At 43.0% G+C, this 72089-nt stretch overlaps 2 protein-coding genes across 2 annotated transcripts; both read left to right on the top strand.

The window, feature by feature from the left end:
• Positions 1-41990: 41990 nt before the first annotated feature.
• On the top strand, positions 41991-50122 carry LOC146059634 (fibrinogen alpha chain-like). The gene is made up of 6 exons (XM_083172031.1): positions 41991-42144; positions 43726-43842; positions 46364-46547; positions 47729-47874; positions 47973-48922; positions 49282-50122. Exons 1-6 carry the CDS (start codon positions 42091-42093, stop codon positions 49991-49993), a joined length of 2163 nt encoding a protein of 720 aa, XP_083028157.1. The 5' UTR covers positions 41991-42090; the 3' UTR covers positions 49994-50122.
• Positions 50123-51114: 992 nt separating this feature from the next.
• Positions 51115-57276, top strand: LOC146026348 (fibrinogen alpha chain-like). The gene is made up of 3 exons (XM_083156952.1): positions 51115-51314; positions 55535-55680; positions 56924-57276. Exons 1-3 carry the CDS (start codon positions 51137-51139, stop codon positions 57221-57223), a joined length of 624 nt encoding a protein of 207 aa, XP_083013078.1. The 5' UTR covers positions 51115-51136; the 3' UTR covers positions 57224-57276.
• Positions 57277-72089: the final 14813 nt, after the last annotated feature.

Genomic DNA, 72089 nt, shown 5'->3' with positions numbered 1-72089 from the left:
AGTTTTTTATATAGCACACAGATATTCTGCAACGCTTTACAGAGAATATTTGAACATTCGGTACTCTTTACTTAGTTGGGCGCCCATCGTGGGGATCGCGGGCATCGCGGCCAGTACATTAACGGCCGCGACGCGATGCCCGCGATCCCCACGATTTCACATAGGGTTCAATGTTAAATTTAGTGCTGCCCGCGATTTTACATTCAATGCTTCAATGGCCGCGATTTGGCCATAGGAATCAATGTTAAATGCCCAAATAGTTAAATTGTGCCCAAATAGGCACAATTAACACTTAAATGTCCCCCCAAATTTGTAACGCCACCCCACGATCCACGCCAACCCGAAGCGTGGCGAGCGCAGCGAGCCCGCGAGGGGCGGCGGTACGCGTCCTCCGACCTTTTCATACCCCCACTATCCACGTCGGCGTGGAGTTGAGAATAGAATAGTGTGGTGAGCGCAGCGAGCCACCGAGCCCGAAGCGTGGCGAGCGCAGCGAGCCCCGCGAGGGGACGCGGATACCTGTGAAGCCCGCGTAGGGCCACGTTTACCTGTGAAGGTATCCGCGGCCCCTCGCGGGGCTCGCTGCGCTTGCCACGCTTCGGGCTCGGTGGCTCGCTGCGCTCGCCACACTATTCTATTCTCAACTCCACGCCGACGTGGATAGTGGGGGTATGAAAAGGTCGGAGGACGCGTACCGCCGCCCCTCGCGGGCTCACTGCGCTCGCCACGCTTGGGTTCGCGTTTATCGTGGGGTGGCGTTACAAATTTTGGGGGACATTTAAGTGTTAATTGTGCCTATTTGGGCGTGGATCTTGGGGTGGCGTTACAAATTTTGGGGGACATTTAAGTGTTAATTGTGCCTATTTGGGCTCTGTGGCCCATTTAACATTGATTCCTATGGCCAAATCGCGGCCATTGAAGCATTGAATGTGAAATCGCGGGCAGCACTAAATTTAACATTGAACCCTATGGGGAATCGCGGGGATCGCGGGCATCGCGTCGTGGCCGTTAATGTACTGACCGCGGTGCCCGCGATCCCCATGATTTCTTTACCCGCGACGCCCGCGATGGAGATCGTGGGCGCCGTGCTAGGTAAAGAGTACCGAACATTCACAATCCATCCCTGGAGCTTGCAATCGATATTCCCTAACACATGTACAAGCACACCCATTCATTCTAGGGTTAATTTTGTTGGGAGCCAATTAACCTATTAGTATAATTTTGGATTGAGGGAGGAAACCGGAAGAAAACCAACCAAGCACGGGAAGAATATGCAAACTCTGCACCGTTGGGGCCATGGTGGGAATCGTACCCATGACCTGAGCGCTGTGAGGCCGTAATGCTTTCCAATGTAATATGCTCTACGTTTCAACATGATACATGTTTAATGCTTTTATTTGCACTACTGTACCATTTATTAAAAGCAATGCTTTATCATTCAGCATTTCTTCTGTGCTTTTCAGTCATGACAATACATTTTCACAGAATAGGCATCTTCTGTTGACTTTAGATAATAAATAGCTCTGGCTTTATCAGAGAATATACAAAGAGCAGCTTTCACTATAACCTCCTGTACATAGTGAACAGACCCTTGCGCCACAGGTAATTAAAGTACTAGTGTGGGGGCAGCCTTACTCACAAATCCCCTGTTGGATGGGGGGATAGGGGGGAAAGTATGGAGTACAATTGTGAGTTTGCGCCCCTATTTTAGATCACCACAATTAGATCAATCAAGCCTTAGGTAATTTCACTCTAGCATACAGTAAAAAGTCCATATCATTTCAAAAGTATTTTTCCACACAGTGGTAGCAGTTATTCCAGATCTTTATAAATTTCATTGAGACATCTCAGACACTAGGAAACAGCAGAAGATACCCAACGCGTTTTGCCCCTTAACGGGACTTCATCGGGGGTTAACTAAAAAGTTAATTACATACATTTGTAAACATTAAAATTACCAAAACAGAATTGAGTATTTCTTAAAAAAAAAATCTTTTTAAAATTGGACTTCATTATAAGCTAGTACAATACTTGTTCGGCTTTGATTTTATTAACATGATACAAAGAAAGACTTCAAGCGGGAAGATGAGAACAGGTGAACAGAAGTGGAATGGCAACCAAATAATATATCATAATGACATATAATTATTCAATGGATTACATACCGGATCACAAGAATAGGTTAAAGGTACTCTTCACAAGAAGAAACAATTCGTAACAGTTTGGTTAATTGGTCGAAAAATAATAGATGACCATTAAAAACAATCCATTTTTAATGAGGTAGCCTAATTGCATAAGTGTGTCATGTGTGTGATGTATGAGTTCCGATGATAGTAGTATGTTTTGCGGAAATACACCGCATCGGTGCGTACGGGCAGGTTCCCGTCCGTTCTGACGCTGTAAGACCGTGCAGACGCTGTAAGACCGCGCAGGCGCTGTAAGACCGTGCAGAATATGTGTGTGTCCACCGCACACGCAAGGTTTGGATGTCGTCCGTAAACACGCCCTCTTCTTAAAGAGTGAGTCCGTCCGAATGCGGAGGACCGGTGGGCGTTTCTTCGTACGATGTCCGCACAGGGTGGCGTGCGGTCCGCTCAGAAATAATTCAGAAATTTACGCACCAACCAGAATAACCTCCTTAGTTTGGTATTGTGGAAATATATGAAAAAATACTGTATATATACAGATGTGGCTGAAAAGCACAGCATGACTTCAGAAATTTGTGTTATAATAGATGCTATATAAAGGTATGTACAAATGAATGAGTCGTCGGCTCTTGAACAAGGAAGACTATTTTAAAAGAAAGCAAAAAACTAAAAGAAAAACATGACATGAATTACCTTTACAGGGTTTTACATCTATAATATTGGGGTCAAATGCAACCCCTCACATTTGTGTGATACTTGCCTGATCTTTGTTCAAGCATACAACATACTGTAAACTGTCCAACAGAATTTTTAGGTGGAATGTAATTACAGGTTGAGTATCCCTTATCCATAATGCTCGGGACCATTATTCCGTATTTCAGAATGTTTTTATATTTCAATGATGTATTTTGAAGTATCTTGCATGTATGCTGTATAAACACATGAAATACACACATGTATAGTTTATTTGTGCACAAAACAAGGTTTCAAAACATGAAACAAAGTTTGTGTACTATCTCAGGCACTGAATTTGACGGCTAAGCATTCATTATCTTGCACATATTTCGTGCCAGTTACATATCATGTCCCCAGTAGTGATGATACAGATGTCCCCAGTAGTGATGTTACAGATGTCTCCAGTAGTGCTGTTACAGATGTCCCCAGTAGTGATGTTACAGATGTTCCCAGTAGTGCTGTTACAGATGTCCCCAGTAGTGCTGTTACAGATGTCCCCAGTAGTGATGTTACAGATGTCCCCAGTAGTGATGTTACAGATGTCCCCAGTAGTGATGTTACAGATGTCTCCAGTAGTGCTGTTACAGATGTCCCCAGTAGTGATGTTACAGATGTCCCCAGTAGTGCTGTTACAGATGTCCCCAGTAGTGCTGTTACAGATGTCCCCAGTAGTGATGTTACAGATGTCCCCAGTAGTGATGTTACAGATGTCTCCAGTAGTGATGTTACAGATGTCCCCAGTAGTGATGTTACAGTTGTCTACAGTAGTGATGTTACAGATGTCCCCAGTAGTGATGTTACAGATGTCTCCAGTAGTGATGTTACAGATGTCCCCAGTAGTGATGTTACAGATGTCTCCAGTAGTGATGTTACAGATGTCTCCAGTAGTGATGTTACAGATGTCCCCAGTAGTGATGTTACAGATGTCCCCAGTAGTGCTGTTACAGATGTCCCCAGTAGTGCTGTTACAGATGTCCCCAGTAGTGATGTTACAGATGTCCCCAGTAGTGATGTTACAGATGTCCCCAGTAGGTTTTTAGCAAGATTTTTTTCCCACTTTCTGGAATGTATAGTTTTCAGAATAGTTTGGATAATGGATATTTGGATAAGGGATACTCAACCTGTATCAGTAGGGCAATCTAGTTTGATCATTCCTTTATTAATGACTTAATCTCAAACCAAAGGCGTGAGAATCAGAAAGTGAGAGATTTTGGGAGAATGAGAAAGTGAGAGATTTATTTATTTATTGTTTACAATCTATTTACCTACCACATGTACACACACACACCCACACACACACATACATTCTAGGGTTCATTTTCGTTGGAAGCCAATTGACCTACCTGTATATTTTTGTAATGTGAGAGGAAACCGGAGTACCCGGAGTAAACCCATGCAAATACGGGGAGAATATACAAACTCTGCACAGTTAGGGACATGGAGGTAATCGAACCCATAACCTCAGTGCTGTGAGGCAGTAATGCTGACCATTACACCGTCCGTGATGCCCAATTTTGGGAGAATCAGAAAGTGGGAAGTTTTGGGAGAGTTTTCACATTTTTTTAAAGCGGCAATCATTTACACTGAAAAACCAGGTTGATTTTGCCATGTAAATGATGGCCGCTTTTAAAAAAATGGGAAAACTTAAATATGTTTATATTCCTTTTATAGTAAATAGTGTTCATATTCCTTTTTTCCAGCCACAACTTCTAGAAGTTTACAGAAGCATACTTTAGGAAGATCATGGAACACTCATCAAAGAGACAAATATTTCAGGTTAAAGAAAAGTATGTTATCCTATAGAAGCTTATGCAGAATTGAATGCAAAAGCTGGTCATAATTGTAGCTGCACTGTGTGGATAGACAAAATGCAGATTTTCGCATTTTTGCAGAGCTGCAGAGTGCAGATACCTGGAGGGCCGACTCCTCTCCACAGAGTGCACTGTGCCATCATTTACTGGGCATGCGCAGGTCTACATGGCTTCCACCATGTACTGGGGACAAATTCCCAGGCCCAGCGACAGGGGGGCCAAGGGGGACAGGTGACCCGGGCCACGCCGATCTGAAGGGCCCCAAAACAGGCCACCCCACTTACTCATCACACTGCCAGCTGCCATTCTCCCCCTAAAATGGCTAGCCGCTAGCCAACAGCTCAGCTACATAGGACCCGATGTGGGCGGAGCTAGAGGAGACCCAGCAGGGGGCGGAGCTATAGGTGGCTGCTGCTGCTTCCTACCAGGCCTGCTGCAGGACAGAGCAGAGGCTGCTGCAGTCAGTTCCAGCCAGGCCCGCCCAGCCAGCCTGCTTTAGGTGTTTCAAAGGTAAAGGTGCCCATACACTAGTAAGATTTATCTTCAGATCTGGCTGGTTGGAACAAAAACATGGTTAAGGATGAGTGACAGTTTGTCAGTTTCCAGCATTTCCAAGAAAATGGTCAACTGTCATTTGCTCTCATCCATAACCATGTTTTTGTTCCAATCAGCCAGATCTGCAGATAAATCTGCGTGTGTATGGCCACCTTAAGGATGATGGTGTATGTGTATATATATGTGGTGTGCGTTAGGCTACTGGTGGGTAAGGGTTAGTCCACAGGGTGCAAGGGTTAAGCACTAGCGGGGGGGTCAGAACTAGGGGTCAGAACAGAGCGTTAGGGAGCGCGCCAGAGTTATAGAGTGCAGGCCGCAGTGTGAGGGTGCACATTGGTGTGATTGAGCGCAGGCTGCAGGGTGAGGGTGCACTTCAGTGTGACACAGCGCAGGGTGAGGGTTGCGCATCAGTGTGACAGAGAGCAGGCTGAGGGAGCAGGTCAGTGTAATAGAGCGCAGGCCGCAGGGTGAGGTAGTGCATCAGTGTGATAGAGTACAGGCCGCAGGGAGAGGGAGTGCATCAATGTGATAGAGCTCAGGCTACAGGGTGAGTGAGCGTAGGGTGAGGGAGCTCTTCCATGTGATAGAGCGCATGTCGCAGGATAAGGGAGAGCGTCGGTGTAATATAGCACAGACGGCAGGGTGAGGGAGCACGTTGGTGTGATAGAACACAGGCCACAGGGTGACAGAGTGCGTCAGTGTGATAGAGCGCAGGCCGTGGAGTGAGGGAGTGCATCCAGTTTATGTTAGAAAGGGGGTGGCAGTGCTGGGTGGCAGGATGATTAGAAGGTTGGAGGAGTCTTTAAACTAGTCATGGGGGGGGGGCCTGCAGATTTAAACTATGGGTATGTAAGACAGAACAGTGAGGATCGGGCAAATAAGAGATTGGAGGTTGGAGATGGGGGGTTAGGGAGTAAAACTAGAGTCAGTAAGAAACAAATAGAGCATCGAGATCTCAACCCAGCCCCTACTGAAGCAACAAAAAATAAACATAAACGTAAATGCTTACTGGCTAATGCAAGAAACTTAGCAGGAAAAATCAGGGAACTAGAAACTGTGGTCACTAGGGATGATTATGACATTATTGGTATAACAGAAACATGGTATAAGGAGTCACACAACTGGGCATTAAACATGGAGGGATATACTCTCTACAGAAAATACAGGGAAAATAGAAGGGGCGGGGGTGTGTGCCTTTATGTAAAAAATAACTTAACATCGAGTGGGAAAGAAATGATCTCAGATACAGAAGAAGATAATACGGAGGCCGTGTGGGCAGAAATAACTGATAATAACAAAAACCCAACAATAAAATTATAATAGGGGTGTGCTACAGACCGCCAAACGTGAACGATAGGGACGAGTCTCTACTTTTAAACCAAATCAAAAAATCATCAGACCTGGGGCAGGTAATAATATTGAGTGATTTTAATTTACCAGACATTGATTGGGAAAATGAGACGTGTAAATCAGCAAAAAGCAGTGGGTTCCTAAGCTTGCTCAAAGATCAGTTTATCACACAAACGGTAGCAGCTCCATCTTGTAATAAGGCACTATTGGATTTAGTATTAACAAATAACATAGATTTAGTATCAAACACAAAAGTAATTGAACATCTAGGGAATAGTGACCACAACATGGTTTCAATGGAAATCAACTTCTGTAAACTGCAACACACAGGATCGTCCAAAATACTAAACTTCAGAAAAGCTAACTTTGAATTATTCAGGGAAGCTCTAAAAGAAATGGTGGGAAGAGTTATTTGAAGTTATTTTAAGGGAAGAATTCAGATGAAATGTGGGATACACTAAAAAATGAGCTTGAATCACTAACTACTACATACATCCCAAAAGTAAATAAGGGTAGATTCAATAAAAAAAAGCCATCATGGTTGGATAAAAAGTAAGGACAGCAATCAACAATAAAACAAAGCGTTTAAATTCTATAAAAACAATGTAAATGAGGAAGCGTTCAACAAGTACAAAGAAGCAAACAAAATTTGTAAAGAGTTAATCAAAGTATCCAAAAGGGAAAACGAAGAACGCATAGCTACTGATAGCAAAACTAACCCCAAGAAGTTCTTCAAATACATAAATAGCAAGTGAATAATTAAAGAGAACATAGGCCCATTAACCAATATAAAAGGAGAAAGCTCTACAGAGGATAAGTTAAAAGCAGAACTGTTAAATGGGTTCTTCTCATCAGTGTTTACTAAGGGAGAGCAGATAGAGGAATGCACAAATACCACAAATGGGACGAACACGCCGGATCTCAATATTGTTTTCACGACTGACGAGATAATATTGAGGCTCAGTAAAATCAAAACAAATAAATCACCAGGGCCAGATGGGATCCATCCTAGGGTACTAATGGAATTAAGGGAGGAACTAGCGACCCCTCTATATTGCATTTTTGATAATTCACTATCATCAGGTAAGGTACAGTATGTTACTACTGCCATCCTTGCTGGCGGGTCGCCAGAACGTACGCGCTGGCGACCCGCCAGCAGCCACGCCAGCGAGGAGACTGAGACGCGCGTGCGTCTCACGCGCACGCGCGTCTCAGTCTACGTCGCTAGCGCGACGGAAACCCTGTCCGTCTCCGCCTCAGGGAGACGGACAGGGTTAGGGGGGGTTAGGGGGGGGTGCGGGCAGGCGGCGGGGACCCCGGGTTACCGCCGGCAAGCCGGCGGGGACCCGGGGAAACGGATGGAAGCGCCGTCGGATGGAAGCGCGTCTCACGCGCACGCGCGTCTCAGTCTCCGTCGCTAGCGCGACGGAAACCCTGTCCGTCTCCGCCTCAGGGAGACGGACAGGGTTAGGGGGGGTTAGGGGGGGGGTGCGGGCAGGCGGCGGGGACCCCGGGTTACCGCCGGCAAGCCGGCGGGGACCCGGGGAAACGGATGGAAGCGCCGTCGGAAGGGGACGCGCGCGCCTCTCGTGCGCGCGCGTCCCCTTCTCACCATCGCCATGGCGCTGGCGGGGGATGGCGGCTGGCGACGCCAGCGCCATCCCCTGCCAAGATGGGAGAAGACCCATCTGTACCAAAGGACTGGAGAATAGCAGAGTGCGGATATTCAAAAAAGGTAAAAGGGATGACCCAGCTAATTACAGACCAGTGAGCTTAACATCAATAGTGGGTAAATTATTTGAAGGAATTTTAAGGGATGGAATATTTAGACCGCCATAGTTTACTTAGTATTAACCAACATGGGTTCGTGAAAAATCGGTCATGCCAGACAAATTTACTCGGATTCTATGAGGATGTCAGCAAAAACCTTGATAACGGAAACACAGTAGATATGGTCTTTCTAGATTTTGCAAAAGCTTTTGATACAGTACCACACAAGATGTTGATAAATAAAATGGAGGACATGGGATAAGGGGAAAACATTTGTATATGGGTAGGGAACTGGCTGTGCAATGACGAGAACAAAGAGTGGTTGTGAACAGTGCTGTATCAAAAATGACACCAGTACTAAGTTGAGTGCCATAGGGTTCGGTATTAGGTCCCATCTTATTTAATATATATATTAACGATATTGGGATGGGGTTACTCAGCAATGTATCCATCTTTGCTGATGTCACAAAATTGAGTAGAGTTATAAAATCAGCAGAGGATGTCATCGCACTTTAAAGAGATCTTAACAATCTAGATGAGTGGGCTAAAAGGTGGAAGATGAGGTTCAATGTGGATAAATGCAAGGTTATGCACCTCGGGAGGCATAACCAGTGTGCTAATTATAACTTAAGAGGGGAGGCATTGGGTATTTCAGTACTTGAAAAGGATCTTGGAATCCAAATAGATAACAAACTGGGGTGCAGTGCTCAATGTCACATAGCGACAAAAAAGGCCAACAGAATTCTAGCATGTATTAAAAGGGGCATGGAAACTAGGGACTCAAAAGTAATTACGCCACTGTACAAGGCATTAGTTAGACCTCACCTTGAATATGGAGTACAGTTCTGGGCCCCACACTATAAAAAGGACATTATAGAATTAGAAAAAAAAACAAAGAAGACCAACTAAGCTAATCAGGGGAATGGAGAATTTAAACTACGAGGAGAGGTTGAGCACTTTGGGACTATTTAAACTTGAGAAGAGACGTTTAAGGGGGGACATGCTTACCATATACAAATATATCAAGGGCCAATATAAGGAACTAGGGGGTTTGTTGTGTGACAGAGCAGCACCAAAGGCAGTGCTCTCTGGGACACAATTCCTGGCGCTCTGCAGTTGAGGTTTAATGCTTTCAAAGGTGTGTAAAATTAATTAGCAAAACTTGCCACAGCTGCTGCAGCAACTCCTGTGGGCCCGTCAGACCCACAAAAAGGAGAACTAAAAAATGGGGGTTTGGAGTAGATGGCGCTGCTGTTTAAGTGATTTCAATATCTGTAACACATTAGCTGTCTAAAAAGGAATGAATTGTGGACACACTGTTGCTTTTAGAAAAATGTTTATCACAAATAAGTAAATAAAATACAATACATATAAATATACAGCATATAAAAAAACAAGGCACTTTTAAAAAGAGAGAATGGGATCCCAATCAATTAATTTAGTGAACATTAATCTCCTGCCAATTAATGATGAGTATGTTAAAAAAAATCGAGTAATGAAATAAAGTTCCAGTTTAGATGAAATAATATCTCATTAGTAGCTGGCTGGTAGCTTATGATAGAAATAGTCACGAAATATATAGTATGCTCACCCGTGTAACAGACCTCGATCCCCTGGATGTTTTATGGGGAGAGGAAGGTAGTGTCCGGCAGCTGATGGCCGGCAGCTCAGATGGAGGGAGAGCTGCACTTCAGCTGGGAAGTGTGAGATAACTGAAAATTTAATGGCAGATGGAATTACCTGTGGGCATACACTGATGACAATCAGCCCTGGAGGTCTCGATCCCCTTGAGGTAGCTGGGGAGAGAGGCAGGGTGTAGCTGCTGATGTCCGGCGGCTCGGGGCAAAGGAGAGCCGCGCTTCAGCAGAATAATAGATCTGTACCTGTCAGGTCGCTGATAGTAGTATGCCACGAGGGTCTCAATCCCCTTACCACAGTGTGGGGAGAGGGGCGATGTACAGCCGCTGATGTCCGGCGGCACGAAAGATAGAAGAGCCGCGCTTCAGCAGGATGCGTCTGTCAGGTAACTTGTAGCGAGGTGTCGCAGAAGTCTCGATCCCCTTGATACAGCGTGGGGAGAGGGACAGGGTGACGCTGCTGATGTCCGGCGGCTCAGGAGGTAGGAGAGCCGCGCTTCAGCAGGCGGGTAAGTGTACACCTGTTAGGGAGCGCAGTGATGCTTCTATTCAGCCGGGTAGCGTGGAGCGGCTGGTTGCCGGATTTTCAGAGAAATCACACGTTTTCGCGGGGAGGCAGGAGACAAATAGATGTTTGTTGGTGGGATCACCTTCTCAGGTGAGTAGATTGCGTCAACGCGTTTCGTTCCGTGGTCAGACTGGGAACTTTATCAAGACGAGTGACTGTGTTCACTGAACAAACTTTATTTATAGGGCTGTGATAGATTGAGTCATTAATTGATTAATCAAATGAATCAAGTAACCTGTGTCTACTTGCACTGTGTATCTCACAAAACCAGGCAAATAGTACTTTTTCTATACATTTAAATTTAGCATAGCACAGTGTGTCCAATAAGAGCTCTAATCTAGACTTGTACATATATATACATAAAAACGGACTTATACATCTAAGTAACAAGGAGTAGGATCAAGATGAGGAGTATTTAGTTGTTTTATATATATTAAATAAACAAATATATCGGATTATTGTGCGCTCAATATGGTGCCAATATTAAACTAAAAATAAAAATATATTAATATTATTTGTAAGCGGACATAATAGATTGAATTTAATATGCTTAAATGAGCACACAAAAGAATATACATAAACATATATATTATATTGTTTCATATTATAAATCCATCAATAAAAACGTATACATAATATAATAATATTGAGCAAAAATTTCTTTATATATAAGAGGATATACATGCAAATAAGTTTCAATTAAACAAATATATTTATTGTATACAGAATCATAAGGAGTACACAAGTATACATATGTGTATTATCACCTGCACACACCCATACCGATGTGTCCAAAATACACACATATAAAAATGGTACCAGAAAGAGTAAAAATATATAATTATAATTAAAACAATAATATTAAATGAATACGTATATAAACAATGACAAAGGGAAAAAGAATCAGATCATTTAATTATTTAATATTTCTAATATGGTTAAATAATAATACAATTATAAGTGAGGGGCAAAGTTATATATAAATTTATATAGTAGGTAATAACCCAAGAGAGAGCGGGTAGAGAACAATTAGATTCATGTACTATTTGTAGATATGGATAATATATTTGCCTCATCTCTTTGTGAAGCTAATTAATATGGAATACTTTTTACAATAAACTGAAATTTTTCATTTTAGTTATTTATATAATTTTTAAATTTTTGTTAACTAGGGGCAACTTCGAGTGTAGAATTGTCTTCTCATATTTCTTATCTCCAATATTCCTAAAGAATTAAATTCAGTGGATAAATTGGTAGTTATAATAACAAAGGAAAAGGGAAAAAATATATGTATATATGGGGGTAGATCCCCCGCATACACATATATAATAAAGCATAAAGAGCAAAATAAATAAATATACATATACATATAGATGGATGAATAGCTCTCAGGGGTTGGGGGGAGAGTGGTCTGCAAATCCGGGTTGTCGCAATAAATTGTGCATGCCGGATAGATCACTGTCTCTCCAACCCGTGAGAGATACGGTGTGTATTGATTTAATGAATTTCAGTCCAGACAAGAGAAATCTAGAGCTTCATTTAATCCTTGGGGGTTCAAGGTATCCAGTTTGAAATTCCAAGCTGATTCTGCCAAACACAGTTTTCTAAATCGATCACCCCCTCTTTTTGTATTCTGGATTTGTTCAATTCCAGTCACTGTTAAGCCACTAGGATCGCCTCCATGTTTTGTCAAAAAGTGGCGTGGGACACTATGGTTGTGTAATTTTTTGAGGATATTGTTCCTGTGTTCTCTGAATCTGCTTTTTAGACTCCTAATTGTTCGTCCCACGTACTGGAGTTTACATGGACACTCCAGCACGTAGACACAGTAGGTTGTTTCACAATTAATAAATTGTTTTATTGGGAAAGTTTGTTTATTATGAGTAGAACTAATAATTTTCGTTTTATTAGATGTATATTGACATGTTAGGCAGATTTTTTTATTACATTTAAAATTACCATTTGGTTTGGGGTGAATCCAGGTAGATACTGTGTTATTAATTGATGGTAGCAGACTAGGGGCTATGTGGTTTTTAAGGCTTCTATTCCTTCTAAAGGTAATCTTAGGTTTAGTTAATACATTTCTCAGGATATTATCATGAGAGAGTAATTTAAAATTTTCTAGAATCATTTTCTTTATTTGTTGAGATTTATTGTTAAATTTTGAAATAAATGCAATTTGGTTTGATATTCGGTTATCTTCTACGGTGTGTTCTTTTGGTTCCAGAAGACTATTTCTTTTTATTTTATTTACCTGTGCTAGGGCATCCTGCAGGATTTCCTTAGGATAACCTCTTCTCTCAAAGTTTTTTATCATTATTTCTGACTGTTTTATGTATTCTGAATCAAGTGAACAATTTCGACGAATTCGCAATAGTTGGTTTTTAGGAATATTGTTTATCCAGGGTTTATAATGTCCACTGGTAAAATGTAGGTAGTTGTTAGTTCCTACTGGTTTAATATAATTAGCAGAAATTAAAGAGCCATTGGAGGTGGAAAATGCGATATCCAGAAAGTTAACCGATGTGTAACTAAAAGTGTGAGTAAATTTTAAATTAAATGTGTTTAGGTTAAGGAAATTAACAAAAGCAAGTGCCAAATCGTGTCCCCCTTCCCAAATAATAAACAAATCGTCAATGAAACGGCCATAGAGGACCAGATTCTCTCTATATGGACCGCCCCATATAAGTTGTTCTTCTAGGCGGCCCATATAGAGGTTCGCGAAACTTGGCGCAAATCTGGTCCCCATGGCCGTTCCAAGGCGCTGTAAATAGTGGTGATCTTCAAAAATAAAATAATTGTGAGTGAGAATAAAAAGTATAGAATCTAAAATAAATTTCTTCCGTGATGGTGAAATTTGTGTATCTAGTTCTAAATAGTGACTAACTGCCCCCACACCCTTATCGTGCGGAATATTAGTGTACAGTGCCTGGACATCAAGGGTTAAGAATCCCCAACCCTTGTTCCAGGATAAGTCTAAAGTTTTATTTAAAATGTGTGTAGTGTCTTTAATATGTGAAGAAAGTGAAGTAACGAATTTTTGAAGGTGAGAATCAACAAAGTGTGACAAATTAGAAGTGAGTGAACCAACACCCGAAATAATAGGGCTCCCTGGTGGTGAAGTGAGGTCTTTGTGAATTTTGGGTAAAAAATAAAATGTGGGAGTGATAGGGTGATAGGGAAACAAAAATTGTGATTCCTCTCTGGATATCGCACCCTCCACCTCCGCGCAGTCTAACAGGTCTCTAAATTGAGTGTGGAATAGGGGGGTAGGGTTCGATGGTAGTTTGATATAATAATCAACATCATTAAGTTGTTTATAGGCTTCCAACAGGTATGCCTCCCTTTCCATCAGAACTACCCCCCCCCCCCTTATCCGCCTGCTTAACCACTATGGCCAGATCTTTCTTCAAATTTTTAAGTTCGGGGCGTTCTAATTTAGTTAAATTGTCCACTTGATATTTTCTCTTTTTGGTACATAAGTCTCTAAAATCATCCAAAGTCTTATTGTAAAAAATGGTTATGGCTGGACTTTTTTGTTCAAGGGGAAAAAAGTTTGATTTTTTCTTAAAGCGGGGTTGTATTGTGGGGGTGTTGGTTAAATTTAAATTGAATAATTCTAATTCCTCTGCACTATTTTCATCTAGTAAGGATTGGAGTGTCACGATACCTATTTCGTCTGAGCTATCCAAAACAATAGGAATACTGTCATCAGTATAGTTGGTTCTTTTTAGATCCTTATTAGCAAAAAAACGTTTTCTACACAAGTCTCTTGTGAATTTATTTAAGTCTGTAAAAAGGTCAAAAATATTTGGGTCACTTTGTGGTGCAAAATTAAGTCCTTTACACAGTAGAGTCTTCTGGGCATCTGTTAATTGATGGGATGTTAAATTAAAAATGCCAGTGGTGTTCAATTCAATCTGGGTTTTCTTTGCTCTCTTTCCCCTTCCTCTTCTCCCTCTCGGTCTCTGAACCTTTTTGGTGTATGATTTGTAAGGTTTGTGTACGGGTTGTAATCCTGCCACGTTCGGGATTGAAAAACCTGGTCACTTTTTGTTCTAGTATTAGCTGTTACATCGGTGGTTGACTGTTGGGGAGGGCGGGCGGGGCTTCGTTCTCTCAAATTGGGTTTATTATAGTTAGATCTATATTCAGAATTATGAGTATTATTTCTATCTCTTCTATTTTGGTAGGATCTATCTCGATTATATCGATAGGAAGAATTTCTCTGTCTGAATTGGGGGCGTGCTCTGGGTGTTAATTCACCCTCTCTCTGGGGTTCTCTTGGGTTTTTGTGGTAGGACCTCACTATATCTTTTTTGTAGTCATTTTGGTCACGTTCCCACTTTCTTTTTTTATTTGATATAAGTTCTCTCTCAAATCTCTCTACTCTATTATTGATCTGTTCGTCCTTCTCTCTAAAGGAAGGGTTCTCCTTGCATGTAAGTAGCTCATCTTTTAGTTTATCTATCTTCAATACAGTCTTATTTACCATTTCCTCGCGATATTGGATAAGTAATCTCATTAATGCGAAGGAGCAACCATCCAATGTCTCATTCCATTTCTTTTGGAGTTCAGGTTGATTAATTATAGACAGGTGTTTAAAAATTCTAAGTCCTCTCGGGATTATTTTAGCGTCAATATATTTCTGAAGGGACACACTATCCCACCAGTTACGCATTTCATCCTTCAATAAATCTTCTAGATCAAAAAACAATTTGTTCATACTGGGATGAGAATTGGATGTTGCTTCCTCGCTTTTCTGAGTTGTATTAAACGAGGATAAATAACAATCTCTTCTGTTCTTACGTTCATTATAGCTCTTAAAGTCATTCATTTTCAGTCAGCCACGTGTGTTACAGAATTTCTATGATCCAAAATATAGATGGTATCAAAAAATATCTTTTTATTAATATTACTTTGTTGTTATTCACTGCTAGCTGCGCAGGAGAGACGAAAAGGATGCAAGGGGGTTTGTTGTGTGACAGAGCAGCACCAAAGGCAGTGCTCTCTGGGACACAATTCCTGGCGCTCTGCAGTTGAGGTTTAATGCTTTCAAAGGTGTGTAAAATTAATTAGCAAAACTTGCCACAGCTGCTGCAGCAACTCCTGTGGGCCCGTCAGACCCACAAAAAGGAGAACTAAAAAATGGGGGGTTGGAGTAGATTGCGCTGCTGTTTAAGTGATTTCAATATCTGTAACACATTGGCTGTCTAAAAAGGAATGAATTGTGGACACACTGTTGCTTTTAGAAAAATGTTTATCACAAATAAGTAAATAAAATACAATACATATAAATATACAGCATATAAAAAAACAAGGCACTTTTAAAAAGAGAGAATGGGATCCCAATCAATTAATTTAGTGAACATTAATCTCCTGCCAATTAATGATGAGTATGTTAGAAAAAATCGAGTAATGAAATAAAGTTCCAGTTTAGATGAAATAATATCTCATTAGTAGCTGGCTGGTAGCTTATGATAGAAATAGTCACGAAATATATAGTATGCTCACCCGTGTAACAGACCTCGATCCCCTGGATGTTTTATGGGGAGAGGAAGGTAGTGTCCGGCAGCTGATGGCCGGCAGCTCAGATGGAGGGAGAGCTGCACTTCAGCTGGGAAGTGTGAGATAACTGAAAATTTAACGGCAGATGGAATTACCTGTGGGCATACACTGATGACAATCAGCCCTGGAGGTCTCGATCCCCTTGAGGTAGCTGGGGAGAGAGGCAGGGTGTAGCTGCTGATGTCCGGCGGCTGGGGGCAAAGGAGAGCCGCGCTTCAGCAGAATAATAGATCTGTACCTGTCAGGTCGCTGATAGTAGTATGCCACGAGGGTCTCAATCCCCTTACCACAGTGTGGGGAGAGGGGCGATGTACAGCCGCTGATGTCCGGCAGCACGAAAGATAGAAGAGCCGCGCTTCAGCAGGATGCGTCTGTCAGGTAACTTGTAGCGAGGTGTCGCAGAAGTCTCGATCCCCTTGATACAGCGTGGGGAGAGGGACAGGGTGACGCTGCTGATGTCCGGCGGCTCAGGAGGTAGGAGAGCCGCGCTTCAGCAGGCGGGTAAGTGTACACCTGTTAGGGAGCGCAGTGATGCTTCTATTCAGCCGGGTAGCGTGGAGCGGCTGGTTGCCGGATTTTCAGAGAAATCACACGTTTTCGCGGGGAGGCAGGAGACAAATAGATGTTTGTTGGTGGGATCACCTTCTCAGGTGAGTAGATTGCGTCAACGCGTTTCGTTCCGTGGTCAGACTGGGAACTTTATCAAGACGAGTGACTGTGTTCACTGAACAAACTTTATTTATAGGGCTGTGATAGATTGAGTCATTAATTGATTAATCAAATGAATCAAGTAACCTGTGTCTACTTGCACTGTGTATCTCACAAAACCAGGCAAATAGTACTTTTTCTATACATTTAAATTTAGCATAGCACAGTGTGTCCAATAAGAGCTCTAATCTAGACTTGTACATATATATATACATAAAAACGGACTTATACATCTAAGTAACAAGGAGTAGGATCAAGATGAGGAGTATTTAGTTGTTTTATATATATTAAATAAACAAATATATCGGATTATTGTGCGCTCAATATGGTGCCAATATTAAACTAAAAATAAAAATATATTAATATTATTTGTAAGCGGACATAATAGATTGAATTTAATATGCTTAAATGAGCACACAAAAGAATATACATAAACATATATATTATATTGTTTCATATTATAAATCCATCAATAAAAACGTATACATAATATAATAATATTGAGCAAAAATTTCTTTATATATAAGAGGATATACATGCAAATAAGTTTCAATTAAACAAATATATTTATTGTATACAGAATCATAAGGAGTACACAAGTATACATATGTGTATTATCACCTGCACACACCCATACCGATGTGTCCAAAATACACACATATAAAAATGGTACCAGAAGGAGTAAAAATATATAATTATAATTAAAACAATAATATTAAATGAATACGTATATAAACAATGACAAAGGGAAAAAGAATCAGATCATTTAATTATTTAATATTTCTAATATGGTTAAATAATAATACAATTATAAGTGAGGGGCAAAGTTATATATAAATTTATATAGTAGGTAATAACCCAAGAGAGAGCGGGTAGAGAACAATTAGATTCATGTACTATTTGTAGATATGGATAATATATTTGCCTCATCTCTTTGTGAAGCTAATTAATATGGAATACTTTTTACAATAAACTGAAATTTTTCATTTTAGTTATTTATATAATTTTTACATTTTTGTTAACTAGGGGCAACTTCGAGTGTAGAATTGTCTTCTCATATTTCTTATCTCCAATATTCCTAAAGAATTAAATTCAGTGGATAAATTGGTAGTTATAATAACAAAGGAAAAGGGAAAGAATATATGTATATATGGGGGTAGATCCCCCGCATACACATATATAATAAAGCATAAAGAGCAAAATAAATAAATATACATATACATATAGATGGATGAATAGCTCTCAGGGGTTGGGGGGAGAGTGGTCTGCAAATCCGGGTTGTCGCAATAAATTGTGCATGCCGGATAGATCACTGTCTCTCCAACCCGTGAGAGATACGGTGTGTATTGATTTAATGAATTTCAGTCCAGACAAGAGAAATCTAGAGCTTCATTTAATCCTTGGGGGTTCAAGGTATCCAGTTTGAAAATCCAAGCTGATCTGCCAAACACAGTTTTCTAAATCGATCACCCCCTCTTTTTGTATTCTGGATTTGTTCAATTCCAGTCACTGTTAAGCCACTAGGATCGCCTCCATGTTTTGTCAAAAAGTGGCGTGGGACACTATGGTTGTGTAATTTTTTGAGGATATTGTTCCTGTGTTCACTGAATCTGCTTTTTAGACTCCTAATTGTTCGTCCCACGTACTGGAGTTTACATGGACACTCCAGCACGTAGACACAGTAGGTTGTTTCACAATTAATAAATTGTTTTATTGGGAAAGTTTGTTTATTATGAGTAGAACTAATAATTTTTGTTTTATTAGATGTATATTGACATGTTAGGCAGATTTTTTTATTACATTTAAAATTACCATTTGGTTTGGGGGGAATCCAGGTAGATACTGTGTTATTAATTGATGGTAGCAGACTAGGGGCTATGTGGTCTTTAAGGCTTCTATTCCTTCTAAAGGTAATCTTAGGTTTAGTTAATACATTTCTCAGGATCTTATCATGAGAGAGTAATTTAAAATTTTCTAGAATAATTTTCTTTATTTGTTGAGATTTATTGTTAAATTTTGAAATAAATGCAATTTGGTTTGATATTCGGTTATCTTCTACGGTGTGTTCTTTTGTTTCCAGAAGACTATTTCTCTTTATTTTATTTACCTAAGCTAGGGCATCCTGCAGGATTTCCTTAGGATAACCTCTTCTCTCAAAGTTTTTTATCATTATTTCTGACTGTTTTTTGTATTCTGAATCAAGTGAACAATTTCGATGAATTCGCAATAGTTGGTTTTTAGGAATATTGTTTATCCAGGGTTTATAATGTCCACTGGTAAAATGTAGGTAGTTGTTAGTTCCTACTGGTTTAATATAATTAGCAGAAATTAAAGAGCCATTGGAGGTGGAAAATGCGATATCCAGAAAGTTAACCGATGTGTAACTAAAAGTGTGAGTAAATTTTAAATTAAATGTGTTTAGGTTAAGGAAATTAACAAAAGCAAGTGCCAAATCGTGTCCCCCTTCCCAAATAATAAACAAATCGTCAATGAAACGGCCATAGAGGACCAGATTCTCTCTATATGGACCGCCCCATATAAGTTGTTCTTCTAGGCGGCCCATATAGAGGTTCGCGAAACTTGGCGCAAATCTGGTCCCCATGGCCGTTCCAAGGCGCTGTAAATAGTGGTGATCTTCAAAAATAAAATAATTGTGAGTGAGAATAAAAAGTATAGAATCTAAAATAAATTTCTTCCGTGATGGTGAAATTTGTGTATCTAGTTCTAAATAGTGACTAACTGCCCCCACACCCTTATCGTGCGGAATATTAGTGTACAGTGCCTGGACATCAAGGGTTAAGAATCCCCAACCCTTGTTCCAGGATAAGTCTAAAGTTTTATTTAAAATGTGTGTAGTGTCTTTAATATGTGAAGAAAGTGAAGTAACGAATTTTTGAAGGTGAGAATCAACAAAGTGTGACAAATTAGAAGTGAGTGAACCAACACCCGAAATAATAGGTCTCCCTGGTGGTGAAGTGAGGTCTTTGTGAATTTTGGGTAAAAAATAAAATGTGGGAGTGATAGGGTGATAGGGAAACAAAAATTGTGATTCCTCTCTGGATATCGCACCCTCCACCTCCGCGCAGTCTAACAGGTCTCTAAATTGAGTGTGGAATAGGGGGGTAGGGTTCGATGGTAGTTTGATATAATAATCAACATCATTAAGTTGTTTATAGGCTTCCAACAGGTATGCCTCCCTTTCCATCAGAACTACCCCCCCCCCCCCCCCTTATCCGCCTGCTTAACCACTATGGCCAGATCTTTCTTCAAATTTTTAAGTTCGGCGCGTTCTAATTTAGTTAAATTGTCCACTTGATATTTTCTCTTTTTGGTACATAAGTCTCTAAAATCATCCAAAGTCTTATTGTAAAAAATGGTTATGGCTGGACTTTTTTGTTCAAGGGGAAAAAAGTTTGATTTTTTCTTAAAGCGGGGTTGTATTGTGGGGGTGTTGGTTAAATTTAAATTGAATAATTCTAATTCCTCTGCACTATTTTCATCTAGTAAGGATTGGAGTGTCACGATACCTATTTCGTCTGAGCTATCCAAAACAATAGGAATACTGTCATCAGTATAGTTGGTTCTTTTTAGATCCTTATTAGCAAAAAAACGTTTTCTACACAAGTCTCTTGTGAATTTATTTAAGTCTGTAAAAAGGTCAAAAATATTTGGGTCACTTTGTGGTGCAAAATTAAGTCCTTTACACAGTAGAGTCTTCTGGGCATCTGTTAATTGATGGGATGTTAAATTAAAAATGCCAGTGGTGTTCAATTCAATCTGGGTTTTCTTTGCTCTCTTTCCCCTTCCTCTTCTCCCTCTCGGTCTCTGAACCTTTTTGGTGTATGATTTGTAAGGTTTGTGTACGGGTTGTAATCCTGCCACGTTCGGGATTGAAAAACCTGGTCACTTTTTGTTCTAGTATTAGCTGTTACATCGGTGGTTGACTGTTGGGGAGGGCGGGCGGGGCTTCGTTCTCTCAAATTGGGTTTATTATAGTTAGATCTATATTCAGAATTATGAGTATTATTTCTATCTCTTCTATTTTGGTAGGATCTATCTCGATTATATCGATAGGAAGAATTTCTCTGTCTGAATTGGGGGCGTGCTCTGGGTGTTAATTCACCCTCTCTCTGGGGTTCTCTTGGGTTTTTGTGGTAGGACCTCACTATATCTTTTTTGTAGTCATTTTGGTCACGTTCCCACTTTCTTTTTTTATTTGATATAAGTTCTCTCTCAAATCTCTCTACTCTATTATTGATCTGTTCGTCCTTCTCTCTAAAGGAAGGGTTCTCCTTGCATGTAAGTAGCTCATCTTTTAGTTTATCTATCTTCAATACAGTCTTATTTACCATTTCCTCGCGATATTGGATAAGTAATCTCATTAATGCGAAGGAGCAACCATCCAATGTCTCATTCCATTTCTTTTGGAGTTCAGGTTGATTAATTATAGACAGGTGTTTAAAAATTCTAAGTCCTCTCGGGATTATTTTAGCGTCAATATATTTCTGAAGGGACACACTATCCCACCAGTTACGCATTTCATCCTTCAATAAATCTTCTAGATCAAAAAACAATTTGTTCATACTGGGATGAGAATTGGATGTTGCTTCCTCGCTTCTCTGAGTTGTATTAAACGAGGATAAATAACAATCTCTTCTGTTCTTACGTTCATTATAGCTCTTAAAGTCATTCATTTTCAGTCAGCCACGTGTGTTACAGAATTTCTATGATACAAAATATAGATGGTATCAAAAAATATCTTTTTATTAATATTACTTTGTTGTTATTCACTGCTAGCTGCGCAGGAGAGACGAAAAGGATGCAAGGGGGTTTGTTGTGTGACAGAGCAGCACCAAAGGCAGTGCTCTCTGGGACACAATTCCTGGCGCTCTGCAGTTGAGGTTTAATGCTTTCAAAGGTGTGTAAAATTAATTAGCAAAACTTGCCACAGCTGCTGCAGCAACTCCTGTGGGCCCGTCAGACCCACAAAAAGGAGAACTAAAAAATGGGGGGTTGGAGTAGATTGCGCTGCTGTTTAAGTGATTTCAATATCTGTAACACATTGGCTGTCTAAAAAGGAATGAATTGTGGACACACTGTTGCTTTTAGAAAAATGTTTATCACAAATAAGTAAATAAAATACAATACATATAAATATACAGCATATAAAAAAACAAGGCACTTTTAAAAAGAGAGAATGGGATCCCAATCAATTAATTTAGTGAACATTAATCTCCTGCCAATTTGAACAAATCCAGAATACAAAAAGAGGGGGTGATCGATTTAGAAAACTGTGTTTGGCAGATCAGCTTGGATTTTCAAACTGGATACCTTGAACCCCCAAGGATTAAATGAAGCTCTAGATTTCTCTTGTCTGGACTGAAATTCATTAAATCAATACACACCGTATCTCTCACGGGTTGGAGAGACAGTGATCTATCCGGCATGCACAATTTATTGCGACAACCCGGATTTGCAGACCACTCTCCCCCCAACCCCTGAGAGCTATTCATCCATCTATATGTATATGTATATTTATTTATTTTGCTCTTTATGCTTTATTATATATGTGTATGCGGGGGATCTACCCCCATATATACATATATTCTTTCCCTTTTCCTTTGTTATTATAACTACCAATTTATCCACTGAATTTAATTCTTTAGGAATATTGGAGATAAGAAATATGAGAAGACAATTCTACACTCGAAGTTGCCCCTAGTTAACAAAAATGTAAAAATTATATAAATAACTAAAATGAAAAATTTCAGTTTATTGTAAAAAGTATTCCATATTAATTAGCTTCACAAAGAGATGAGGCAAATATATTATCCATATCTACAAATAGTACATGAATCTAATTGTTCTCTACCCGCTCTCTCTTGGGTTATTACCTACTATATAAATTTATATATAACTTTGCCCCTCACTTATAATTGTATTATTATTTAACCATATTAGAAATATTAAATAATTAAATGATCTGATTCTTTTTCCCTTTGTCATTGTTTATATACGTATTCATTTAATATTATTGTTTTAATTATAATTATATATTTTTACTCTTTCTGGTACCATTTTTATATGTGTGTATTTTGGACACATCGGTATGGGTGTGTGCAGGTGATAATACACATATGTATACTTGTGTACTCCTTATGATTCTGTATACAATAAATATATTTGTTTAATTGAAACTTATTTGCATGTATATCCTCTTATATATAAAGAAATTTTTGCTCAATATTATTATATTATGTATACGTTTTTATTGATGGATTTATAATATGAAACAATATAATATATATGTTTATGTATATTCTTTTGTGTGCTCATTTAAGCATATTAAATTCAATCTATTATGTCCGCTTACAAATAATATTAATATATTTTTATTTTTAGTTTAATATTGGCACCATATTGAGCGCACAATAATCCAATATATTTGTTTATTTAATATATATAAAACAACTAAATACTCCTCATCTTGATCCTACTCCTTGTTACTTAGATGTATAAGTCCGTTTTTATGTATATATATGTACAAGTCTAGATTAGAGCTCTTATTGGACACACTGTGCTATGCTAAATTTAAATGTATAGAAAAAGTACTATTTGCCTGGTTTTGTGAGATACACAGTGCAAGTAGACACAGGTTACTTGATTCATTTGATTAATCAATTAATGACTCAATCTATCACAGCCCTATAAATAAAGTTTGTTCAGTGAACACAGTCACTCGTCTTGATAAAGTTCCCAGTCTGACCACGGAACGAAACGCGTTGACGCAATCTACTCACCTGAGAAGGTGATCCCACCAACAAACATCTATTTGTCTCCTGCCTCCCCGCGAAAACGTGTGATTTCTCTGAAAATCCGGCAACCAGCCGCTCCACGCTACCCGGCTGAATAGAAGCATCACTGCGCTCCCTAACAGGTGTACACTTACCCGCCTGCTGAAGCGCGGCTCTCCTACCTCCTGAGCCGCCGGACATCAGCAGCGTCACCCTGTCCCTCTCCCCACGCTGTATCAAGGGGATCGAGACTTCTGCGACACCTCGCTACAAGTTACCTGACAGACGCATCCTGCTGAAGCGCGGCTCTTCTATCTTTCGTGCCGCCGGACATCAGCGGCTGTACATCGCCCCTCTCCCCACACTGTGGTAAGGGGATTGAGACCCTCATGGCATACTACTATCAGCGACCTGACAGGTACAGATCTATTATTCTGCTGAAGCGCGGCTCTCCTTTGCCCCGAGCCGCCGGACATCAGCAGCTACACCCTGCCTCTCTCCCCAGCTACCTCAAGGGGATCGAGACCTCCAGGGCTGATTGTCATCAGTGTATGCCCACAGGTAATTCCATCTGCCGTTAAATTTTCAGTTATCTCACACTTCCCAGCTGAAGTGCAGCTCTCCCTCCATCTGAGCTGCCGGCCATCAACTGCCGGACACTACCTTCCTCTCCCCATAAAACATCCAGGGGATCGAGGTCTGTTACACGGGTGAGCATACTATATATTTCGTGACTATTTCTATCATAAGCTACCAGCCAGCTACTAATGAGATATTATTTCATCTAAACTGGAACTGGTACTTGTGAGTTATCCGGACGCCCGATTTCAAAATCGGGTCGGATCGGGCACATCGCATCGCATCGCATGCGACCATCGGATGCGATGCGATGACCCGATTTTTCCATAGGAATCAATGTTAAAATGGACTGAGTCCATTTTAACATGGAATTCAATGGGAAAAAGGGGTCCTTTTCATACCCCTACTATCCAAGTGGGCATGGAGTTGGATATAAACCTGTGGCGAGCGTAGCGAGCCACCGAGCCCGAAGCGTGGCGAGCGTAGCGAGCCCCGCGAGGGGACACGGAATACCGTCCCCTCGCGGGGCTCGCTTCGCTCGCCACGCTTCGGGCTCGGTGGCTCGCTACGCTCGCCACAGGTTTATATCCAACTCCATGCCCACTTGGATAGTAGGGGTATGAAAAGGACCCCTTTTTCCATAGGAATCATTTTAACATTGATTCCTATGGAAAAATCGGGTCATCGCATCCGATGGTCGCATGCGATGCGATGCGATGCGATGCGATATCGCATCGCATCGCATCTGATTGTATGCCTTAACTTAAGGCATACAATCAAAAAATCGGGCGTCCAGATAACTCACAAGTACCCTGGAACTTTATTTCATTACTCGATTTTTTCTAACATACTCATCATTAATTGGCAGGAGATTAATGTTCACTAAATTAATTGATTGGGATCCCATTCTCTCTTTTTAAAAGTGCCTTGTTTTTTTATATGCTGTATATTTATATGTATTGTATTTTATTTACTTATTTGTGATAAACATTTTTCTAAAAGCAACAGTGTGTCCACAATTCATTCCTTTTTAGACAGCCAATGTGTTACAGATATTGAAATCACTTAAACAGCAGCGCAATCTACTCCAACCCCCCATTTTCCAATATAAGGAACTGTCAAGCAAACTCTTTACTGCAAGCAAAGAATGTAGGACACAAGGGTACGAGTTTAGATTAGAAGAAAGAAGATTTCGTTCCCTCAATAGAAAAAAATTCTTTACAGTCAGAGCAGTCAAACTGTGGAACTCTCTTCCTCAAGAGGTGGTGTCGGCGAACACAATAAATACGTTTAAAATAAGGTTGGACAGGCATCTATTGGATAAAAACATCCAAGGGTACTAATAAGAATCATATTCTGTCTTTTGACTCACACTCTGTCTTTTACAAGGAAAAGCTATTAAAACCCAGTTTGAACTCGATGGACGCAAGTCTTTATTAATCCTTATCTACTATGTAACTACTATGTAACTATGTTCCAGCAAGGGAGGGTGTTGATAGCGTTTGATGGGGTGGGGGCCCCAGAGATAAAAGTGTATGGGGCCGGCCCTGCAAACACCTTCTGCACATGCAGGGTCGCCATTTTACCAGCAATTACTGAAACAAATGCAACACTGATGAGGGATTCTGGAAAGGTAAGTGATTAAAGATGGGTGCAGTGTGGGCGTCCCTGGACCCAGGGCCCCTGTGCACCACTCACACTGTACCCATTATTGATATACCAATGGATCCAGCCAGTGGCGTAAGTTCATCCCAGTTGCCTGGAGGCAAGGTAAGTACTGGTGCCCCCTCAAATAGCTCATTCAGTAAGATGTCTCTCTCCAGTAAGGTCATGGGCCTAATACAGGGTGTGACACTTGCAAAAATGATGTTAGAAGGGGGAGTCAGCCACATTAGCAATATCAACTGCTTTCAGCAAGGCTGACCCAAATAGGTAAGTGCTGTCTATCATTATCCCCCTTGGACCCACCGCATCATTCCTTATGCATCTGAGTGCCGTTTTGCTTTCCCCTCTCTCTCTCTCTCCCTCTCTCTCTATATATATAATTCATAAGTGCAATGGACAATATATATATAAACAATCACATACACAAACTTAGTGGGTATGGGAATATATACAGAAACACACACACATATATATATAGGGTCCGGCACTCCAATAAATAGTTGATTACTTCGGCGGGTGCCCACTCGCTTTACCAGCATACATACTTCCATAAAGAGTAGCACTCCGACCATAGAATTACTTGAAGTGTTTATTGTAAACCACAGCAACGTTTCAATGCTGTATTATTTCAACAAGCCTGTTTGAGTGCCGCCGCCAATGAACTATCTATCTATATATATATATATAATCCACACTGACCTCCGGAACTCCGGTGACCCCCCAAGGCGATAGGTGCTTCCAAAGTGAAAAACGTGTATTCAAAAGGACATCAACAGTTCAGGGAGTTTACTCTTCATCAGGGTACTGTGCAACAAATACAAGATAAATAAATAGTGTCTTACCCATAAGACTCCTCCTCGGCATCTATCACAGCCACACCGCCTGCAGCTCCACTTCGTCCATCGCTGGTCGGGGGTTCCGCTTCCGGTCTTTGTTTATAACGTTGCTGCGGCTACACAGCTGAGCATGCTGACGTCACTTCTGCCCGAAGCGGAATCCTGGGACCATCCAAGGAAGGGGCGGGGCTGCGGGCGGCAGGGCTGTAACGCTGGGGAGGACTCACATGGCGAAGACACTATTTATTTGTTGCACAGTAACTTCCTGATGAAGAGTAAACTCTCAGAACGTTTGTTGTTTGTTTTGAATACGGGGTGACGCGGCCGTCGCGCACGGGGGGGGGGGGGAGCCGTCGCGCACAGAGGGAGGGGGGCACCTGGGGTGCCCGCCCGCGCCCGCCCGCATAACATAAGATAACTGCGGGGTGCACGCCCACATAACATAACTGCGGCGGCCAATTATGCATCGGAACATCGGAGGCAATGGAGCCAGTGCCCCCTTTAAGCCTGGCGCCCGGCGGCAGATGACTCCATTGCCTCCGGGAGTTCCGCCACTGGATCCAGCAGAGATTGTTGACATGCTCTTTATAAACTTTGAGTGAAAATATACGGAATAATGGGGGGAATTTACTAATATGTCAATATATGTGAAGTTCAGGTAAGAGAATGTTTTTGTGTTAATAGAATAAAATAAACCCTATTTGGACCCTTAGTTTAAATATTACTGTGTTTATTCTTAAATAATCTAGTCAAACAGTCAGGCAATAAGAAAACATGCTGAGGAAAATGGGGATTCTCTACCTTGCTTCATTCCACCTTCCTTCACTCTGGTAGATATTGGAATATGTGTGCTGTCACACGTAGCCGCGACGGAGCGCGGCGGGTACAGTACTCACCCGTCCGCGCCCGCCGCCGGCTAGCGTGTGCAGGCTCCGGTCTGCGGTGTGCGGGTAGCGGCAGCTCTGGGTAGGGATGGCAGCAGTAGTGTGCCGGGAGGCCAGCGTCGCCATCTTGGTTGAGGGCAGGAGACAGATTGGCCCAGAGTGGAGGTTCCCTCCTCATCCTGTGCTGACAGCCAATGGCAGCCATCCCCTGGGGATATAGGGGATCTGCCTAGGCTGTTCAGTGTCAGTGCAATGAGTCTTTGGAGTCATTCACAACTCCTAGCTGATTCCCGGATCCTGGCTCTTTCTCTCCTGACTCTGGTGCCTTGCTCCCTGCATCTTGCTACAAGGAAGTTTTCTCCTGACACCAATGCTGCAAGTCCTACCTAGTGCTTGTTCCTGCTTGTGTCCCAGAATTACCCTGCACAGCTTCCCGCTGTCCTCCTTCATACAACTCATTCATTCCATCATCTTTCAGTCATCCGGATCCATTTCTTCTGTCATCAAATCAACCTCCTTCCGGATCCTCATCTATGTACTCTGGCTCACCAAGTATACGTTTCCAGATTTCCCTGCCCGTTATTAGTATTGTGCTGGACTCTATTTAATTTATTCCAACTGTCACTTAAAGAAGTATTTGAGTGAAGTTTATCATTTATGAAATCCGTTATTAAACCTGCACGTTTCAATCCTACTCCTCCTGGTCCGTCTCCGGTTCCTGTGCACCACACGACTCCATCCAGCCCTTTAGCCGTGACAGTTTGCACTGACCCGATGGAATCGGGTGAAGCACAGGCCTCCATGATGGATGTTCTTCAAGGCATCATGGCTCGATTGGAACAAGTAGAGACTACCCAGCGTCAAGTGGCTCAATTTCTCCAGACCTTGTCATCACCTCAGGCGGCTCCCTCAGTTTCAGCAGCACCAACCTCCGGAGCTTCGGCCCCTGCTGCTCCCCCTGGGCCAGCTGCTCCTCACCAGCTACACCTGTCAACCCCCAGTAAATATGACGGGTCCCCGAGGGGGTGTCGAGGATTCCTGAATCAATGTGATGTCCATTTTACCCTCCAGCCTTCCAATTTCCCCTCTCCCAAGACTCGGGTGGCTTACATCGTGTCCCTACTGGCGGGTCCAGCCCTGGAGTGGGTGTCCCCCCTTTGGGAGCGTGTGGATCCCATCCTCAATAACTATGAAGAATTTGTGGCCTCCTTCCGTCGCATCTTCGACGAGCCTGGCAGAGTGTCCTCCGCAGCCACGGAGATCCTAAGGATTCGTCAGGGCAGTCGCCCAGTGGGACAATATGTCGTACAATTTCAAACCCTGGCTTCCGAACTCAGATGGAACGAAGAGGCTCTCGTTTCTGCCTTCTGGAACGGCCTAGCCGGGCGCATCAAGGACGAGTTAGCAACTCGCGATTCTCCTTCCACCCTGGCTGAACTCATTTCATTATGTAACAAAGTCGATCTGCGACTCCAAGAACGCCAACTTGAGAGGAATCGCTCTGATCGCCTTCGCCCTCGATTTCCTTCCAATGTCGCACCAGCCTCCAAACCAACCCCGCCTCCTGCGGTGTCAACAGATGAGCCCATGCAAATCAACCGCTCCCGTCTCTCTCTCGAAGAGAAGTCCCGAAGACGGCGAGAGAATCTATGCATGTACTGTGGCTCCTCAGCTCACTTATTGGCTTCCTGCCCGCTGCGGCCGGGAAACGACCGCTCCTAATCTCCCCGAGGGAGGTCCGATTAGGAGTCTTGCTTCCATCTCCCTCTTCTTCTGATTCCACCATTCCGGTTACCCTTGTGTGTCCCCAAGGGAGAAAAAGAGTTCAGGCCCTATTGGACTCTGGAGCAGCGGGAAACTTCCTTTCTTCTTCTTTTGTTACCCAACATGCCCTGCCTGTGCAACCCCTGGATCACTCGCTGGTCCTCACTGCAGTGGATGGGAGTCGAATTCGTAGTGGACAAATCACCCATCAGATCACCCCGGTGACACTGCTCATAGGAGCTCTACATCAAGAGACCCTCGAATTCTTCATTCTTACACAGTCCTCACACCAAATGGTCCTGGGCCTTCCCTGGCTCTCCAAACATAACCCACACATCGATTGGACCAATATGGAGGTCAAGGCCTGGGGAACAGATTGCCAGTCTACTTGCATTCCTCAGATCCTTCCGGTCTACCAGACCCATCCACAACGTGAGGGTAACTGTCCTTCATCCTCTTCAGCTCCACCCTTGTCGATACCCGCACCATATCGTTCATTTACAGATGTATTCAGTAAAGGTGGTGCCGACACCCTGCCTCCTCACCGTCCTTGGGACTGCCCGATAGAGCTGGTGGCCGGGAAATTCCCTCCTCGTGGCCGCATCTATCCCCTGTCGCTACCTGAGACTGAGGCCATGTCCTCGTACATTCAAGAGAACTTAAACAAAGGTTTCATTCGACCATCTACTTCTCCGGCCGGGGCCGGGTTTTTCTTTGTGAAAAAGAAAGATGGCGGTCTTCGGCCATGTATCGACTATAGGGGCCTGAACGACATCACCATTAAAAACCGGTATCCCTTACCCCTTATCGCAGAACTATTCGACAAGATCAGAGGGGCAGCAATCTTTACTAAATTGGACCTGCGAGGGGCCTACAATTTGATCCGGATCCGTCCAGGTGACGAGTGGAAGACGGCTTTTAACACGCGCGACGGCCACTATGAATACCTGGTGATGCCCTTCGGCCTTTGTAACGCCCCCGCTGTCTTCCAACAGTTTGTAAATGATATCTTTCGGGACTTGCTGTACCACTCCATCGTAGTCTATCTAGACGATATACTCATCTTCTCTCCAAATCTCCAACTTCACAGACAGACAGTGTCTGAAGTCCTACGACGTCTTCGCCAAAATCAACTGTTCTGCAAGTTGGAAAAGTGCGTTTTTGAGGTCACGTCCATTCCATTCTTGGGTCACATTCTCTCCGCCACTGGAATAGAAATGGACCCAGAGAAGGTGAGAGCCATCCAAGACTGGGCAGCCCCCACAACACTCAAAGGAATTCAGAGATTCCTAGGGTTCTCAAACTATTACCGGCGATTTATCCGGAACTTCTCTACTATCGCTGCTCCCCTCACTGCTCTCACTTGCAAGGGAGCTGATCCAAGCCGATGGTCGCCAGAAGCATCCTCTGCCTTCCAGCAGTTAAAGAGAGCATTCATGACGGCACCAATCCTCCTCCAACCAGACCTCGACAGGCCCTTCATTCTCGAGGTGGACGCATCCTCGGAAGGGATCGGGGCCATCTTGTCACAAAAAGGTGAGGATCAAGAATTACACCCTTGTGCCTTCCTCTCCAAAAAATTCCTCCCAGCAGAGAAGAATTACCCCATCGGGGAACAGGAGTTGCTTGCAGTCAAAACTGCGTTAGAGGAGTGGCGATACCTTCTGGAGGGGGCACGACATAAGATCACCGTGTATTCAGACCACAAAAATCTGTCCTTTCTTAAACAGGCTCAGTGCCTTACTGCCCGCCAAGCCCGTTGGGCCATGTTTTTTGAACGCTTTGATTTCCAAATTAAATTCCGACCTGGAACCACGAATACTAAGGCAGACGCTCTATCCCGCTCCTTTGAGACGACCTCTGACCTAGAGACACCTCCTCGTCCAATCCTCGATCCGCTGGTCTTCGCCCAAGTAACCGTACAGCCATCTCCTCCTCCAGGTAAAACGTTCGTTCCCCCCGAACTTCGCAAGAAAATATTGTCATGGGCACATTCTTCCCGCTTCGCAGGGCACGCAGGAGCACAAAAGACCTTGATGTTCCTGTCACGTTCTTATTGGTGGCCAACCATCCGCCACGACGTAACCAACTTCGTTGCCTCTTGTGTAAGATGTGCTCAGCATAAAGTGCCCAGAACAACTCCCGCTGGTCCTCTCCGCCCTCTAACCATTCCCACAGAACCATGGACCCATCTGTCAATGGACTTCATTTGCGAACTACCTCCCTCAAAAGGTCATACCGCAATCTGGGTAGTGGTCGACCGATTCTCGAAAATGGTCCATTTTTTCCCACTAAAAGGTCTCCCCTCTGCTCCAGTACTGGCTCAGCTATTCATCTCAACCATTTTTAAACTTCACGGACTGCCCAAAGAGATTGTATCCGACCGCGGAGTACAGTTCGTTGCAAAGTTCTGGAGAGCTCTCTGTGCCGCGGTACAGGTCAAACTCAAGTTTTCCACTGCCTTTCATCCCCAGACCAACGGCCAGACAGAACGGGTGAATCAAGACTTGGAGGCCTTTATCCGACTGTTTGTCTCGTCTTCCCAAGATGACTGGGTGGATCTTCTCCCGTGGGCAGAATATATGCATAACAACTCCTATCACTCTTCCTCCGGAACCACCCCCTTCTTTACAGTATTCGGCAAACATCCACGATCTCCGGATTTCTCAGAATTATCCTCTTCCGAAGTTCCTGCAGCAACCACTTCATTACAACGCTTTGCTAAAATCTGGTCGGATGTCCACACCGCTCTTCTTAAATCTTCCGCCCGATACAAGAGGATGGCAGACAGGAAAAGAAGGGCAGCGCCCAGATTGAAAGTCGGAGACCGGGTATGGCTGTCTACCCGCCATATACACCTCCGTCTGCCCTCTATGAAGCTGGCTCCCCGGTTCATTGGGCCATACCCTATCATCCAAGTCATTAATCCTGTCACTTATAGACTTCAACTTCCTCCTTCCCTAAGGATTTCGAATTCCTTCCATGTGTCCCTCCTCAAGCCTTTAAGGTTGAACTCTTATCAAAAGAAGATTCCCAAACCGCCCAAGATTAACTCCGAAAGTGGGGCTGAATTCGAGGTAAGACGCATTATAGACTCTCGTTGCCGCAATTCTCGTACCCAGTATCTGGTGGAATGGGTTGGGTTTGGTCCCGAAGAGAACTCTTGGGTGGATTCCATTGATTTGCACGCTCCAAAACTGGTAAAGCAATTTCTCCAGAGAAATCCGCACAAGGCCCATAGGCGCCCTGGGGTCACCCTGAAAAGGGGGGGTACTGTCACACGTAGCCGCGACGGAGCGCGGCGGGTACAGTACTCACCCGTCCGCGCCCGCCGCCGGCTAGCGTGTGCAGGCTCCGGTCTGCGGTGTGCGGGTAGCGGCAGCTCTGGGTAGGGATGGCAGCAGTAGTGTGCCGGGAGGCCAGCGTCGCCATCTTGGTTGAGGGCAGGAGACAGATTGGCCCAGAGTGGAGGTTCCCTCCTCATCCTGTGCTGACAGCCAATGGCAGCCATCCCCTGGGGATATAGGGGATCTGCCTAGGCTGTTCAGTGTCAGTGCAATGAGTCTTTGGAGTCATTCACAACTCCTAGCTGATTCCCGGATCCTGGCTCTTTCTCTCCTGACTCTGGTGCCTTGCTCCCTGCATCTTGCTACAAGGAAGTTTTCTCCTGACACCAATGCTGCAAGTCCTACCTAGTGCTTGTTCCTGCTTGTGTCCCAGAATTACCCTGCACAGCTTCCCGCTGTCCTCCTTCATACAACTCATTCATTCCATCATCTTTCAGTCATCCGGATCCATTTCTTCTGTCATCAAATCAACCTCCTTCCGGATCCTCATCTATGTACTCTGGCTCACCAAGTATACGTTTCCAGATTTCCCTGCCCGTTATTAGTATTGTGCTGGACTCTATTTAATTTATTCCAACTGTCACTTAAAGAAGTATTTGAGTGAAGTTTATCATTTATGAAATCCGTTATTAAACCTGCACGTTTCAATCCTACTCCTCCTGGTCCGTCTCCGGTTCCTGTGCACCACACGACTCCATCCAGCCCTTTAGCCGTGACATGTGCACTGTATAAATAACTGGTAATACAATGAATAAATAAATAATTAAGGAGTAATACAGAGCAGTTTGTGTGAGCTGCAGTGGCGTAACTACTCGATTTTCACACACCCCTGCTGCATTGGTGTAGCGTGTTCCCACAGTGCCGGAAGCATGAGTGTGCTACGGCGCCCCCTCCACTCCAAGGGCAGTATTCAATGCTGGTGCGAGCGTCTGGCGAGGGGATTAACTGGTGGGGATTGCAGAACACCAGCGATCCTCGCTGTTTAACCCCGCACCGGCCGCACTCCGTATTCCAGGTTCCGGGGGACTCCTTGCTGTCCTGTCCTCCAAACAGCTTCTGCAACAAAATATGCCGATTCCCCCTCGCTACAAAAACAGAGCGAGGGGGAATCAGCGTTTGCGCGGGGGCCAGTTGAATACTGACGGGGCAAGCGGTGACAGAGAGCATGCGGCTCTGCTCGCTGTCACCGCTCACCCCGGCATTAAATATACCCCCAATGTGTGGTTAAATTAAAGGGGAACAACAATAAATACATGGGGCTGTATTGAACTAACCACACATTACCCTCATGCTAACAAATCAAGTATGAGAGAGGTGCCAAGACTTGAGCAGAGGAGTGACAAGTTAGCAACCTCCTGCACCACTGATTTTTTTTTGGGGGGGGGGTCACAGTAGGTTTGGCATGGCTGGAGCAACAATACACTGCTGCCGGCTGGGATGCGTGACCTGTGACAGGCAGGAGTCTGCATGTGAAAGGGCCTTAGGCAGGGTATAGAACTCAGGCACTGGCCTGAACTCATAGTGGCGGAGGCTGCCTGGGAGGGCGCGCAGCAGGACTGCAGGAGTCGGGCGGCGTGTGTCTGCCCTGCATATAACGATGCCATCACTCCCCCCTCCATCAGTGCACTGCTCACCTACCCGCCGATCGTTCCCTTGCGCCGCCGCTCAGACCCCGCTGCCGGGGTCACACTCTCCACTGCAGAGTCTTACCTCCCGCTGCCGGCGTCTCACTCCACTCTTCTTCTAGGGTGCAGCAGTGCTGTCATCTCCCTGCAGTGTGGCGCCATCACCATAGCAGGCGCCTGGAGCCCAAGCTCCACCAGCACCACCCTCGCTATGCCTATGCCCTGCTGCCGCCTCCTCAAAAACTGTCTGCTGTATATATATATATATATATATATCTGCAGCGATTTTGTGTGATATATAGCAATGTCATACATATGTTTAACTTGATGTTTGTGTGTTCTGTATTGTGTAATGTGTAGTGTATTTTATGTATTTTATGTATTAATATGTTCACTGTTTGTATTCTGTGGCGCTAATGTCTCTTGCTCTTTTCCACCAGGGCGCTGGTGCGCGCAACTACTAGAAGAGTGGTCTCCCAGCAACGGATGGAACGCAAGCCGGAAGGATGGTGGAGCGCAGAACGCTCCCGGACTTCAAGGAAATGCGTCACCGGAAGCCGAGAATGACAACTTCCGGTGGTACGGCACCTGACGGCCGGCGGGGAAATCAGCAGACCGGCACCGCGGATGGGGGTATATACAGATGGGTCTGGTCCCATCCTTGCTGGCGGGTCGCCAGAACGTCTGCGCTGGCGACCCGCCAGCAGCCACGCCAGCAAATGCACTGAGACGCGCGTGCGTCTCACGCGCACGCGCGTCTCAGTCTCCGTCGCCAGCGCGACGGAAACCCTGTCCGTCTCCGCCTCAGGGAGACGGACAGGGTTAGGGGGGGGTTAGGGGGGGATGCGGGCAGGCGGCGGGGACCCCGGGTTACCGCCGGCAAGCCGGCGGGGACCCGGGGAAACGGATGGAAGCGCCGTCGGAAGGGGACGCGCGCGCCTCTCGTGCGCGCGTGTCCCCTTCTCACCATCGCCATGTCGCTGACGGGGGATGGCGGCTGGCGACGCCAGCGCCATCCCCTGCCAAGATGGGACAAGACCCATCTGTAGGTGGGGTGAGTACTGTGTTTATTTGTTTGCTGTGCCCTGACGAAGAGGTGTAAACCTCGAAAGCGCTAGGCTTTAATACAGCCATGTTATAAAGATACCTGCGTTGCTTCCTGTTTTTCTTACCGAGTGCCGCTGACTGTGGAAAGTTGTATTGGAATATTTAGATGTGCACCGGGACTTGTTATTAACCATTTTTGCGGAGTGCCGACATACCAGTGGACATTATATATATATATAGCATTTGCAGGAGGGCGCCGGACACCCTAGCACCGGCCCTGTCGACTGGGATTTATGTTGGATTACATCTGCTCCATTTCTTGCCTAAGATGACACACCATTTTGGAAGAATGCGTCAGAAAAGAGTCTGGGACTTTGAGGCTTATCCCTGGGACACTCACATAGTTTAGCACACTGTAAACAAGTCTCAGAAGCTTACAGGCCACTCTGCAATCAAGGAAAAGAATGCCTCATTTTAATTAGAAATCCCAAATCACTATGAAAACATTGTTTATGATAATATACTAACCCTATACTGACCATACACATACTAATACACATGCATCTATGTGTCTTCTTTAATCCCAAATATAACTTTAACCAATTTTGTCCATATGTCCACAAGGTAGGGTGATTGGGTTGAGCATGGAAAGGAACTCCATGTGCAGATACCTTCATATGGTGAGTTCTGAGTGCTCTAAAGGTTGTGCAAGACATGACTTTATTTTTTTCAAAAAATGTCACTACATTCACCATTTTTCAGTGACCTATTCCCAGCAATCACAAATGTTTACCGGGTCAAAGTGATTTTTATTCCTACATTGGGAGACCCAAAGGTCACTTTTATGACCTATATGCCCAACTTTGAGGTGGTATGACCAAACTTTAAAAAAATGTTATCATTACAATTTAAAATTAGAAAGTTTTAGGTGCTTTACAGAACATAAGATATTAACTCAGAGGTTTGACATTTTACACAGTTGTTATTGACCCTGAATGGCAACTTTTGGACACTAAGAAGGTTATTCTGCAGTATAATGTTTGCAGCCTTGCGAGATTATTGCGAGAATAATCTATTTGCCTGCCTGCTCGCACAAAATGGCTGCACATTTATTTATTTATTGACAGTTTCTTATATAGCGCAGCAGATTCCGTTGCGCTTTACAATAGTAGACAGTGATAAAACAAACTGGGTAACAACAGACAGACTTGGAGGTAGGAGGGCCCTGCTGCAAGCTTACAATCTATAGGGATATAGGAGGGAAACACAAGGACAGGCACCAGTAATAGCATAGCAGTCCCACCAAGTTACAAGTCCAAAAGGGAAGCTATCTCCTATATATTTGGCTACATCTGTCACTCAAAGTGGGTGTCTGTGTCTATAACGCTCTGTTCCTGGACTTTCCTCTTAATGTGTGATTGCCTTCATCTGTGCTGAACACCTTTCTGAGAAATTAACCTGTTTAAAACAGGTGATGGCAATCATACATTAAGGGGAAGTCTAGAAACAGAGCATTGTGTCCCTCCTGGAGAGGGTCATGTTGGGAGGTATGTGACAGAGAACCAGCCCAGTGAGCCCACAGACAGTGCCAGACACCCACTGCCTTCCCATGTTGCCCAGCACTGCTACTCCACAGCCACCAGGTGAGCGCCCCTCTCCCGCGATTCGCAGCAAAAACACCCCCGCGACCCCCCCTCCCGCGATTCGCTGCAAAAAGAACCCCCCACGACCCCTCCCGCAATTCGCGGCATAACCACCACCCCGCGACCCCCCCCCTCGAATCGCGGCAAACCCTCCCCCGTGACCCCCCCCCCGATTCGCGGAAAAAACACCCCCCCCCCGCGACCTCCCTCCTGCGATTCACGGCAAAAAGAACCCCCCCGCGACCACCCCTTGCACGATTGGCGGCACCCCCCCTGCGACCCCCCTCCCGCGATTCGCGGCACCCCCCCCCCCCCCCCCGCAATTCGCAGCAGCCCCAGGATTAAATGGCACATGCAAAACACTGACATGGCTATGGTCGACAATGAAAAAGGTTGGCATGAGTTTTTGTATTTTTAATTTTTTTAATTTTTTCATATTCATTGTCATGTGTCGACATGGACACCAATGAAGTGGCACACTTATGTCAACATTTACATGTGTTGACCTTTCTGTGTTGATTTTTTCTTGTGGCGATTCGCGTCACACCCCCCCGCGATTCGCGGCACCCCCCGTGACCCCCCACCTCCCGCAATTCGCGGCAACCCCCCACCGGAACCCCTGTGAACCCCGCCCTCCCGCGATTCGCGGCACCCACCCCCGCGACCCCCCCCTCCCGCAATTCGCGGCACCCCCCCGTGATTCGCGGCAGCTCCAGAATTAAATTGCACATGGAAAACACTGACATGGCTATGGTTGACAATGAAAAAGGTTGACATGAGTTTTTGAAGTTTTTTTTTTCATTTTTTGAATATTTTCATATTCATTCTCATGTGTCGACATGGACACCAATGAAGTGCCACACTTATGTCAACATTTACATGTGTTGACCTTTCTGTGTTGATTTTTTCTTGTGGCGATTTGCGTCACACCCCCCCCACCCCCACAACCCCCACTCCCGCGATTCACGGCACACACACACACCTCCCCCGCGATTCTCGGCACCCCACCCCGTGACCCCCCCTCCCGTGATTCACGGCACACCCCCGCGACCCCCCCTCCCATGATTCGCCGCAACCCTCGCCCCGAACCCCCCCTCCCGCGATTCGCGGCACCCACCCCCGCGACCCCCCCTCCCGCAATTCGCGGCACCCCCCCGCGATTCGCGGCAGCTCCAGAATTAAATTGCACATGGAAAACACTGACATGGCTATGGTCGACAATGAAAAAGGTTGACATGAGTTTTTGAAGGTTTTTTTTTCATTTTTTGAATGTTTTCATATTCATTCTCATGTGTAGACATGGACACCAATGAAGTGCCACACTTATGTCAACATTTACATGTGTTGACCTTTCTGTGTTGATTTTTTCTTGTGGCGATTCGCATCACACCCCCCCACCCCCCGCAACCCCCACTCCCGCGATTCACGGCACACACACACACCCCCGCGATTCTCGGCACACCCCCTGCGACCCCCCCTACCATGATTCGCCGCAACCCCCGCCCCCGTATCCCCCCTCCCGCGATTTGCGGCAACCCACCCCGCGACCCCCCTCCCGTGATTCTCTGCAATCCCTCCCGCGATTCGCAGCATCCACCCCCCCACAACCCCCCCTCCTGCAATTCGCGGCACCCCCCGCGACCCCCCCTCCTGCAATTCGCGGCACCCTCCGCGACCCCCCCTCCCGCGATTCGCGGACACCTAAGTTGCAATACAGGGCATCTTTCATACAATTCTAACCATATTTCTCATATACAAACGTTCACAAATTCTAACCATATTTCTCATATACAAACGTTCACAAATTAAGGGGGCGCAGCCCCTTACGACAGTGTGAAGAGCGCCCGTAGGGCGCGATGAATCACCTAGTATAATACATAAGTGCCTCAGAACTTAAATATGATAGGCTTGCCTGAAGAGGTGCGTTTTCAGGGAACACTTGAAAGTTTGGAGACTAGTGGAGAGTCTTATTGTGCGTGGAAGGGCATTCCATAGGATGGGAGCAGCCCGATGAAAGTCCTGTAATAGTGAATGGGAGCTAGTGATCCGTGCAGAAGAGAGACGCAGATCTAGTGCAGAGCGTAGTGGTCAAGATGGGAGATATTTTGTGATAAGTAAGGAGATATATGCCTGTGCAGTATGGTTAATAGCTTTATATGCGAGTAGAAGTGTTTTATATTGAATACGGTAAGATACAGGCAACCAATGAAGGGACTGGCAGAGCGGATCAGCAGACGATGAGCGTCTTGCAAGGAAATCAGCCTAGCAGCAGCATTTAAAATGGATTGCAGTGGCGAGAGTCTTTTCATGCGCATAACTAACTATGCTAACTATAAGTTGCGATAAATCGCTCCCCTGCGAGTACACGCAGGGGAGCGTGTCATTCAGAATAGGGACCTAAGTCCAAACTTCACTGTCAATTTCATGTTTTTCAAACCACACTGCATAACACCTACTTTTCTGGGTCAGATGATATCCTTGAGCCAATCAGAGTCTTATAATCGAAATGAAGTGTTTTTTCTTCCGGTTTTCATTCATATCATGCTGATTTTTATGTTTATGTGACATTTAGGGATGCCGCACACATTTTTTTTTATTGGGGCAGTCCTATATGTCACATAAACATAAAAATTATAGTGGCGACCAAGGAAAAGGGACCCGTTCACCGGATTGAGGTATGTATACTGAGGAGGGAAGAGAGGGTTGGCAAGAGGGGAATCTGGCCACTGTTGGACCCCTCCAGCAAACCTGGGCCTAGTACCCACTCCCCCCTTCTCAGAACCATAAAATACAGCAAATGATATCCAAAAATCAATGTGTTCGGTGTGACCCAGTTCAAAAAAATAAATTTTCAAGTGTTTATCTGATCCCATCTAGGCAAGTTTTTCCATCGTGGTTTCTTCTAATGTTCTATAATTTTCCTTTATATATATATATCGTCAGCCAGTGAAGGAGCTTGGAATTTTGCTACACTGTGGTGACTATTTGTGAGGCGATACTCTAATCCGGATCGTTCTATTTTTCTTTTGGGATCTGTAAAGTATATCCGTAGAAATACGGCCCTGTGAGCCCGTTATCTGAGGATCGTATCCTTACGGGAATCTCTAATATACTAGGCCGGTGTGGCCTTCCCCAATTCTTTCACCATATTGGCATGGTGAACCCTATATCCTAGGATCACACCCTAACCGTTCAATACACAAAGCTAGACGGGTTCTCCCCGATAAAGTCATCATCCTAGCGACCTCATGAGCCCAATTGTCTAGGATCCGATCCCCACTGGTATTATCTAGCACACCGAGCCAAATTGGCTTCCCTTAGAATCATCATTTTAGGGGTCCTGTGAGCTCTACTCCACAGAAAAAGCTCTAAAAAACTTCCAAAAACATCTAATTACTAAGCCAGCTTGGCTTCCTCCTATTTTACACCTTACTGATTTTACCATTATCCTGAATGAATTACTAGTTGCTGAATAGGCCTTACAATTAAACTACTCTGTCATACCCCTGAAGAAGTCGTTCTGACGAAACGCGTTGGGTTCCAATAAAGAAATTTTATCTTGAACGGATTCCACGTTTCATTCGGGAAAGGGACAAAGAATTGTTAATAAAAATGTGATTGGTGTCTTACTCAGTAAGAAAAGTTTTTACAAAAGGGACTAGGTGGTACTAAACTCAGCGCTCTCCGATAAACTCTTTTTCATATATATATATATATATATATATATATATATATATATATATATATATATACACACATTCAATCCAAAAGAGAATAATTAAAAATACCATAGCTGACCAAAGTCATTTATCCTGCAATGTAGAGATGTTGAGGAGCACTGTAAATACTATTTTCCTGAACATCACATAATCATATGCATTCCAGCAAATAAAACTGAACCGAGTAAGGTACTATGGGCGGGATGCTCTAACTTTTACCGCAGCGCTAGTGGATCCATTCTGTCCAGTTAAGCTGTCCGCATATGCTCTATGCTTTCCCTGTAAGATCTTCTTCCTTGCTCTTCCGCACTTGTGACCTTTTCATCACCCTTGCGGCTCCCCATTGGTCTGAGCTGTGTTGCCGGCTTTATGCTATGGTCAGACACCCGCGCCGAAGTTAAATCAGCTGTGTTTCATCGTCACCTCAAGCTTGCGATTAGCTAGCTGAGGTGTGTGTAAATTAAGGCAGTATAGGTTTTTATAATGCAGGGAGGTGTGATGCACTATTTTGATGTTGGGCGACGTATTTGGAAGGTGTGAGACACTTTGTTGTGTCTCCACACAGGGAGGCTGAGATGCGCACTTGCTTCTGGAATAAGAGACCAGCGATGTCCAAGAAGCAAGTGCGCATGACCGCTCAGCACACAGCGGGCGCATGCGCAGTAGAAAATAAGAAATAAAAGATGGAGATCGCGGAGGGCACAAATACCGCAAAGACAATGCGGAAGAAGAAAAGATAAAGAATATGGAGAAATAGAAACAAGTAACGATGTGCAAATATGCCGATAATGCAATGTAAGTGCATCCCGCCCTGTAATTGTAATCTATGTAAACATTTTAAAGACTAGTCCTGTCTGACCATTGTGTCACATTGGCAGGTTTGCGTTCCTACGTATAACACTGTATAATTGTAAATTGTGACATTTCAAAACTATTTCACAAGATCCAATATTTCTCATATACCAGAAGTAACAAAAAACCGCAAGACTGACAACAAACCATTTTGGGAAATGATGCTATTGCACAATATAATCCTTGAACCCTAAACCATGGATTGTCTTGTCTTTTCATGTTGGTTCCTGTCATCACGCACAACATATGTTTTTATTACAGATATAATGATGGAACACTGGGTCACCTCAGAGATCCTAAATTAAATATACTCAGTGGCTTGAGCAATAGTGACCGGGGCAGTGACATCAGCCCAGTGCACGGGTCTTATTAGCTCAGTAAACATAGAGTAATCTAATGATTGATTTCAGACTAGTGGCCAGGCTTAAAAGGGACAGCCAGTTGCAATAGCCTCACTATAATCCTCCCTCAGCCAAAGCCAAAAAGATGCTGAGACCAACACTTGCAGCCTTGCTGCTCTGCCTCGTGAGCACCGCTTTGGTATGATATATCTAATTCATTTTCTCATATATCAAAGATATATATATATATATATATATATATATATATATATATATATATATTTATGTATTTTATTCAACGGTTTACATCAAGGGAACCTCAAACCAGTGTACAATAACTAATAATTAGGTAAAAAATGTAGACATAGGGGTTTATTGTTTTCTAATTTAGCTATATGGCTAGTATCATATGACTTTTATTAGAGTTTATGTTTATGTAGTAGATATTATATTCATCAAATATATTGTGTCTATAACAATGGTCTTAACAAATTGGTGAATTGTTCTTTATATATTCAAAGCTTTTATGGGAAACCACTTAAATATGCTCAACCCTGAAAGGGAAATGTACTAAGATGTGTATTCTACTTCACATGTGCTGTTGCTATGGGCAACCAATCAGAATCTACTTCTTATTTATTTAGCACCCTCTAGAACAGTGGTGTCAAACTCATGGCCCTCCAGCTGTTGTGGAACTACACTTTCCAGCATGACCTGCCACAGTTTTAAATTCTATAAAATATGTGGCAGGGCATGCTGGGATGTGTAGTTGCTCAACAGCTGGAGGGCCATTAGTTTGACACCACTGCTCTAGAAGATAGTAGACAGGATCACATGTGAAGTAGAATTCACATCTTAGTAAACTTCCCCCCGTGTTGCTCCACTCGTTCATTAATCAAAGACAATTTGGATAGCCTTCAAAGCATATAGGGCGGGATTCTCTAATAACTCCGGCTGCACATCGCCAGCACTCGCAGTGTTAATAATCGCATATGCAGTAACATATGCGATTATTAACGCAAAAGCTATGGCCGGCGATGTACTGCGAGTCCCCCCTCCCTGCCTGCACCCTTACCCGCTTTTAAGGGTGCTCCGTTTCCTCCTTCCTGCACCGGAAGCTGTGCTGGAAGGAGGAGGTCACTGGTCCGGGCAGCACAGCAGGAGGCTGCACGGACACAGGTGAGGGTGGTGCAGCGTGGATCGGCGGGGGGCGTGCAGGGCGGCGGGGGACGTGAAGGGAAGCCCATAGGCTTCCATGGGGTTACGCCATCTAGAACTGGCGTAACCCCCCCCGCAGCGAAGCCCTTGCGGTGGGGCTTTGCTGCATATGAAAATTCAGTAAAAACCCAGAAAACTGGGTTTTTACGGCATTTTTAGTTTGGTGAATCTCACCCATATACTGTAAATGAATTATAGCGATATTTCAAATAACCAGTGCAGGACTCTCTCTCTCTCTCTCTCTCTCTCTCTCTCTCTCTCTCTCTCGTGTTGTGTACTTTATTGTACTTAAAGTCAACACTTTGGACATGGAAAAAAAGAGGCTGAATAATATATGAAGCTAGTATAATTGTGGATAAATGTAGTGTTGTTACTTCTTACATAAATAAATGTTATACAGACTAGTACCATACACATGCATTGGTTAATACTGCAATTACTATTGTCTACACACACATATATATATATATATATATATATATATATATATATATATATATATTATATAAACACATTATATTTCTATATCTACATATATTTTCTCCTTTTGCAATATTGTCAGGGTGACTCATTTGTTGAGGAGGGTGCAACCGGCCGTGGCCCCAGACTTGAGCCATCGCAAACCAATACTGAGTGCAAGCAGGAAAAAAACTGGCCAATCTGTTCAGATGATGACTGGGTAAGGAAGAGCTATTTCAATGCAAATATTTATACTTGTACTTGAACCTATAACATAGTTTAGTATAATACTGTACAGCATGAATCCCCAACTCCAATCCCAAGGTGCCACCAACAGGCCATGATTTGTGGATTTGTTTTGCATTATGCACAGTCGATTTTGCTTGGTCAGTTATAATCCGCCTGCTTCCACAGAGACAAATCCTCAATTTATGACCTGTTGGGAAATTATGAGAGTTGATATTAAAAAAACATTGTTTTACACCTACAGTATTATACATACCATGTACTCTATTATACATATAATCTGATTCTATACACAATCTGAGAGCTGCAATATCATAAATCTGAAATATTATTTGAGTAAAAATGTACAGGTATTCCATACCGTTGCATATCTTAAATGATCAATCTTGGAAATAAAATGTTAAAATGAAAGATACTGTAGGAGAAATAATCTAGGAGATCTCTTCTAAAATTTACTAGGGGGAAATTTACTAAAATGGCAGTTCTATTTCAGATGGGTTGTTGCTATGGGCAACCAATCAGAATCTACTTATTTATTTAGCACCTTCTAGAAGATAGTAATTGGCATGTGATTAGTTGCCCATACGAACATTTAATGTGAAATAGAGATTCCATCTTAGTAAATTTACCACACTCTAATAATAATATACTATATTACTATAATACTATAGTATTACTATAATATAGTGTTACTATAATATTTATTTAACATATAGTTCAGTAAAAAAAAAAATTAACTGAAAAATCCACAGTGTTTCTAAGGTGTGTACACACTAATTGATAAATTTAACAATATGTACTATAATGATATCGCTAACGATATTTCTGTGCATATTGTTTAGTGTGTAGGCACTATGGTGATGATTCAGCTTTGTTGTGTCCGGACCAATTGTGGGGGCCGCAGCGACTGCGTGACATCACATGCAGTGATTGCGACCGAAAAGATGTGATCCCTTTAACTGGCTTCACAGCTGCGCAGCCAGGAGGCTATCCTTAGCATGAGAGCGCTTCATTGTACATCGAACCACTCGCATGTTAGCAGGGGGAAGGACCCAAAGCAAACGCATGTGAGTGGGGGGGGGGGAGTGACACAGCATGCGAGGCCTTACCTAGCACTGCCCCCCACCCCACATGCTGCCGCCAGGGGTTGTAGCTTTGAAAGTCCATTAAAATGACAACCCTTACTGAATCAGGCCCTATATGATTAATGATGCGCGGTCCAGCGGGTAGATAGCATTGTGCTCCGTCATCTGATCTGTACATGCAGCAGAATTGGGAATATCTCTAGCATTTCACAGCATGGCCCCAGCCCCCCTTCCCCTCCCTCACTGCCGCTTGTCAAGGCTCGCATTGGCATGTGTGTATGCACTCGACGATGGTGCATCTTTGGGTGCAGATGTAACATGTGCAGAGAGAGTTAGATATGGGTGAGGTGTGCTCAATTTGAAATCTAAATTGCAGTGTAAAAATGAAGCAGACCGTATTTACCTTGCACAAAAATAAAATAAATCCCCCAAATCTAACTCTGCACCTGTTACATTTGTCCCACCTGCAGTGCACATGGTTTTGCCCATATGAGAATGATTTTTCTTTTCTGAATTAGGTCCGGGGTTTGTACCTTTTTATCTGGATTACTCACATGAACAAATGCTATAGGGCTTTCTAGTTGCCTGGAATTATACAAACATAGATTTTGTTGGCAGATAAGAACCACTTGGTCCATCTATCCATTAGGTATAATCTCAACTCTTTATGATTCTTAGTTTACTGCGAGAATATTCATATGCTTATCCCAAGCATGTTTTAATTTCTCTACATAAGGCCCCTATACATTAAGGTAACTAGGTAACTTCTCCCCTCTGAGAAGTCGCACGCAACCACCTCCCTTGAGCTGCCCGGCACAGTCCTTTCACTCACCATGCGATTCTAGCCAAACCTGCCTGGCCTGGCTGTGATCCGGCAGATTGCTAGTGCAGCAGCTGCTAGTCGCAGGCTCCAGTGCGATGTACTTGGGATTGCACATAACATTGGACCTGCTGTCACATACATGTGATTTGGATGCGATTGACCATCGCAGTCGCATAAAAAGTGGCCAAGTGGCATCCAAATTGCCTAGTGTATGGCCAATTGTTTGCTCTGGCACCTCTGATGGGAGGCTAATGGAGACTAAGCTCAGACAGCAGCTACAATCATGTCACCCCTATGTCCCCAATTTCTAAGGACTGAACTATTTTAATTGGCCCTCAGATGAATCCATTTATAGGAATACTTAATCAGGCGGTACCCTGCTTTTATGAAGAGGAAATAAATGGTAATGTCTCATAGTAGTAAAAATAGTTTTCACATTATAAACAGATCCAAGCATTGATTTAATGATGCATATATAAGTCATTATGCCAGATTTAATACATGTTAAAATTTATTAATAAATCATAATTTTCCAGGGACTATAGATACATTTTAAGCACTAATGTAGTAACATTTGTTATCTGCAGGGCCCCAAATGTCCTTCTGGATGCAGAATTCAAGGTTTAACTAACCAGGCTGATAAAGATTTTGCCAAAAGAATTGATATAATTAAGCAACAATTAAAGGATGGTGAAAGCAATTATAAGAGCATTGATATCACAACCAAGGAAACATATGACATCCTGAAGGATAAATTGGTTGCAGCCCAGCGTAAGTATCCATGCCATCAGTTCTATTGGGTATGGTATAGCTCAGTTGGAATTCTGACAGTTGTTTCTCTAACATCGGAATCTTGACTGTCAGGAGGCAGATAGCGGGCGAGTATATTCAAGGCCCTTGTGGGCTCACTGCACTCGCCACCTATTCTATTCTCCCTCTATGGGGGTCGTGGACCTCCACGAGGGAAAATAGCCCATGTAAGTTGGGATTCCGACTGTCGAGGTCCTGACAGTCAGGATTCCAATGTCGGAGAAACAACCATTTCTATTACAGCTATTGTACTTTATCAGTTCTACTTTGAAAATGTGAAGATGTAAGTAGATAAGTTGCATATAACTTAATTTCATAGAATATGGCCAGTTACTGTTGTTGTTTGAAGTGGGCTGGGTACCGAATCCCGGCTCTGAGAATGCTGGCGGTCAGAAGACCGATCTTGGTATGCCAACAGCCACGATCCTGACAGTTCTAGAGAAAGCATTCTAACCTTCTTCCCTCCCTCAGTCTACCCTCTTTTCTCACAGCCTAACCCTAATCTTCTTTCCGCTCCCCTAAAGTCTAAACCTAACCTTCGCTCTCGCAGCCTAACTCTTTCGCCCTGCAGAATAACCAGTGACGGCTCATACCTTATGGCAGGAGGGGGAGCTGCCTCTGGCTGCGATGCCAGCACCCCCCCCCCCCCCTGCCGCCACCGCTCCTCCTGGTCCCCGCTGCAGGCACAGCATTCCCGTGTCTGTACTATGATGACAGGTGCCGGGATTGGTACATGCGCAGTACCGACCTCTGTATTGTTCTACTTTCAATTAAAACTAAAATAAGCGTGGAAATGCAGCTTATTCGTTTATACTCTATATTATCTACTAGAGCTGTAACATCTACACATAGTACCAAGATATTATGTAGAGATAAATCACACCACATATATTTTCACAGAACACCAATTAAATGCTTAAAAAAGTAATTGAGTGCAGTGTTAAGGCAAAATACATATTTTAAAATAATAGTGAAAACGCTGCCTACCCACTGAACTGTAGAAAGTGTACACAAATAATAAGTGTGTAAAGAATGTCTATTAAAAAAATCATTTGTATACAGTAGAAACAAAGTCACAAATTTTGATCCTTAAAACAAATGACTGTTATAAAACAATTTCTTATTGCCTTTTTATACTTTAGAGACGGATACCACATATAATGTGGTGACTGAAGACCTCAGGAGGAAAATAGATTTTCTGAAAATAACAGTTTCCAGCCAGGTGGAAAGAATCAAGTTATTGCAGAGGAATGTTAAGGACCAGGTGGTAGAAATGAAGCGCCTTGAGGTACGCCAGTGGAAATGTACTTATGTGCTCAAAATCAGTAGTAGCCCATTTGTTTTCAGGTTAATGACATGGCCTTTTCTACCATCCTCCTTTTCTAGGTCGATATTGATATCAAACTCCGTGCCTGCAAAGGATCTTGTGCAAAGAGTGTTGATTATAATGTGGATCAGGAGAGTTATGAAAACATGAAGAAACTAGTGGTGCAACTTGAATCTACTGACCTGACACCAAACATTAATCCTCTTCCGATGCTGAAGATGAGACCAATAAAAGAGTCTACAGTTCCTACTCATTACAAGACACTAGCTCTTCAAAAAGAGCAGTTTCCACTTTTCTCTGATATTGAACAATATTCATTTGTTCTAGAAGGGAAATCTAAAGAGGTAAAGGGACAATCTACATCTGTCACTTTTGATCCTACAAAAGAGCAACCTGAAACCACTAAATTTGCTGTCATTGGGGATAAGGGTGCACAGGGGGGAGATAAGACAGTGGTTACTTCAGAAAGACGAGTTGTCTCATGCACCAAAACCATTCAGAAGAAAATCGTTCAGGGGCCTGCTGGACTTAAGGAAGAAGTTACAGAAACAATAAGTGGTGGCGAGGAGTGTCAGAGGTTAGAACAGCTTAAGGCTGATGGAAAGGGTAAATTAGATGCTGATGGCACATATACTGTCAAGATACCTGGAAGTAGTAATTTAGGAGAATTTGGGGACTGGGAGGACTTCGTTAGTAGTAAGACTGTCAGTGGTAGTAGCTCAAAAACTCATAGTAGTTCTTTTACTGGAGGAGATGACGAATTTGATGATTTTAGCCATACAGACCTTGGCGCTCCTAGCTTTATACCAATCAAAACCCAAGTCTCATCTGGTTCAACCAAGACAGTATACAGCAGCAGTGGTAACACTAAGGATGGATCCCAAATTGGCAGTAAATACAAAAGTGGCCCAGTATTAGAAGATGTTGGCCCAATACAGCATCAAAACAGTGAAGAAGACATGCCAGATTTTTCAGCCCGCAGTGTGCGACCAGGAACGAAAGAGACAGGGTTGGGTAAGTGAAAGTGACAGTTGCAGTGTTAGGTTACTAAGCCGGAATACACATAATTTAGTCATCCAAACAACAGAATTCAAAATACAATGTGACCAGGATGCTTTCAGAGAGCGTCTCTGTATTAGAACCTATTGCATTAGCCTACCTATTTTACACCATGTCACCACTTAGTGGACTGAAAATAAATGAATGATAGTTCAAAAGACTGTTTGAATCTCTTTAAAACTTAATCATTAAACAGTCACTGAAAAATCATCACATGAAAAATATATTTTTGCTAAAAAAAAAAAGCAAAACAATCCCGGTAACCATAGCAATGTAAAAAAAATAACGTACTAATAAAAATGATATCAGCAACAAGATGAAACTGCATTTCTTTTTAGACTGTGCTGGTGCCAAAAGTGGCATTTTCAAAATCAGGCCAGAAGGATCCCATAGAGAGCTGTCAGTTTATTGTGACCAGGACACCCAATTAGGAGGATGGATCTTGATTCAACAAAGGGAAGATGGATCTGTGAATTTTAACAGAACCTGGGAAGACTACAAGAATGGATTTGGCTCTGTGGATGAAAATGGGAATGGAGAACTATGGCTGGGGAATAAATACATCCATTTATTGAGCCAAAATGAGACTATTCTGAGAATTGAGTTAGAGGACTGGTCTGGGAAGCAGGTTTACGCAGAATATAATTTTAATTTAGGATCTGAATCAGAGGGTTATGCTCTTAATGTTCATAGTTATGATGGTTCAGCAGGGGATGTCCTCATAGAAGGCTCTAAAGATGACCGGGACTACACTTCTCATGTCAACATGAAGTTTAGTACATATGATAGGGACAATGACAAGTGGGAGGAGAATTGTGCAGAAATGTATGGGGGCGGGTGGTGGTACAATAACTGCCAAGCTGCAAATCTTAATGGGATTTACTACTCAGGAGGTCAGTATGACCCAAGGAATAATGCACCTTATGAGACTGAAAATGGAATTATTTGGGTATTATTTAAGCCAGTCGATTACTCCCTCAAAACTGTTAAAATGAAAATTCGACCCGTTGACACTGAATAACATTATATTATTGTATAGTATTATATAGTAGACCCCTATTCACCATTGTATTATGTGTTCTTTTTTATTCCTGGCTTAATGTATTACAACTGTGACGGAAATGAAAACTAAATATCTCACTTTCATTAACTCTTTGTTGTGTTGTTATTCTTATTTTACATCACACTATAGTTCAAAATCGAAATATTTACTATAGTCTACTACTATGAGGTCATAAGACGCTGTTCCTCTTTATCTTTTTTATGTTACAATCTGTATATGTGTTCTTGTAGTATACAGAGATATGGTGCATATGTAATAGTCCCCATATCTTGGATGTTATTTTAAAGTGGCAATCATTTACAAGGCATGGTTGCCTTAGTGATGATTGCCACTTTAAAAAAAAGGCTGAGTTGGATGCTATTACATATACTCCATTGTGTTTGCAGTGCCTGACCAATATTTCTTTACTTGAGTTTTTTACTTTAAGTTTTTACTATTTTTAAGGGACATAGTTAGCAAGTGAATTGATTAACCGATTTTAAGATATGCAGAATTGCCTGCTTATAAATATTTAAGGATGACAGTTTCATTATACTTGAACATGACAGAGTGGAGGATACAAGGCTTGCTTTTTAATCAACATTGCTTACTGGAGCCATCCTGAGACCTTTCTATGGGGATGGCATTAAAGGGCAATGTAACAGGGACAGACAAGCTTGGCTAGGCTTAACTTGCTCGCACACTAACCTTAATGTACAGAAAGCAGCCTTGTTGGATAGGGATCTTGCAAATTCCCATTTACTTGGCTGGAACTTAAAGTGATTGACACAACTGGAATGTAAAGTAATTTCTGTAAGCGATCATTTTACATCATACAAATGTATTCTGGCATCTGAAGCTTGATACTTAACCTGAATAAATTCTTACTGCAGTGATACCGTATGCCCTGATAGGGAACATTAATAAATATGCCCCAATCTGCAGTATCATTTGTAGTGCATGCTTCACCTGCAACAGTGGATTTAGTCATATGTGCAGTAACAATAACTGATAGTTGCAGCACCTTAAACATTCCCACAGGAAATAATCATTTACATTTATCAATGAACATATTCATTGGCACAGAGAAGTGACTCGAACTCTCCTTATTGGCAGGTCACTATGTGCCCAACTGGGTGTAGGGTACAAGGCCTGATAACCAAATATGGAAAAGAAATTGTCAGTCGAATGGAGGCAGCAAAACAATCCTGTGTGACAAGTAACACTCAACACAGAATAAGTATTTCAGAATTAAAACAACTTCATCAAGCAGCTGAGCGACACATGCTTACAGACAAAGGCAAGTATATTCCATTGATCCCAAAGGGATTGGCTAGGGCAGTGTTCCCCAAACTCCCCAATTACCATCCAGGTTTTACGGAAATCCATGCTTGAACACAGGTGACTTAATTATTACATAAGTCAATTTGATTTAACCATCTGGACAGAAGAATGGATATCCTTAAAGCCTGAACTGTAATGACGGACTGCAGTTTATGCAGCTCATACACTTTACAATGTGATATTATTCCTCATGCTGAAAATGGTGAGGGGTAAATGTAATAGGGTTCCAGTTGGCAGACATTTAAGACTTTGGGCTAGAATGCCCATAATTAATAAAAAATTTCAAGACTTCGCTACTTTAATATAATACAGGCATTCTTGCATGAATGCCTGCACGTCCAGTATGTCAGGCAAATCGGACCCTACTACATTTACCCCATTGTTAAAAATCATGGCATTAAACTATGGGGATTTGCTTACAGGTGGAGATTAGTGATTTTATTCATGAAATCCTTTGTATACAATGAATAATACCTCCACACTGTGGGCCTGATGAAGCGCTAGGAGAAAGGAACAAAAGAAAAAGAGTAATATGATTTTGCATCTTGACAAAAGCATAAATTGCAACATGTTTTATTCCAGGAGAAAAATGCTTAGTTTGCTCCATTTTTTGGATTCCTTAATCAGACCTTATAGTGTTAAACTTTTAAAAGTTAGGGTGGAAAATCCCAATGATCCTGGGATTTGGCTCTAAAATTGCCAGGATTTCAATCCCAGGATTGGAGTTTTCAATCCCGGATTTCAAGACTAGATTGTGCTCTGCACAGCCTGCTCTCAGCTCTGTGCAGAGTGACATGGTCAGAGGTCAAGCTGCGCACCCCGCCAGCCACACCCTTCCACACTGCTGCCACCCGCCTGCTCCCGGCAGCACTTCCACACTGCTGCCACCTGCCCCGCTCCCGGCTGCACGGTCCGTACATGTAAGTAAATGTGTGGGGGGCGGTTTGGTTGGGGCGGGCATTTTTATTTATTAGGCAGGTCAATCCCAGGATCCTGGGAATGCCGGGATTGAGCTTTTTTTTATCCCAAATCCCAGGATTGAAAAATAATAACAGTATAATACTACACAGAGCCCAGATTCATTTTTCCAGTGCATCTTACAGTGGGGCAGAAATATGAAGCGTTGTTATGGGGGAGAAGGGGTTATGTGCAATGATACCGCTTCTTTCTCCCCCATGTGTGAAGGAGCCAGTGTGCACTAAATGCGCCCCTGTCCATATCAGCACTGCTATCTAAATATTAGCAGGCCGATATGCAGGGTGAATGTATGAACGGTCAGCAGCACTGACCGTTCCGCCCACTGCTGCTACTGTATCTGCTTCTGTAGCAGCAGGGTGGCAAAGCCCTATCTCAACAGCAGGGACAGCACTGTCCCTGCTGCTAACTCTGGGCTGCGCTGGAGATCTTGCGTGAGTAGCAAGATCCCGCGCATGCCCAGTCCAGCTGGCCGGAGGGAAGGAGACAGCGCGTCAGTGTGAACTGATGCCCTGTCTCCAGGACGGGGACATCGCCGGAGGGGGGGAGTTTGTGCTCCCCCGCTTCGGCAGACAAGATGTTAATACATCTTGTCGATGTCCCTTCATTAACGAGGCAAAGCAGGAAGTATTATATGGGTGTGCTATGTGCCGTTATAATACATCTGCCCCAGTGTATCTTACACACTCTAGTCTCAATCATTGGTGAACAATATCTTGCTCTCTGGTGGTCTATAGTACAAAATAATTCCTTGTTCCCTGAGTGTATATTACATATTCCCTGAGGCCTTCTGTCTCCTACAGAGCTGATGGTGCATAAGGCAAAGCCCATTCCCATGGAAACTAAAAAATAATTTAATTATGGTAATGGTTATGGGGGTACTTGTGTAGTTTCACAGCGGCAGCTGGCCGCTCGCTCCTACCGGGTCCGCGTCCCCTCATTCTCGCCACACTTTATAAAATCAACTCCACGCCAACGTGGATAGTTCATACCCCAACTATCCACGTTGGCGTGGAGTTGACTTTATAAAGTGTGGCGAGTGCAGCGAGCCACCGAGCCCAAAGCGTGGGCGAGGGGACACGTACCCCAAAGGAGCGGGCGGCCAGCTGCCACTGTGAAACTACACAAGTACAGTTATGGGTAACTATGGCACATGCAATACCCCATAAACTCCAGCCTGATTGACATGGTAAGGGCATTTGGAGGAGATAGAGTGCTGAGGCCAGTGTCTATGTCTGCTGGCTCAGATTGACCGATGGTCAGTGGCAGCTGCAGCCCCAGGGTGCCCATGTAGTGCAGGGGGTGATTGCTAAGACATATAAATATACTTGTTTTCATGTATGTAGAATCTGTGTTGGATCGATCCCTGGGAATCTGCATTGCTGTAAGCATCGGGCAAAATGTGGCCATCACACACTTAAATATCCCTGGATTCTGATTGGCTAATTTCAAAAGATTCCAGGAGCAAGCATAATAGAGTGAGATGGCTTATACTGATTCTTAGGGGTTTAGTCCAGTACATATATTACATACATGATAACATGTATTTTTATACTTACTTAGCGATACACCCCTGCACCACATGGTCAGCTCTGGAGCCCAGGGGCTGCAGCCACTGCTGCCAATGGTCCCACAGGGTGATTCAATGCTGTGTCCTTAAATGTAGCCACTGAAACAGGCAGGAGGCATCTATTAACACCAGGCGCCTCCTGTCTCATTAGTATATTAGCTTTATGGTATTGCACAGTCACTTCTGTAATACTAATACCCCTATCAATCAGGCGCTATATTTTTTAAGCCTCTATGGTAACTTTTTTTCTGTGCTGTTATCAACTTAATTTTCATTCCCTTAAATTTCTGCAGCCAGTTAGAGGTCAGTGCAGTATAGTAAACTGACGGCTATGAGCCAGTGATAGAACAAGCTTAAATGTATACACATATTCCAGTACCTCATCCTTGGCCTGTGCCAAAATGGAAGCTGTATGCTGGTTGAGGAGCCCAATTCTGATAAGAATCACTGGGTTTGAACAAGCAAAGGCTGTGGTAGGGATGAGGGCTGTATCATCAAAGAGGTACCATCACATAGGGCAATGGTAGCCAACTCCAGTCCTCGAGATCTACCAACAGATCACGTTTTCTAGATCACCTAGCTGCTGCACAGGTGCACTCATTACTGACTGACACATTATAAATGATCCACAGGTGGAGCTAATTACTTCACTCATGATTCTGTGAGGAGACCTGGAAAATGTTAACTGTTGGTTGGCTATCCCTGACCCCTAGGGTGAGGGTTGGATTGGTCCACAGGGGAAATTCCCAGTAGATTCCGTTGCCAGGGGGGGGTGTTTCTCTTGGGAGTATGCCATATTTTGTACAGTGCATTGTCATTATCAAGCTGGTACACTATCATGTATGCACTAGCAGAACTTACTTTATATATTTATCATGGGACCTAGGCCATGCACTCCCTAATAGTTAACCAAGGCTCTGATGCAGCTTGCCACAGCCTCTCAAAGAAATTAGCCACCCCCTAAACAATGGCCCCACCAAGGCCCCTAATACTGCATTCCCCAGTGTGCCATTCATGTCTCATCCGACACTGCCAAGGTCCCCTCTTGAGAGGGAGAGGGAGAAGCATGTAAGAGACTTCCATCTATAATACTATAGATGGACAAGATAACTGATTTATGACCATTGTTATTGTCTTCCATTTGTGATGATCAAATATTTATGTCATAAGTGGCATACACACGGGGCAATTTCAGCCCCATTTTTAAGTTATTTCTAGATCACTTAGAAATGGATCATTGATCACTTAATGTATCTATGCCCCCCAGCGATGGTGATGGTCCCGCGTGTCACCATCGCCCGCAGGGAAAGACAGTGCTTGTTTATACTATCTGAACATTTGCAAAGCTAAAATGTGCCATATCCAAGGACAAAGACCATCAACAATCCTATATTGAAACTGAACATTGATGAAAACATGGAAACAGGTCATACAGAAATGTTCTATGTTCTCTGGTATTCTTGCAGGATGGAACATATAAACCACTCCAATACATTTGCCCAAACGTGAAAAATCCCCTTCAATTACAGCTCCCTTATAAACCAATTTTCATGGTAAAAATGATAAAAGCACTTACTCTATTCTACCATTCTAATTTGATGACCAACATAAACAATTATATTTCTTATTAGAAACACTACACAGCTTTGCACAAATTGGAAATGAGCTAAGGAGGACCCTAATTGTCCTTAAGTTGAAGATGAAAGAGCAAGCAATACAAATTGAAACATTACACAGGGATCTTGAGGATCAGATAAAAGAATTGAGAACATTGGAGGTAAGTAGTTTTCATGGTTTTAAATACTTAACTTTTTAATTATTTTCCATCATATATTCAGCGATGCACTGGGGAATGTAGTGAGCATGTTCGCCTCCGGCATTCGTGCACAGTAAAAGGTCGTGGTCCCGGCACACGGGTTCATGGTCAATGCTGCAGCCCCTGGCTCACCGTGTTCCCTGAGGCCAAGGCTTTCAGGCCAGAGCAGTGCATCAAGCCATCGCCCCTTCTGGTATTAACCACAAATGCAGGTGGACAGACCAGTCCTGCAGACATTAGTGAGGTACCTAAAGTGGTCTTGAAATTATAACTTCAATCACTTTACTTTATGGGGCTTTCAAAATCACAGACAGACGCAGATGATGAGGAAATTAGAGCTGATTGTCATCTGTCTGAAGAGAGTAGTCTGTACATCCATCTTTGCAGTTCGACAAGAAATAGCCAACAGTCAATAGGTAAACACCATGTGGTTGACATGAAGTCGATTGACTTGGTCAATAGTTCAATATGAAAAAACGTGGACACCACAAAAGGTTGACAAATGCAAAAAGGTTGACATGGAAATGGTCAACACACAAGGCTTTTGTATGTAATTTTGTATGTTTAACCACATGTATGCCACATGAGTGGAAACGTGTACTCTCGCAGGTCATGCTTTGGGTTACTATTCCACGCAAATGGCAAATTATTAAATTTTATGTAATTAATTATTTTTTTAAACCTCAAAAAGTTTGTAGACCATATGTCTGTCAGCCACCGACATGTCAACCATTTGAACCCATTGACTTATCCAAGCTGTTGACCTTAAACACTGTCTACATTTTAACCATCAACCTATTGACCATGTTTATATTTTTTACGTTAACTTAATGCATGGCAACCATATTGGGTGGACCTATTGCCTGTCGACTTAATGACTGTTGACCTATCATCCAGAACCCAGGAAGTAGCATACTCAGTGCAACTGCTAATTTCTGCAAACATCAGCAAAGCAGCCACCTCTGAATCAGGTCCACAGACAGAGAAGTACGGCATGCAGACCCATGTCAGGTTCCAAGCATAACATGCAGAGCCATATGTGAGGGGAACATTTGACAGCAGGATTTGCCTAAATATTTCCTTTTTGTAACTACGATTTATAATATTTATTTTACTTCCAACCACACTGTTTTCTGATGATTGCAACCAAATATATTCACATTACTAATGTTACTAATATATTTTAATAATGTTATTATTTAAGGTGGATACAGAAATCAAGGTTCGTTCCTGCAAAGGATCATGTAAAACTGTCAACTCTTACATGACCAACCTCGATGATTATAGGAACTGGATGAAAGATTTAGATGCAATAAAGCATCTTAAAGTAACTGAAGACAAAAACATTCGCTACGTTAACCTGAATTTAGTGCTGAAGAACGTGACCAGCTTTGCAGATCTTTGGCCGATAATGAAGGAGGAACAGTTGGGATTGTTTGCAAATATAGACCAGTATTCTCTAACATTAGCAGATGAGTATGAGGAAACAGACAATGCAGTGTAGGTATTACCCCACTGCTGAGACTATGAGGGCAATTAAACGCTCAGTAATGTGCCCTCCCGTGTTGCTATGTACATCATGGATTATTACATTGTACATTTTACAGTGCACCGCTATAGGATAAGCTTAACAGAAATTAAATTGCAGATAATTGAAATGAGGGGCCAAATGTAATAGAGTGAGAGTTTCAGAAAGTAAGAGATTTTGGGAGAGTTTTCCCATATTTTTTAAAGCAGCAATCAATTACATGGCAAAATCAACGTGGTTTTGCCATGTAATTGATTGCTGCTTTAAAAAAATGGGAAAAACTCTCCAAAAATCTCCCACTTTCTGAAACTCTCACCCTATTACATTTGGCCCCAGGGTTGTTGTTAAACTGGTAAAGCAGATTGGGCTGCACTGCTGTCTAATACCACTTATACAAGGGATAGGGTTATTAGGTCCACAGCAGGGCTGGATTAAGGGGGCACAGGGGGTCAGTACCCCTGGGCCCCCGCTCTATCTTGGGGCCCCCTGTGGTTGGCATGTATTTTTCAAAAAAAAAAAATTTTTAGCTAAAGGTTTGTGCATGGGAGTGGGGTAGTGCTGCAGCTTCCCCTATTTGCCATTGCGACAAATGATTAATGGTGCTGAGCATCGGGAGTCAAGGCACACTGACTGTACAGGTGTGCAGTGCATTACTGTCCTAAGTTGACTAAGTCCCCTGAGACTTTCCACAAGAGGTCGGAGGCTGAGCAGCTTGTGCCGAGTTCTGCTTGCTGAAGATCATCATATGCTTCTCAGTCAGGCCCATGGAGGACAGCAGCAGCAGCGGCCTTGTCATGGGAGGGTTTTTAATCAGAGACAGCGCTGAGCATGTCAGGGCTCCTACAGAGTAAGGTATAGGGACAAACACAGGCTTTTCATGTGGTATATTTATATATATATATATATATATATATATATATATATATGTTTATATTAATCCAACCCCCTGCAGTTACCCATTGACCAGGTTTATACTGCCTTTACTCTGTGTTTTGACCTTGTAATATTCTCCCATGCAGTTTGCAGCCAGTAATGACAAGTGGGAGGGGGCCCCTCTGTCTAAAGTGACCCGGGCCCCCGGAGGCTTAGCCCAGCCCTAGTCCTCAGTATGAAGGTCGACATGCTTTAGGTTGACCACTGAAGGTCGACAAGACTTAGGTCGACACCTGAAATAGGTCAACATGGCTAAGGCTGACAGGGTCGGAAGGTCGACACAAGCATTAGGTCGACAATGGGAAGGTTGACAGTCAAAAGGTCGACATGTACAATTTATTAACCTAAGTTAATATTTAGAGCGCTTGTATATGAGTGGTTGTCTTAGTAAGCTGCTGCTTATGGGGGTGGTCAGTTCCCCAGGTATAAAGAAAAACAGAAAAGACAAGATTAAGCAGCGCTTTCACACAATAATTGCAAGTGTATGCATCAATCTAATCATAAAAATTTAATAAAACAATACGCATAAAATATTACATATAATAATACAATAGTAAAAGACAGTAGAATTAATAGGACCACTAATTGAGTATAGTCACCACCGATGCTTTAGTAAACCTGCACTGATCTTGACAGCAAATGTCCAATAGGATATAGAGGGAGTCCGTCCAATATAATTTTTGTATATCACCTGTGGATGCTTGGTTGATGGCCCGTTGGCAAAAGTTGGTATAGCCAGCCCGGGAAACCTTTTTGTTTACGCAATCCGATTTCAGGAATGATTGGTCGGTCTGCAACCTCACCGGTAGGAAATAAGGACAGGATCAGTTCGTTCAGCAGGGTTAGCACAGCGAAACGCGTTGGTGCGTTTGGACCACCCTCCTGAGAAAAGTCACATTGCTTTCCACCGCAAATCGTCATTTGATTTCCTGCTGAACGAACTGATCCTGTCCTTATTTCCTACCGGTGAGGTTGCAGACCGACCAATCATTCCTGAAATCGGATTGCGTAAACAAAAAGGTTTCCCGGGCTGGCTATACCAACTTGTAAAAATAAAGCAGTCAGTATTTTCCCTGCACAGAAACAAAATAACTCAACCCAAATCAAATTATCTCTGCACATTTTACATCTGCCCCCCTGCAGTGCACATGGTTTTGTCCATCTAAGAAGGAATTTGCCAGGAGGGAACCAGAATAATCCCCAAAGTCAACCAGCTTCTACTTGCGATGTCACAGGCTGTGTTTGAAAAGTGACAATTAGGAGCTGGCAGGTTGCTAATTTATCTCAAGACAATATAACATACACAGAGCGCGCTTAGAGTGAAACATGTATATATATATATTTTTATTACAATTAAAAAGAATACATCTATAAAAAATAGCTAAAAGAGCCGTCTGTTGAAGATTATAAAGATACAATCTATTAGCTCTTTATAATATTCAACAGACGGCTCTTTTAGCTATTTTTTATAGATGTATTCTTTTTAATTGTAATAAAATTATATATATATATATATATATATATATATATATATATATATATATATATATATATATATATATATATACAAACAGCGTGGAGGTGGCACACGATCAATAGAAATGACACTCACAGACCCCCAAGGTCAGGTCAACGTTTCGAAGCTTTATTCACGCTTCTTCCTCAGGACCAGCAATACAAAAACCACAGTGCAAAATGACAAATATATACATACATACCAGCACGCCCTCCGTCGCCCGGCATCCATCACGCCCGTCCTGGAGTGATGTCATCGAACTCGGCCAGGTCAGTCACGTCAGCGCCCACAGGCGTCATGACGTTCCCCCTCCTCCGGATCACCCGCACTACACGTCCAGGCTTCCCGGCGTTGTATGGTTGCCGCGGCAACCAGAGCTGCGTCTACAAAAAGACATTGAAAAAGTGAAGGATAAAAACATGCATAAACCTCACATTTATAAACATCAATAAATCGGCGATAAATCACAATTCTCATTAGCGCATGCATTACATGGAAATATTAAGTAACAAATTCATAGAGTAATAGTGTAACCAGACGTTACAGAGTACTGCCTACGAAAAACTACTGCACTGATAATGTAAACTAAGGCATGACAGAGAGGTGACACAAAGGGATGTCATAACAGAATATAACCATATGCAAAATGCATATGTGCTAAATAAAACAGTGGAGACCAGCAGATTCATTTAACCCCCTCGGCGCCAGTGTCCCCAATCTGTGGATCCACTGGGCCTCACACCGGAGGAGCTTCAACGACCTGTTACCCCCTCTGATCGTAGCTGGCACATGGTCAATAATAATGTATCTTAACATGGGAATGGTATGTTTAGCGGTCATAAAATGCCGTGCCACAGGCTGATCACTCTGCCCTTTGATAAGAGCAGCTTTAATCGAGGACCTGTGGCCGGCCATCCTCTCACGTAAGGTACGTTCTGTTTTGCCGACATAGTGTAACCCACACGGACACGTGATCATGTAGACAATGAACCGTGTCATGCAGGTTACCCTATGTCGGATAGTGTAACGTTTGCCACTATGGGGGTGACAGAATGAATCGGCTTTAGTTAAGGACCGGCAAGTGATACACCCCAGGCAGCGATAGCATCCCGGGTGTTGTGACAAAAACTGTTCACTGCTTGATGATTTGAGAAGGGCAACATCAGACTTAACCATATAATCCCTTATGTTCTTACCCCTTGTGTAACAGGGCATGATCTGATTCCCAGACAGATGTAGAGCCTGGTCAGACTGGATAATGGGCCAATTGCGTTTAACAATCCTGTTAATACCAGTACTAGCTGTACTGAAATGATTCACCCACGGCAATTTATTTGACACTCCCTTCTTAGGTTTTTGTTTGAGGAGCTCAAGCCTGGGGATAGAGAGTGCTTTGATTTTAGCTTTAGTAAGCAATTCTCTATCATAGCCTCTCTGTGAAAAACGCAACAACATCTGGTCAATCTGTCTCTCTGCCTCATCGGTCTCACTGCAAATTCTCCTGGCTCTAATAAATTGAGAGTAGGGGAGCCCAAACTTAAGAGACCGCGGATGAAAACTACTGGCATGTAGCACAGTATTACGGTCGGTCTCTTTCCTGTATAATGTAGTACTGATGCTCCCTTTACTCACAATAATCTTGACATCTAGAAAAGCCACTGACTCCATGTCCGTGACATAGGTCAGCTTGATACTACTATCAGTCAAATTATGTTGATTGATCAATTCACTGAATTGCTCCTCACTGCCACTCCAAATAATGAACAGATCATCAATGTATCTGGCATAAAAAATTATCATGCCAGACACATTGACGTCTGAAAAGAAAATATCCTTTTCGACCATCAGCATATACGCATTAGCGTATGCCGGCGCGAAGTTGCTGCCCATAGAGCAGCCACTCACCTGGATATAAAATTCATTATTATATAAAAAATAGTTGTGAGTGAGGAGCAGCTCAAGCAAGCCAAGTACAAAATGGATATCAGGGCCAACATACGCTGGATTACCAGCCAATAGTCGTTGTACTGCCATCAACCCACCACTGTTTGGGATCACAGTGTACAGACTGGTAACGTCTACACTGCATAAACGGCTCCCAACTGGCACAGTTTGAATATCAGACAACCGATTGATGAATGAAGTGGTGTCTAAAAGGTACCCCGGACTAGACTGAACACAGTGCGGGTGATCCGGAGGAGGGGGAACGTCATGACGCCTGTGGGCGCTGACGTGACTGACCTGGCCGGGTTCGATGACGTCACTCCAGGACGGGCGTGATGGATGCCGGGCGACGGAGGGCGTGCTGGTATGTATGTATATATTTGTCATTTTGCACTGTGGTTTTTGTATTGCTGGTCCTGAGGAAGAAGCGTGAATAAAGCTTCGAAACGTTGACCTGACCTTGGGGGTCTGTGAGTGTCATTTCTATTGATCGTGTGCCACCTCCATGCTGTTTGTATTTTGACTTGCATCGTGCAAGTTGTGGTGTGCACCGGACCGTGAGACACCGTGAGGAGTGCTACTCCATATCTACATTATATATATATATATATATATATACAAAGTCCAATAACGGAGGCACACAGGAGGTAAATTGCAAAAACTTGTGTATTCAGCAAATGATCAAGCGCTTTCGGGGCTCTCCCCCTTCCTCAGGATCACAGCCCTTAACAGTGCAGACAAGTGAACAACACGAACAGTGCACAAATGCAGAACATTAAATACCTTCATACTTACCCGATTCCCGCGCTCAGCCCAGGACCTCGCCGCTCCGATACCCGGAATTCGCATCTCCAACTCCAATGTGGCGTCGGAAGTACAGGCTAGAACACCTTCCGTGCGCTCCACCACAGCACTTCCGCGTTCCACCTGTCGCTAGGTGATGTATACTTCAGTGGTGTACCCGGAACTGGCTCCCTCCGTGTGCTGACGCTGAATCTGGGGAAATATAAACACAAACCATAAATAAACAGACATATTCACATATAGAAAACTACAATGGTGCAAGTTGATAATTTTACTCTAAATCAGAACAGTACTTTAGAACATAACCCTGACACAGGCTCAAAGTGGATGCGAGAGCGGACAGCTAGACATACTTATGCCAGGCTGTTCCAATTTATTTTATCATTTAGGCCACCTGGTTTAATGGTGCCTAATCTAAGAATCCATTGGGTCTCTTTAATGAGCAACTTCTTCGCCCTATCTCCTCCCCGTAGAGAGGCTGGCACTTGATCGATCATGTAATACCGCAGGGACTCCAATGAGTGTCCTGCTTCCTTAAAATGGCGAGGGACCGGCTGGTCCACTTCCCTGCCCCTTAAGGTAAGGTCAATGGAAGATCTATGGCCCCCCATCCTCTCCTTAAATTTTCGTGTGGTTTGACCCACGTATCTAAGGCCGCATGGGCACACTATAATATAAACCACGTGGGTGGATGAACAGGTGAGGACCGATCTAATGTCATACATTTTTTTACAGTGGGGGTGTTGAAACTCTTTGCAACTGATAAGAAATTTACAGGTAATACATGTGCCACAGCTGTAGCAACCCGGGGGTTTCACGTAAACATTAGGGTGAATGACAGGTTTGTAATTGGTCACATCAGCATGGACCAAACGGTCCCTCAAGTTCTTACCCCTAGTGTATGCTAAAAGTGGTCTATACTCCCTTAGCCCAGTTAGCCATGGGGCTAGATAAAGAAAACTCCTGCACCCAGTTTTCTTTATCTAGCCCCATGGCTCAGAGAGCCTCTAGGGCCCTTTGGCCAATAGTTAAGACGGATACCGATCTAACTGGGCTAAGGGAGTATAGACCACTTTTAGCATACACTAGGGGTAAGAACTTGAGGGACCGTTTGGTCCATGCTGATGTGACCAATTACAAACCTGTCATTCACCCTAATGTTTACGTGAAACCCCCGGGTTGCTACAGCTGTGGCACATGTATTACCTGTAAATTTCTTATCAGTTGCAAAGAGTTTCAACACCCCCACTGTAAAAAAATGTATGACATTAGATCGGTCCTCACCTGTTCATCCACCCACGTGGTTTATATTATAGTGTGCCCATGCGGCCTTAGATACGTGGGTCAAACCACACGAAAATTTAAGGAGAGGATGGGGGGCCATAGATCTTCCATTGACCTTACCTTAAGGGGCAGGGAAGTGGACCAGCCGGTCCCTCGCCATTTTAAGGAAGCAGGACACTCATTGGAGTCCCTGCGGTATTACATGATCGATCAAGTGCCAGCCTCTCTACGGGGAGGAGATAGGGCGAAGAAGTTGCTCATTAAAGAGACCCAATGGATTCTTAGATTAGGCACCATTAAACCAGGTGGCCTAAATGATAAAATAAATTGGAACAGCCTGGCATAAGTATGTCTAGCTGTCCGCTCTCGCATCCACTTTGAGCCTGTGTCAGGGTTATGTTCTAAAGTACTGTTCCTATTTAGAGTAAAATTATCAACTTGCACCATTGTAGTTTTCTATATGTGAATATGTCTGTTTATTTATGGTTTGTGTTTATATTTCCCCAGATTCAGCGTCAGCACACGGAGGGAGCCAGTTCCGGGTACACCACTGAAGTATACATCACCTAGCGACAGGTGGAACGCGGAAGTGCTGTGGTGGAGCGCACGGAAGGTGTTCTAGCCTGTACTTCCGACGCCACATTGGAGTTGGAGATGTGAATTCCGGGTATCGGAGCGGCGAGGTCCGGGGCTGAGCGCGGGAATCGGGTAAGTATGAAGGTATTTAATGTTCTGCATTTGTGCACTGTTCGTGTTGTTCACTTGTCTGCACTGTTAAGGGCTGTGATCCTGAGGAAGGGGGAGAGCCCCGAAAGCGCTTGATCATTTGCTGAATACACAAGTTTTTGCAATTTACCTCCTGTGTGCCTCCGTTATTGGACTTTGTATACTTATGGATGGGAGTGCACCCAAGCTGTTATATATTTGACGAGGAGTGCCGGCAAACAAGGAACTGTATATATATATATATATACATGTTTCACTCTAAGCGCGCTCTGTGTATGTTATATTGTCTATAGTAAACTAATTGGGAGCAGCTGGAGTTACATTAATACATACAATACCAGCACATGTGAAATATGTCATGAAGACCAAAGACTAATTCATATATTAAGACACTAATATGTTATACATTTTATGTGTGTTCATGACATAGTTTATATGTTCTGCTCCCGATTTTCTTTTTAAAATTGCTAGTTTATCTCCATCCAAGGTATAGTAAATAGACCCCTATGGGCCAGATGTATCAAGCTACAAAAAGTGATAAAATGGAGAGTGATAAACAACCAGCCAATCAGATCCTACCTGTCATTTTTCAAACCCAGCCTGTAACATGACAGGTAGGAGCTGACTGGCTGGCTGTTTATCACTCTCCATTTTATCATTTTTCAAGCTTAGTGCATTTGGCCCTTAGTGAACCAGTCTCAACACCACTGGTATAGGACATTGTGGAGGCAGATTCCTCAGCCTCAGATTAGAAGGTGAACTGATCTACACTGTCCAAGCAGTTTCCCTTAGAGGGCTTTACTCAGAATTATGCCAGATTAGAGAATGTCTTCTGATAAGTGACTAAGCTTAGTAGGGTATCAAAGGTCATTAGATGCATGGAAAGGGTCACATTTTTCTTGACTAAATAATATCTTTTATGTACAGTGTGGTGAAGGGAAAAAATGTAGAGGAGTTAGGGTAGATGTATGAAGCAGTGATAAGGGAGGAGAAGTGATAAAGTGCCTGGTTCTTTATCACCAGCCAATCAGCTCCTGACTGTCCCTTTTTAAACCCAGCATATAACTGAACAGTCAGCAGTTGATTGGCCGGTGATAAAGTACCGGGCACTTTATCACTTCTCCTCCCTTATCACTGCTTCATACATCTACCCCTTAGTTCCATAAGTATCCACCCCACATAGATGCACACACCCAGATGTGTGGGTGACACATGGGAGAGGACAAAATGCTAAATCACAATCTGCGAAGGTTTTTTTGGCCTGGTGTTTATAAAGCCATAAGGAAATATTGAAGATCTTGGTCTGTTTGCCACCATACTTGTACTAAACCTGATAATAAAGGTGTTGCATCTATCTTGTGGTCAAGTTTAATCTTCTTTCATACAATTATACCCTTTGTCCCACCTTACTTGGGGAAACACGTGAGCAACTGTATGTATGTACAAGAAAAGCAAAATGTTAATAAAAAGTATTGAATTTAAAAAAAAAAAAACTGACAATAAAACTATATGTGTACATATATATTAGTTGAACAGTCGATTTGGTAGTGTTGCTATACAAATGTTCTCATGGGCGCCAATACGTGCTGATCTGGCTCTGGATTATTCCATGCGGTATACAGAATCGGTTCTATAGCTTGATCCAGTTGGGCAATTTGGTCATGCCTGTGCGTTATACAACTATTACCTCTACTACTGCACAAGTGGATCTATGGGGTGTGGGCCTGGGATTGTTGACAATTATTTATATATTTTGAGAATATTTAATACTATTCATATTGGGAAGTATCACTTGTTTTCTTTTCTTCAGAGGGCAAATAAGTTAAATGAACTCTATGCCAATGAAGATAGTTCATACCCCCACTATCCACGTTGGCATAGATAGCGTGGCGAGTGCAGCGAGCCACCGAGCCCGCAGCATGGATGAGTGAAGTGAGCCCCGCAAGGGGACTCAGACGCACGGCCGTTGCCGCCGTGAAACTAAACAAGTACCAAATATTTTTTTTTATGTGTTAAAAGGACTCTGCTTAGCCACAACAGTATGGCATATTAGGCTCATAAAAGGACAAATATCTACCATATTACAAATTTCTTATGCCATGGATCTATACAGAAGGTGTCCTGCAGACATCTGTATGTATACTATTTAAACAGCCCAACATGTTTATTTATTGGCACTATGGACCTTATTCAGCATAAATCGCTATTTAGAGAATTCGCAATTCGGTCGATTATCGAATGACTGGGCAGGGTCTGCAATTGCACCTAAGTATGTTGCAAACAAATATCCCAATGCATAGCAGTCGCAGAGCAGTCACAGTTTGATTGACAGGAGGACAGTGTTTAGCCGTGTTTTCTGGGAGTGTGTGTGTGTGTGTGTGTGTGTGTGAAAATCTAGGCCTGCCACAGCATTTTTTGGGAGGGTCTCTGACTTCAGCAATGATTACTTCCAGTCTGGTTCTTAAGCATATTGCCTTAGACTAACTCAGATGGAACAAAACTCTTCGATGTTTCGATCATTGTAAATGGATCTGCGACAACTGGCCCTATGTCTGACTCAGAATCAGCCGTTAGTCTTATACGCAGATCAAACTGTTATAGACTCTTTTTTAAATGGTTAAAAGTACTTGGAGTATCCAGGTTACAAATGTGCAGTACACTTAATTGCAGATTAGGAATGGTGCTGTACGTGGGTTCGTATAAAGTTCATATAGTAAATTTAAATGTTTTGCTTTTAACTAATGTATGAGATAAAACAAATAATGGATTATAAAGTGTTCTCGTATGTTCAAGAGCACGGAGCCATGTTTTCAGTAAACAAAGACATTTTGTTATTTGTGCACTTTGAGTGTATGTGTCTTAACTATTATTTGCCAAAGAGGTCAACAGGCTCAGCATAGGCTGATTATGGGAAGAGGGAAGTCCTTGAAAAGCGATGGCAATGGCATGCATGATATCTTGTCAGTAGCAAATAAATAACTGGACACAGACCCAAAGCATAGTACAGAGATTCCAGTAAATGTTTTACATAACATGTCACATTCTAAAGACCACAAAAAGTAGTTCCTTTGTGGAGGGGGGGGGGGGGGGGGAGGTGAGAGAGAGGGAGAGAGACAGATAATGATAGACATGACATTGTCATTGTGCTGGTAAATTTCAAATTTCTCTTTATTCTACAATAAAAAATATATGAACATGACAGAATGAACTAAAGATAGAACAACATTATACATATCCCCAAATTTGAAATATCAAATTACAGATGGAGCCCCTATCACTGTTGCAAGGGCTGATGATAGAATCGCCATCCCTCGCCACCAGGCCCCGCCATCCGTCGGAAGGGGGTGTACGCGCACAAGACGCTCGTGTGCCCCATTCCAACAGACCTCCCCGCTGCTGTCCGCCGCCTCCCCATCGCTGTTCGCCAGTCCCCACCGCTTCCCCTATCCCACCTAACCCTGTCCGTCTCCCTGAAGCGGAGACGGGCTGGGTCCGCATTCCTCTCCGCACGAAAACTGTGACGTGAGACGCTCACGCATCCCAGTCAGATGGAGCGCCTCTCCACCGGTGATCCCCAGCGGGGATATTCTGGCGATCCCCGGAGCTGGCTGAGAGGCGCTCTATCTGTATATGAAAGTCACGAAAAAACTAAAATCAAAACATAATCTAAAACCATGTCAAGAGAAATAAAAGCAAATTCAAACAATTTTTTATTCCTTGCAATTTTCAAGGGGTGGATTTAGAGAAGAGAAGTAAAATTGAGCAGGGGGTCACAACGACTAAAACAATTTCTAGTGACTTGTCTTGGTAGGTAATGTGGGCCACAGAAGACCACACTCAATTGCAATTTTTTTAGTGAATGGTGGGCACAGTCCGTAGTAAATTGATATTCACACTCACCCTCTTGTAGAAAGAATAGTTTTTAGGAACTGCCACCCCAATTATAAGGTCCAACAAGATTCAATGGCATGAAGAAAAAATATACATACACGGCCCACACATAAATATGTGCGTGTGTGCGTAATTTAACACAAACTTGATACAAAGTCAGTCTTCTCATTTTTGGCAGAAAGCCTAGAAAAAAAATCGGTACTTATGTATTATCTGGGCGCCCAATTTTTTCATTGCGATGCGATTTTTCATTGTAAAGACCCAATTTTTAATTGTATAGTCACCCATCGGTGATTTCATACCCCCACTATCCAACTACGCATAAGTTGATTTTATATAGTGTGGCGAGCCTGAAGCATGGCGAGCGCAGCGGGCCCCGCGTGGGGACGCGGATTAATTTACATGTATTCTGCGTCCCCTCGCGGGGCTCGCTGCGCTCGCCACGCTTCGGGCTATATAAAATCAACTTCATACGAAGTTAGATATTGGGGGTATGAAATCACCCATGGGTGACTATACAATTAAAAATCGGGTCTTTACAATGAAAAATCGCATTGCATGAATTGTATGCGACTATATTGCATGCGATGCGATGAAAAAATTGGGCGCCCAGATATTACACAAGTACCAAAAAATCAAACTTGAATCCAGTAGGACACTAAGCAATTGAAGCTGCACAAATTGAACAAACACAGCACCTTTTTGATACAGTAGCTAATTGAATTGAGACCTTATGCTATCATTGTATCATAATTTATTGTGGCCATCCATATAAGAAGGAATCCTATTATTACAACCTGGCACACACACAGAGTGCTAATTTTTTTGAAGCATAAAGCAGAATATATATTGGTGCATACAAGGCACATATTAGAGTACTTGAGGAATTATTATACGTACACTAATCTGATTACCTTGTGCTAATCTGATTGATAGCTGGCCAATGCCCTTCAGTGCTGTACCAATAGGCCTGTAGCATTGTTTTTCCATAGTCTGATACTCCCTCCACATACCAGCAGCACTCCTAGCCTCATTTGTAAGGTGATAGTGGTGGAGCCTTAGAATGTAATTCTCAGGGAACCAATTTGTTGTCAGTATCCAACTGTGTGTACAATGTCAGCCAGAAATGACCCAATTTGGGAATTTACAGAATGTGTGCGGCTAAATTAGACCGCAATCCTGTTGCTCAGAGCTCAAGATGAGAAACAGGATTGGTCTATGTACAGTATGGCAACTTGCCGAAGAGCAGCATGAGATCAATACAAAACTTCAAGGAAAGAACATATAGACACATAGACATTAGTATGCCAAGTGCAAAAACAAATCAACTGAAAATCAGTGGACTCAACAAGAGCCTGGTGCTTTGGGCAACAACCTACACTCCTTTTTCATGCTTAAATGAGCTATGTTGTTTGTGTGCATTGATTGGGTTTATTTTGAGTGACATCTGGGGGAGGCACAGAGGTAACTCGTTCCTTTAAAACCTCACTTATTGGCTTACTACAAATATACATTTGCTTAATATCTTGGCAATTTAATTGAAAAAATACATAAAATAAGAAAAACATTCTTGTAAGTTTTCTAATAACTGTCAAAAGTCTTAATGGCACAAGGGAGCAACACACGTGACATTTTATTGCACATGCAATTTTGTAGATGGGATATTTGAGTCAAGTCTTGAAAACAGTTTAGTGTCCCAAAGTTCGGGCATCTGTTGATTTAGTTTTAGCAAATACAACTGTTCAAATATCAAAGGTGAACTGATAACGCATGTCCGTAATTATTGCGCTTTGTTAGGACTGTGGTCTCCTGTGTGAATTCATGCAGAGCCATGTCTAAGAGCCACCACTGTCTCTATGAGTCACCCAACTTATTAAAGGACCACTACTGTACTCTGGCCTACAAGCACCCCATTACTATACTGTTCTGTGCAGAGGGCCAGATGTTGCTTGTCAATAGTATGTCTGCTACTATATGATATGATAGTAGAATGAAGAGTTTAGGCCAGTGGTTCCCAAACTGTGTGCCGTGGCTCCCTGGGGTGCCTTGGGACACTTACAGGGGTGCCACGGGTTGGTGGTCCAGGACCAATTCAAATTATTTATGATCAATTATTTGTGGACAAAACCAGTGCTGGTGGCTGCCAATCATAAAATATGTACAATCAGAAGCAAATCCTGCCCTTTACCACATAACTGAACCTAAGAAACACATATAAACACAATCTACTTCATTTTATATATTTTTTGGGGGACCTAGGGGTGCCGTGGAAAAATTCTGCTACTATAGGGTGCCGTGATTCTAAAAAGATTGGGAACCCCTGGTTTAGGCAATTGTATAACTTGCCTAGTCTGTGGAGTGCAATAATGGCTTATTGTAGAGAGGCCTAATTCAGAGAGGTACACTAATTTTTTTAGTTGACAGTCAAAAGGTCACCGTGGGTTTTTTCACAGTTTTTTGAGCCAACATGTGCTGACAAGCGGTATTTCACACCCTACCATCCACTAGGGCGTGGTGGGAGAATTAAATAGTGTGCAGGGCGTAGCGTGGCATCAAGCCCGAAGCATGGCGAGCAGATCGAGCCATGCGAGGGGACGCGGTGCACTTTAACCTGTGACCATGTCAACTGTGTCGACATTTGGGTAAAAAAACAGTGAAAACCCATATGTCGACCTTTTAACTGTTGACCTTGCCCATGTCAACCTAATGCTTGTGTCGACCTAATGACCATGTCGACCTAACCCATGTTGACCTAGACCCATGTCGACCTTGCTGCATGTCGACCTAGTGGTGTTGACACAATGCTTGTCGACCTTGTTGTTGTAGACCAAATGATCCACACCCATGGACGCCCAGCACGCTCCAGGAAATGACGGTTACTGTGGCATATGGAAATGCAGATGCAGGCTGAGACATGCCCTAAAAAGACATACACTCCCAAGGGCTCATCCCTCAACCCACTGACCCAATTCCACAGTCCTGTAAAGATCGGGGGATCGGAGCTTTTTAACATGCTAAATATCCCCTGACGTGATAGGGGATTGGGGGTATTGCCCGAATATACCACTGGTATGTGGGTACCTTAAGGCAGAGAGAGGCACCAAGTCACAGACAGGCCAGGGTGAGTAGGACAGACAGAGCCTGGTGCTGTCACTGACACAACCAATTTATAGGGGTAATACATCCAAACTAAAGATGGAACATTCTTGTTACTCCCTCATATAAAGTGAGTTGATACCAGTGTAAAACAAAGGTTCCATAGCCTTCAGTTAGTTCACAGAAATTTTATTTGAATTTTTATTTGCTAACATCAATATAAATAAGAATGCAGCCCACTGTCCTGAAGTAAAGTCTAGCATTTTGCAGACAAATGTACTCACAGCATTTCATTCATAAAAGGAAAAAAGAGAAACAATGTTAAAAAATAATAACTTGTGTTATATTATTATTATTATTATTATTATTATTATTACTATTACTATTATTAAAAACACTAGATAGAACATACTAGGGAAGTGATTAATAAAATATTAATAGAGAAAAAAACTAACTAAAAAATATGTTGATATACAAAGTATATATAGTATTATAGATAAGTAGACACTGAGCTGCAGTTTTTTAGATGTGTTAGTGTAAACACATCAATTACCTTGAACCTGTGTCACAGCAAATGTAAGTTCTGGATCAAAGTACAAAGAAAATCCACTCAAAAACTATTGAAATCACCGCGCTAATGTATTGTCA

Source organism: Crinia signifera, chromosome 1 (genome assembly GCF_055691185.1).
Source record: "Crinia signifera chromosome 1, ASM5569118v1, whole genome shotgun sequence".
Classification (NCBI taxonomy): Eukaryota; Metazoa; Chordata; class Amphibia; order Anura; family Myobatrachidae; genus Crinia; species Crinia signifera.
The sequence above is the reverse complement of the archived record's forward strand: the minus strand, read 5'-3'. Positions and strand labels throughout refer to the sequence as shown.

Bases quoted from the DNA above. Each gene is read 5' to 3' on its own strand.
- LOC146059634 (XM_083172031.1), top strand. From the start codon at position 42,091: ATGCTGAGACCAACACTTGCAGCCTTGCTGCTCTGCCTCGTGAGCACC. The intron at 42,145-43,725 runs GTATGATATATC...CAATATTGTCAG, and splicing joins GCCTCGTGAGCACCGCTTTG to GGTGACTCATTTGTTGAGGA. The intron at 47,875-47,972 runs GTACGCCAGTGG...CTCCTTTTCTAG, and splicing joins TAGAAATGAAGCGCCTTGAG to GTCGATATTGATATCAAACT.
- LOC146026348 (XM_083156952.1), top strand. From the start codon at position 51,137: ATGTGCCCAACTGGGTGTAGGGTACAAGGCCTGATAACCAAATATGGA. The intron at 51,315-55,534 runs GCAAGTATATTC...ATTTCTTATTAG, and splicing joins ACACATGCTTACAGACAAAG to AAACACTACACAGCTTTGCA. The intron at 55,681-56,923 runs GTAAGTAGTTTT...TTATTATTTAAG, and splicing joins AAGAATTGAGAACATTGGAG to GTGGATACAGAAATCAAGGT.